Here is a 72,089-nt window from a genome sequence, read left to right on the forward strand (position 1 = left end):
CTCAACTTTTTTGTTTTTGCTCTTGCGGGGAGGTATTTGATCTTGTCTGAACTAGATGACACACATTTTTAAATTGGGAGTGGATACCTGGCCATTGCATTTCTGAAGAAAAAATACTTTCTGACCATGAACATAAGGAAGAAAAACAGCCTTTGCGTTTGGCAAGGTTTATGTTTCAGTTTTTGTACATAAACAGGACATTTTCTGAGTGATGCCTGGCATCAGGTATCAGGGCTATGAAAGAAAAGAAGAAAATAAGGTTTTTTAAGGTAGGATAATGGGGTTTGTTTCTAAAGTTTGAGATATTGGTGGTGTGGTTTGGATGTGTCCCCACCCAAATCTCATCTTGAATTGTAGCTACCATAATCCTCACGTGTCATGGGAGGACCTTAGTGGGAGGTAATTGAATCATGGGGGTGGGTTTCTTTCTGTGCTGTTCTCATGATAGTGAATCAGTCTCACTAGATCCAAAGGTTTTATAAAGGGCAGTTCCCTTGCACATGCTCTCTTGCTGCTGCCATGTAAGAAATGCTTTTGCTCCTCCTTCACCTTCTTCCATGATTGTGAGGTCTCCCTAGACATGTGAAACTGTGAGTCCATTAAACCTCTTTTTCTTTATAAATTAGTCAGTTTTAGGTATGACCTTATAAGAGTGTCAAAACAGACTAATACAATTGGGGAGGAGGAAACAGTTGGGAGAGACAGATGCCAGGGGTGTCAGAACTGAATGTGTGCCCAAAGGGTGTGAATGCCTGCTGGCAGGTGCTTTGCGGTGGGTTGGCAGGAGGGCCCAGAAGAAGAGCATCACTCAGATGCTTAAAATATGATGGATTGGTGTTCTTTCTTTAAGGAAATGGGTGCTTCACGTTCTTCTGAGCACAGGTTTATGTTGGCTGACTTACCACTTTTCAGGTAACAGAAAAACCCATGTTGTTGATAGCATAAGTGCCCTCACCAACCACAGTCATTTCAGGAGAAGGAGTGATTCTGGGATGATGCAACAGTACCTTCCTCATCCCTCAAGGCACTTTCTGAGAATGCCTCTGTACAGCTTGCCCCCTTCTGATGACAAATACATCTGTAAAAATAAAAGGAAGCCCTTGCATCCCTGTCAAAGGGGGAAAGAGGTGATTCTTTCACTATATCCTGCAGAGCACCCAGAGCTGGGGCAGAGCAACTAGGGTAATTACTTCAGAGACCATGGTCATTGTACTGTAAGAAACCATTGACTGATGGAATGTGAACATCTTACGATTAACATAAAAGCTACTATGTGTCAGGAATGGCTATAACAACACTGTATCTTTTATGTTTTTAATTCTCATTTTTAAAAAATTCTCACGATTACCCAGTGAAATAGGTATTTTCATCTCTGCTTTAAGAAAAGAATGAGTTGGAACTGAGAGAGTTATAAAATTTGCTTATAACCGCTTGCATTGGGCACAGCACCAGGATCAGACACTTTGTTTGGTTGAACATCAAAGCCCTTCTTTTCTTTGATGATTCGACACTGTTTCTTTGTGCTAATTCTCTGTGTGGCTTTAGGCAAGTCATTTTAAGTACTTTGGCCCTCAAGTAACATATTTGAAAGTGCAGAAAAAAATGGCTGTCCATTGCCATTCTTTGCAAGCTTGCCTTCCAGTGTGGAGGTTCGAAGAGGTGGGCCACTTTCGCAATTTTTTCCCTTTAAACACATGCAGCCATATACTACTGAAAAACTATATTAAAACTGTTTATCTCTCTTGGTCCTGCCTTGCTGTATGTGCTTTTCTTGAAGATTGAGGGAGGAGATGAGATTGTATTAGTGTCACTAAAACAAGAGCAGCCCTGCTGTAATACCGCCCCTTGGATGAAAGGAACTTTTCCTTTTTTCCTGTTTTGTATTGGAACTGCTGTAGTTTCAAGTCTATCCTTCTTTCACCATCATCAAGAATCAGACAAGGCCTAAAGACATTTACGGAATGCCTGATTGCTTTCTCTCCATTCTAACTGAGTTGGGTTGAGGGTCACGGCTGACATGGGAAGAACCAATGGGGAAGCTTCTCGGGGTGTTTCTCACAATGAATCATGCCAGCACTCTCAGTTACCCCCGAGCTGTCCAGTTTGATTGATACCAAAGGCTTTATATGTTGGAAAAAGATAACCCAAGATAAATTTCACAGCATTCGTAATGAGTCAGGAGAGGGTAAAAATCAACAAACTCTAATGCTGTTTTAGAATTCTTCATCTGAATCAGCTCCAGGAAATGAAGGTCACACAGTGGTCAAGGCAAAATAATAGCAGGCTGTGAGTTTCAGTGTCCCTTAGATTTAACTAGTGAAGGGGGAAATAAAAATGTGGAGCAAAAAAACATCCTTCACAATCCAAAATCCCTCTCCCCTAGGATGTCACTAATCCCTTTCAGCTATGGTACTCAAGTGGGGAATGGGATGGACCCTTTGAAAAAAGTCTGGTGGCTGTCTCATGATGTGGGATATGTGTGGCGGTGTCCCCAGAAGCTGTGTTTTGCATAACACTGTTACATCCCCATCTGGCATCATCTGGCCACTCTCCTCCCATGTGAGAAGGTCAGACAAATAAAAAACAAAAACAGATAAACAAGAAAACATCAAAGCTTTGGCTTGCCTAGAGAAAAATATAGAGATTGAATGAGTTTCCAGTTTGTTTGTTTGTTTGTTTTTTAAATCTCTCCACACACCCTTGAAAGTATCCTTGCTCTTGAAGTCACGTAATTCATCAGCTAATCTTATGCTGGCATAGTACTGCATTTTCCTCTGTTGTCTGTGAGCCAGTAAGCCCTATTTTGTGGGTTTATATTTTCCACAGTATGTACAAAGATAGTCAATAATAAGTTGAAAAAAAATAAATAAAATGGAGCAATAAAAAGGTTCAAGGCTCGACACACCACTAATTAATCATAAAGCTGAAAAACTATAGCAGGTGGATATATACTTGACAGAAGATGATTTTTTTTCTGTGTGACTGGAAGTGGTACACCAAATCCAGGAGCATATGTGAGTCATATTTGAGACAGGAAGGGACAACATGAAGAATTTTGCCTGAGATGCAGCTGTTGTGTACGAGACCAGAAATGAATCTATTAAGAAAGGCTGTCTGAGGACAGAGTGAGGGTTGATGGGAGAGATGGCTAGAAGACAAAGCTAAACAGTCTAAGTTGTAGACCATGAATAGTTAAAGTGAATTGTGAAGAGTATGATATAATTTGGAGACTTTGTTTTCTCCCCAAAAAATCCTGTGTTTCAGAGTGGGCTGGTATCCTGAGAGCAGGGCTCAGCCCAGAATAGTGGAGGAGATGGGAAATAATTGAAGGACATGGGACAGTGGGTGATGGGAAGTCCCTCCCTGAAGAATGTTTAGCACGAGGATACAGAGACTGCCAGGATGTCAAACACAACAGGCCAGCTTTGGGGAGGCACAAACAGGTTTGAAACAATGAGCATACAGGCAAAGTCAGCAGAATCTAAAGCACTGAGTGGTTCAGAAAGTGGGGAAGGGTATCAAAGGAAGGGAGAGAGCTTCACAGGAGGCCTATGTGAAAAGGGAAATGTTAAGAACATAAGAACACTGGGCTTGTATGGATGTCAAATACTGGACCATTGTTCAAATTTAGTTCAGCTGTTTAATGACAAAGAGATGGGATAGACCCTGCATAATGATGGAAATACAATCTATTTCAGTGAACCATAATTTTCTCACCCATAAAATAAAAATAATAAATAAAGACACTCTATTAGTTCATTCTCATGTTGCTAATATATACATACCCAAGACTGGGTAATTTATTTTAAAAAAAGAGGTCTAATGGATCCACAGTTGCACATGGCTGGCGAGGCCTCACAAAAATGGTGGAAGGGGAAGCAAACACATCCTTCTTCACATGATGGCAGGAAGGAGAAGTACCAAGAAAAGGGGGGAAAACCCCTTATAAACCATGAGATCTTGTGAGAACTCAACAAACTAATTATCACAAAAAACAGTAGCATGGGTTAACCACCCCCATGATCAATTATCTCCCACTGGGTCCTTTCCACAACACATGGGGATTATGGGAACTACAATTCAATATGAGATTTGGGTGGGGACACAATCAAACCATATCATTCTGCTTCTGACTCCTTCCAAATCTCATGTACTCACATTTCAAAAGCAATCATGCCTTTCCATCAGTCCCTCAAAGTCTTAATTCATTACAACATTAACCCAAAATTCCAAGTCCAAAGCAAAGTCTCATCTGAGACAAGGTAAGTCCCTTCTATCTATTCCACCTATGGGTCTGTAAAATAGAAAGCAAGTTAGTTACTTACTAGATACGATGAGGGTACAGGCATTCGGTAAATGCAGCCATTCCAAATATGAGAAATTGGCCAAAATGAAGAAGATACATGCCCCATGCAAGTCCCAAATTCTGTGTGGCAGTTAAACCTTAAAGCTCCAAAATTATCTCCTTCAATTTCGTGTCTCACATCCAGTGGCACCCATGCAAGAGGTAGGTTCCAATGGTCTTGGGCAGCTTCACTCCTGTGGCTTAGCAGATACAGCCCCCACCTGGCTGCTTTCATGGGCTGGTGTTGAGTGTCTGTGGCATTTCCTGGTGACTAGCGCAAGCTGTTGGTGGATCTACCATTCCAGGGTCTGGAAATCAGTGATTCTTTTCTCACAGTTCCACTAGACAGCGCCCAAGTGAGGACTCTATGCAAGGGCTCCAACCTCACATTTTCCTTCCATCCTGTCCTAGCAGAGGTTCTCCATGAGGGCTTGCCCGAGCAGCACACTTCTGCCTGGACATCCAGGTGTTTCCATACATCCTCTGAAATCTAGGCAGAGATTCCCAAACCTCAATTTTTGACTTCTGCATGCCAGCCAGCTCAACACAATGTGGAAGCTGCCAAGACTTGGGGCTTGCACACTCTGAAACAGTGGCCTGAGCTGTACATTGGCCCCTTATAGTCATGACTGGAATGGGTGGGAAGCAGAGCATCAAGTCCCAAGGCTGCACACAGCAGGGGGACCCTGGATCTGGCCTAGGAAACCACTTTTCTCCCCTAGGACTCCAGGTCTGTGATGGGATGGGCTGCTGTGAAGGTCTCTGACATGATCTGGAGACACTTTCCCCATTGCCTTGGTGATTAATATTTGACTCCTCATTACTTATGCAAATTTCTGCAGGGCTTGATTATCTCCCCAGAAAAATAGGATCTTCTTTTCTATTGCATTGTCAGGCTGTAACATTTTTTTTATAATTTTATGCTCTGCTTCCTGCTAAATACTTTGCTGCTTAGAAATTTTTTCCACCAGATACCCTAAGTCATCCCTCTCAAGTACAAAGTTCCACAGATCTCTGGGGCAGGGTCAAAATGCCATCAGCCTCTTTGCATAGCAAGAGTGACCTTACTCCAGTTCCCAACAGATTTCCCATCTCCATCTGAGACCACCTTAGCCTGGACTTCATTGTCCATATCACTATCAGCATTTTGATCAAAGCCATTCAACAAGTCTCTAAGAAGCTTCAAACTTTCCCACATTTTCCTGTCCTCTTCTGAGCCCTCCAAACTGTTCCACCCTCTGCCTGTTACCAAGTTTCATAGTCACTTCCACATTTCTGGGTATCTTTATAGTAGTACCCTACTCTCTGTGGTACCAATTTACTGTATTAGTCAATTCTCATGCTGCTCTAAAGAACTGCCCAAGACTGGGTAATTTATAAAGGAAAGAGGTTTAATTAACTCACACCTCCCACCAGGTCCCTTTCTTGACATGTGGGGATTATGGGAACTACAATTCAAAATAAGATTTGGGTGGGGACACAGTCAAACCATATCAGACACTCTCCAACTTTAATTACAAGTATAAAATAAACTAATTGATGTAAAGATTGTGTTGATAATTTTTTAAAAATAATTAATATGATTAAGTATTTTATTGTGTGCCAAGCAGTGTGTTTTACACATTTATTTTGTCTATTTCTCCAAAACATAATTCCAGCTCACCTTGTTACAGCCTTGTGACATAGGAATGCTGTTTATCCTCAGAGAAGTAGGCTCAGGGAGAAGCTGCGTAATTTATCACTAGTCACATAGCTAGTCAGTATCAGAGTTAATATTTGAATCCAGGAACTTCTTATGCCGAAGCTCAAGATTTTGACTACTGAATTGTGTGGACACTGAAGTTTTAACTTGTGAGACAGTTCTGGTAGGAGGATTTGTGCAAAAGGGTATTCTAGATGAAGGGCTGAATGCCAGTTATCAAACAGGGTTAATAAATTCTCTGAACAGACCTGTCCTTCCTGGTTGACTTACATCCTGCCCTTTTACTGTCTTCCTTAGAGTTTAAAGGCATTATTTCTGACATTTATTTATTAGAGTAGCAAGACCTAAATGTTATAACACTGTTCATTTACTTTCCATTACATCAAGGGGAATATCAGAAGGTTCTTTTTTCTCTTCCTTCATCATCTTTACAGTATAGATATTGAGTAGGAATGAACAGATACTTCTAATAATGACTGACATCTATTTTGCCAATCCCTTTAGCTGTTAAAGAGTCAAAAACTGTAGATGTCCCTTGAGACCACTTTACGTCCTGAAAGTATATGGACATGTTATTTACTGAGCTTTCCCTACTTTCCCTCAAAAAGATGTGCAAGGCAAAAAAGAATGTTTAAGATTTGATTACTTCCCATAATGAGCAACTTTAAAATATTGATGTGAAAATACAATCAGACAATTTTGCTTGTCCTGTATTATTTTCACTTGCACATATTTAACATTAAATAAAGCACAATATTTCCTTACTGTCTTTCTTTTCCCTTATCTTGGTAGCATAAAATACATTGCATTAACATTTAGACTCTTATGCGGATAAGAAACACTCAGGGGTGGTCTGACATGTGATAATGCCTCAGTCTAACATACAATGATTCTTTTTTACAAACACATACACACAAACAGACTAACACATCATTGCATGACTCCAGTCACATCCATATACATAGTTAAACACATGTAGCACTTTAACAGAGTATAGCACTCTTTCCTTCCTGTTCTATCTCATTGTTATTTTCTCTTGTTTAGTCAATGTCTTCCTCATCATTTACCCTCACATTTTTGACATTCTGAAGTGTGCACATATTCATTCATGTATTGATAAAATATTCATTTGTTAAGCACCCACCATTCTGCCAGGCATTTGACACCAACGGTAAAAATATTGAACAAGTCAGCCAAATTCCTGTTTTCATGGAGCTTGCATTCTAGTGGAAGATAATAGAAAAGGCAAAAATCAGTAGACACAAAATGCTATTTCAGAGAATAAATAATAAAAATAAAAAGGAATAATCACTTTTGAATTTTTCAATCCATTCTTTATTTATTCAGCTAATATTTGGCACTTATAATCTTCCAGGAAATGCATCAGAAGCTGAAAATAAATGGAAATGAATAATATAGCAGGACAAACTCACAGTGGCTGAGGAAATAAGGAGAGAGGCAGGAGACCGGTTTGCCTTGAGTATGAAGAGAGTAAATTGTTTAAAAACCCAAATGCATATGCCATAGAGTACACATTGCACTCAAAATACATTGTGGTCCCATTTGTCTGCTCTTGCTTTGTTGCCATTGCTTTTGGAGACTTCATCATGAAATCAATGCCAATGCCTATGTCCAGAATGATATTTCTTAGGTTTTCTTCTAGAGTTTTTTACAGTTGTATATTTTACATTTAAGTCTTTAATTCATTTTGAGGTGATTTTTTTATATGGTGGAAAGAAGGTGTTCAGTGTAAATCATCCGCATATGGCTAACCAGTTAACCTAGCAGCATTTATTGAATAGGGAGTTCTTTCACCATTGCTTGTTATTGTTGATTTTGTTGACTAGCAGATGTCTGTAGGTATCCAGCTTTATTTCTGGGTTCTTTAACCTATTCCATTGTCCCATATGTCTGTTTTTGTACCCGTACTATACTGTTTTGTTTACTGTAGCCTTGTAGTATAGCTTAAAGTTGGGTAGCGTATTGTATGATGCCTCCAGCAATTTTTTTTCTTAGAATTACTTTGGCTATTTGAGTTTTTTGTGGGTTCCATATGAATTTTAGAATAGTATTTTCTAATTTTGTGAAAAGTGACTGATATGGTTTGGCTCCTTGTCCCCACTCAAATCTTGTAATCCCCAATGTTACGGGTGGGACCTAATAGGAGATGATTGAATCATGGAGGCAGATATCCCTCTTGCTGTTCTGAGTTCTAGTGAGTGAGTTCTCTTGAGATCTGGGTTTTTAAAAGTGTGTGGCACTTCCCCATTCACTCTTTCTCCTGGCACCACATGAAGACATGCTTGCTTCCCCTTTACTCTTTCCCCATAATTGTAAATTTTCTCAGGCCTCCCCATCCATGCCTCCTGTACAGCCTGTGGAACTGTGAGTCAATTAAACCTCCTTTCTTTATAAATTACCCAGTCTCCAGTAGTTCTTTACAGCAGTGTGAGAACAAACTAATAAAGTGACATTGATAGTCTGATAGGAATAGCAATGAATCTGTAAATTGCTTTGGGCACTATGGCTATTTTAACAGTATAGATTCTTCCTATCCATGAGCATGGAATATTTTTCTATTTTTGTGTCATCCCTGATTTCAGCAGTGTTTTGTAATTGTCATGGTAGAGCTCTTTAACCTTTCTGGTTAGCTGTATTTCGAAGTACTTTATTCTTTTTCCGGCTATTGTAAATGAGATAGTGCTGTTGATTTGGCTTTCAGCTTGGGTGTTTTAGTACATAGAAATGATACTGATTTTTATACATTAATTTTGCATCCTGAAACTTTACTGAAATTGTTTATCAGTTTTAAGTGCCTTTGGGCAGAGACTATGGAATTTTCTAGGTATAGAATTATATTGTCTGTGAAAATAGATACTTTGACTTCTTACCTTTCTATTTAGATGCCTTTTATTTCTTCCTCTTGTCTGATTGCTGTGGCTAGACTTTCAGTACTATGTTTAATAGGAATGGTGAGACTGGGAGTCCTTGTCTTGTTCCAATTCTCAAGGGGAATGCTTCCAGCTTTTGCCCATTCAGTATGATGTTGGCTGTTGGTTTTTCTAGATGGCTCCTGTTATTCTGAGGTATGTTCCTTTGATGTCTAGTTTGTTGAGTATTTTACCATGAAGTGATGTTTAATTTTATTGAAAGCCTCCTCTGTCTATTGAGATTATCATCTAGTCTTCCTTTTTAGTTTTGTCTATGTAATGAATCACATTACTGATTTGGCTATGTTGAACCAAACTTGCATCCCAGGAATAAAGCCTACTTTATAGTGGTAAGTTAGTTTTTTGATGTGTTGCTGTATTGTGTTTGCTAGTATTTAGTTGAGGTTTGTGTTTTCATCAATGTTCATCATCAGTGTTTGCCTGAAATTTTTATTTTCCGTTGTATCTCTACCAGATTTTGGTATCACAATAATGCTGACCTCATGAATGAGTTAGAGAGTAGTGTTTCTTCCTCAATTTTTTGGAATATTTCAGTAAGATTGGTACCAACTCGTCTTTGTAAATCTAGTAGAATTCAACTGTGAAGCCAACCAGTCCGGGGCTTTTTCTGGATGATCGATTTCTTGACTACTGATTCTGTTTTGGAACTTGTTATTGGTCTATTCAGGATTTAATTTCTTCTTAGTTAAATCTTTGGAGGTTGTATGTTTTCAGAAATGTATCCAATTATTCTATGATTTCTAGTTTGTGTGCATAAAGGTGTTAATAACAGGCTCTATGGGATTTTTTTCATTTCTATGCAGTCAGTCATATGTTACCTTTTTCATCTTCGATTGTGTTTATTTAAATTTTTTTCTTTGTTAATCTAGAAGGAAGTCTATCAATTTTGTTTATCCTTTTGAAGAATCAACTTTTGGTTTCACTGATCTTTTGTATGAGTTTTTACATATTAATCTCATTTGTGATATTAGGTTGTTAATTTGAGATCTACCTAACTTCTGAATGTAGGCATTTAGCAATATAAACTTTCCTCTTAACACTGCTTTAGCTGTGTCCTAGAGATTCTGATATGTTGTATCCTTGTTTCCATTATTTTCAAAGAATTATTTGATTTCTGCATTAATTATACTCTGTATCTAAAACTTATTCAGGAGCAGGTTGTTTAGTTTCAATATAATCGTATAATTTTTAGAGATCTTCTTGGTATTTATTTGTATTTTTATTGTGCTGTGGTCTGAAAGTGTTGTTGGTACAATTTTGGTTCTTTTTTGAATTTATTGAGATATCTTTATGGCTGAGCACGTGGTTGGTCCTAGAGTATGTGCTTTATACAGGTAAGAAGAATTTATTTTATGTTGTTGTGTGGAGTATTCAGTAGATGCCTCTGGACAGCCAGAGAAATTGTCAACAAAGTAAACAGGTAACCCGCAGAATGGGAGAAAATTCATCCAGTTGGAAGAATACTTTGTGAATATTGGATATTCAATTCTAAGTCTAATATCCAGAATTTATAAGGAACATAAACAAAAAAACAAGCAAAAGCCAAACCACTTCATTAAAACATAGACAAACTATATAAAGAGAAACTCCTCAAAAGAAGACATACATGCAGCCAACAGGCATGTAAAAAATGCTCAACATCACTAATCTTTAGAGAAATGCAACTCAAAAACACAATGATATATCATTTCACACCTGTCAGAATGGTTATTATTAAAAAGTCAAAAATAACAGATTTTGGAAAGCTTGTGAAAAAAATAGAAATACTTATACACTGTTTGTGGGAATATAAATTAGTTCAGCCATTGCAGAAAGTTCAGAGATTTCTCAAAGAACCTAAAACATAACTACCATTAAACCCAGTAATTGTAGTACTAAGTATATACCCAAAGGAATATAAATAATTCAGCCAAAAAGACACATGCACTTGTATACTCAACACAGCACTATTCACAAAAGCAAAGACATGGAATCAACCTAGATGCCCCTCAATTGTGGACTTGATAACGAAAATGTGCTACATGTATACCATGGAATACTATGCAGCCATATAATATAAAATCATTCCTTTGCAGCAACATGGCTGCAGCTAGAAGCCATTGCCCTAAGTGAATTAATGCAAGAATAGTCAACCAAATTTCACACTTTTTTACTTACAAGTAGGAGCTAAACATTGAGTACAAATGGACACAAAGATGGGAAAAACCGACACTAGGACCTACTTGAAGGGGAAGGGTGGGAGTAGAGGGATAGTTGAAAAATTACCCACCAAGTACTATGCTCACCACCTGGGTGACAAAATCATTTGTACACCAAACCCCTGCAACATGTGATTTACTCATGTAAGAAACCCATACATGTACTACTGAACCTAAAATAAAAATTGAAAAAAAAAAAAAAGGCAAACGAATAAAATACAGTGAGGGATTTTTATGGGAGTTGTAACATAAGGGTCCAAATTCATTCTTTTTAATGTGAATCTCTAGTTTTCCCAACACCATTTAGTGAAAGGCCTACTTTTTTCAATTGTGTATTCTTGACACCCTTGTTGAAGATCAGTTGACTGTAGTATGTGCATGAACATATGCATATGTACATACATACATATATATGTATGTGTATGCCTGCATATATAAATATAGATATAGATTTCTGGAAATTCTATTTTGTTCCATTAGTTTTTTTATGCCAGTACCATATTGTTTTAATGCTGGAACTTTGTAATATATTTTCAATTCAGAAAGTGGAATGCCTCTATCTTTGTTCCTTCTCAAGATCACTTTGACAATTTTTCATCTTTTGTGTTTTCATATACATTTAAGGATTGTGCTTCTTAATTTCTGTAAAAATGCATTGGGATTTTGATTAAGATAGTAATGAATCTGTAGATTAATTTGGGTAGTATTGGCATTTTAATAATGTTACGTTTTCTAATCCATGAACATGTGATGTCTTTCCATTTATTTGCAACTTCTTCATAATCCTTCATCAATGTTTGATAGTTTTCAGCAAACATTTTTTTATCTTCTTTGTTTATTTCATTTCCACACATCTTATATATATATATATTTTTGATGGGGTCTTGTTTTCTTGCCTAGGCTGGAGTGCAGTGGCATGATTTCGACTCACTGCAACCTCTGCTTCCCAGGTTCAAGAAATTCTCCTGCTTTAGCCTCCCAAGTAGCTGAGACTACAGACACGCACCATCATGCCTGGCTAATTTTTGCATTTTTAATAGAGACAGGGTTTCACCATGTTGGTCAGGCTAGTCTCAAGCTCTTGGCCCCAGGTGATTCGCCTGCCCGGCCTCTCAAAGTGCTGGGGTTACAGTTGTGAGCCACTGTGCCTGACTTTATATTTTACTCATTTTGAGGCTATTGTAAATAAGATTTTTAAATGTGCAGTTTAGATACTTTATTTTTCGTATATAGAAACACAACTAAATTCTGCATGTTGATTTTGTATTCTGCAACTTTATTAAATGTATTAGTTGTAACTCTGTGTGTGTGTGTGTGTGTGTGTGTGTGTGTAGTCTTTAGGATTTTCTACATATGAGACCATGTCATCTGCATTATTTCACTCATTTGACGTATTTAAAACAGTCAAACTAATAGAAACAGAGATTAGAATGGTTTTTTTCCGGGAGCTGGTGGATAGGAAAATGGGGAGTTGTTATTCAACAGACATAAAGTTTCAGTTATTTAATATATTTAAGTTCTAAAAAGATGCTGTACAGCATACTGCCTATAGTTAGCAATAGTATTTTGCATTTAAAAATTCAATACAAGTATAGACATGTTGCATGGTTTTTTGTTTGTTTGTTTGTTTGTTTGTTTAGACAGATTCTCACTCTGTCACCCAGGCTGGAGTGCATTAGCGTGATATCAGTTGCCACTGCCTTTTTGGTTCAAGTGATTCTCCTGTCTCAGCCTCCCAAGAAGCTGGAATTACAGGTGCCCACGACTACACCCACCTAATTTTTGTGTTTTTAGTAGAGATGGGGTTTCACCATGTTGGTCAGTCTGGTCTTGAACTCCTGACCTCAGGCGATCCACCTGCCTCAGCCTCCCAAAGAGCTGGGATTACAGGTGTGAGCCATTGTGCCCAGCCATGTTGAGCGTTCTTACAACAAAAACAACCTAAAACAAAGAGGTGCAAGGAAATTTGTAAAGTTGATGTACATTCTATTAGCTTGATTGTGATGATGGTTTCACAGGTATACATACATGTCCAAACTTCTGAAATTGTGTATATTAAATATGTGCAGTATTTTATATATCAATATAAACCTACTAACACACTGAGAGAGAAAAAAATATTTTGGTCAGCGGAGACATTTAAGAGAGGGGCTTTCATGGCATCCTAGGTTGAAGTGTAATTAGCAGCTGAAGTGGAGAGAGTGAGCACAGGCCACTCTTCATGAAGTTGGTGTTGAAAAGGGATAAAAGGTTAGTAGATTTATGGAGAGGCAGTATTAAAGGATGTTTGCCAATAAGGGTGCAATCTTATTTTTGAAAACCAAGAGAAGAGCGTGATGAAAGGAAAAAGAGTGGGCTAGCATAAAGGAAAGAGAAAGGGAGCAAGGCCAAAAGGAGTTGAAAATGAAAGTCTTCATAATTTAAGTAGGTGAAGTTATTCCCGTTCCTGAGGCCAGAGGAAAAGCACTAAAAGTGTGTATTGTTGTGGATACATTTAAAGCCAAAGAGAAAGACATACAGGGAGATGAACAACTGGCATCCTTTGTCTTTAAAAACAATTGGATAAAGAGCATAAGTCCTAGAGGCAGTCTTCTCAGACATGAATGAATCCCTTCTCTGTCATTTAATGGTTGTGTGGCTGGAGCTCAATACTTAGTGTCTCTGGGTCTTGACTCCTCATCTCTAAAACAGAAATAGTATACCCCACAGAGCTGATGCGGCCATGTGATGAAGTAATATGTATAACGTGTTATGACAGTGCTTGAAACACAAGTGACACGTACTACTACTATTTTTGTTATTTCTCATTCATTATTTCTATATTTATTAATTAATAATAATAATATTAGAACACTAAAAATGTTGCTGAGTAACTCATTATTACCCCTTAACTCCATGTTCACCATTTATCTACAAACTCCAAAATAGGCATCTATGGCACATCCCGCAGCAGTTTGTACTTAGCTCTGCTCCCAAGGCTTCTGTCCTTGAAATCAAAGCAAGCTGTGCTTTTGGCATTGCTGAGGCTCAACATTATTAAAAGGACATAGATAACAGATTCACAACACCCTTCTGGTTTGATTTTTGGCAAGTTACTGTTTCATATGGTACAAATAATCATAAAATTATATAGCATGCACTTATAATTTTATAGCAATTACTCACATAGCCTTGGCCAGGTTTTCCATAATAACTTCATGTATAATTAGTATGTAATCTTCAAGCATAAATAACGCTCTAATTAGTCTGTAATCTGTAATTACAATATATTTACAGGCAAGGTGTATACATGTGTGAGTATATGTATAAGTGTATTTAGGCAGTCTGAAATAACAAAGCTCTTTTAATAAGTAAAGAAAAGGAATTATGTAGATTTCATGTTAAACAATTTTCAATGCTATTAAAGAATAAGTGAAATTAGATGAAACCTCTTCATTGACTTTCCATGCCTTCATATTATACATAGCAATAGCTATATTTACAAAATGGCAATAACTAATATATGCAATATTGTTATGTTTGAGCAAGCATGTTGTAAGCACCAGATACGGCAAGAAGACATAGTGTCTGGACTTGTGAGGTTCATATTCAATTTGGAGAACAGAAATGATGTTATTACATAATTTAAATATTATTGTCAAACTCTTTTTCCAAGTAGGTGTGTTTAGAGATTAGTAAGTCAATTCATTTGAAATCATAAATGTTATGAGCTTTGAATTTGAGTTTTAAAATTAAAATAACATATTCTTGTGACCCCACCATTCTAAAATGTAAATCAAATTATTTGGAAAGAAAATAACTAGAAAATACTTGCCAAAGCAACCAAGAAGTTAACGTCTTATGTCTCAAGTGACGTATTAAGAGGGAAAGAACTTGCAGCTTAACAAGAGGTAGGAGAGAAAGGGAAGTGAGGGGTAGACAGGGAATTATCTTTTTTTTCTTTTAACGTTCTTACCAGAAATGCTAATGAAGAAAATACAGGAAAAAACAATTTTTTTCATTTGATAAAAGAGCCATCCTGCTGTCAATTAACAAAATCTGAGATATGAAAATCTACAGATAAAAAGAGTTAAGAAGGAATTACGTGTGCCTGAGTACAGCTTACATCTCTGAAAGAGCCAGACAACAACATCAAAAGAAGACAATATGATTAAGACTGGGACAATATTAGGTTATTTCTAGGCTCTGTTCTGCTCCCAGTAGGATTTGGTAAGAAAGACAATTCTATCTCAGAACCAGGATCTGTTTAACCCCAAGGATGATTCTAAAGGAGAACTTACTTTCTTCATCTCCTTCAGAATCATCCTTGGTGTTAAATAGATGCTGGTTTTGGACCATGCTTGGGACCATAATTACATGGAATCATTTATTTGTTTGTAATATCTTGGTTGTCATGCTCACTTGTGACCTTATCATATAAATCTTGTTTATTAGGAAGTTTAAATTTCAGCAATAGCTTTAGCTGTGCGAGCCATGAACTTAGGCAGTGAATAATACATTTTAATAAATTTCACATAAATAAAGTTTAACACCAAGGACACCTGCTGTTCTTTGTGTAATTTCATAGGAATGTGTCAAATACAAGAAAAATAAATGTTTTTCCTTTGGGGGATGGTTCCAATATGTCAGAATACTGGTAAAATTTATCTCTGCAATCGTTCGGTCAACAGACATTTTTGAGCATCTTCTATGGTGCTTGGGGGTTAAAGTTAATGGTGACACTGTAAGCATCTGTCTTGATCACTGATATTGAACTCCACACTGAAGGTATGACGGAGGCTCAGGGACAGGCTTGGCTCAAGGGAAAGTAGAAATAACAGAGAACAAAGGCATCCAAAGAACATTTGCTGTTGACATTCAGGTACCGCTTTTGGGAGTTTCCAAGCAGAAGTCACAGTACTCGAATAAAAAAGGGTTGAATGCTAATAAAGGGGATGTGAAGCAAGACATTTAAGAAATCAGCAGGGGGTGTGTTTATCTGAGAGCTGCTCATCTGTCAGTCTGCAACTGGCAGGTGAACACAGGTGTACCAGACAGTATTTGATAGCAAGTAATGGAATTCAACTTAACTGACTTAAATTAGAGTCTTGTATGACTGAAAGATTACATGTAGGATTGATTTTAGTCTTAACAGAATCAGGAAACTGAAATGATATCTTTCCATGTAGTTTGAGTTTGCTCTCCTCACTGGTACCTCTATTCTCAGGAAATCTTTCTCTGGGAAAAATGTGACCACCATGAGGACCGAAGCTGTATTTACAGGCCATTTTCTCAAGAGTTCCAGCAAAACTCTGGGCAGGTCTTTCACTGTCCTCATCTTAAATTTGGTTCTCAGACCTGAACCCATTCCTATGGCCAGAAGGATGCAGTATCCAATGTTGATGGCACCTCAACTTACCTAGATGGATGGACTTAGCATACAGATCATGGCTCCTAAAGGAAAGTTGGGTGCTATTACCAGAAGCAGGAGGAATGGATGCTGAGCAGATACATGCAGCCTTTGAAGGTCTCCCCAAATTTTTCTCTCTTACGTATGTACACACATGAATAAACACAGACTCACACGCATCCCTTAAACTATGTAATTACAACTTCTCTATATATGATTAGAAAAAACATTAAGATTCCAATAGACCAGAGATAAAAGATATATGCAGGCAACAGGAAATAAAAATCCTTACATGCACATGAGAGAAAAGTGTCTCCATAAAGGAAAACAAATTAGAACACTAATGAGGTACCATGCTTCAACCAAATCTAGCAACTGTTCTGTGAAATGAACAGCTAGTATAGTGTAAATCATTGTCAGTTTCTTTGGAACATTTTATTCTTCAACTTATATCTCCACACTTAAAAAGTGTGTTTATGTATACTGAACTAGTAGTATTGATTTTCAAAAACTAACCTAAGCAAACAATCCAAAATATATGAATATTATTTCAGTGTCACATATAATAAGAAAAAATTAAGATCATATAAAAATTAACATCAGTAACATGTTGTTTCTTATAAAACAGATATATCAAGGTATCTTATGCAATTCAATTTTGATCTTTCTGCACCCTAATTTTCTGACTAGTAGAACAAGAAAAAAATGTTACTAATAAATGGTTTTTTTGTAACAAAATAAAATAAATTGATAATACGTGTAAACACCTAGTGCATTGAATATAGTTGGTCGGGGAATGGTAGCCTTTATTAAAACTAGAATCATGATTAAAGTTACATTTGTATAGTACCAAGAAAGAATTCCATTACCCTATGTTAAATTAAAATAAATAATTGAATGAATGCACATGAATAAAACATTTAGGGATTTCTCATTATCATTACTGCTGTGTTAGGGAAGATGGTATACTTAGCTTTTTTTACTCTGTTTTCCAAATTTCATACGTCCTTATATTTGGGTGTTTGCAATTCGTAGAATAACCAATGTATGTAAAAGCAGTTTACAACATGTGTTGTGTCATACCAAAGTAAAGAGTGCTGATAGTGATTATTTTGATGAAGTGAGAAAGACAGAGCACTTCCCAGGCTAAATTACCCATGCCATGGGAGACACACAAGTGTCTGACAAACACAGTGAACATTTCAAGAGCTGGAATATCTCCTCCCAGAGGAGATGGGTCTGATGGCACCCAGTGCTGGCTGGATTGTGATCTAGGGTCTTTAGCAGGGTAAAGCTAAGGGGTAGAATATCTTTCTCTTGCCAAAGCTCGTCTGCCTTTATCCCAAAAATATTTATCCCAAAAAATAGCCAGATGAGAATTTACTGGGTTATAAATCTAAACAGGCTTGGGACCTAATAAAACCAGTGTGTGAGCAAGTTTAAGATGGATAGGAGAAAATGGGAATTAGTCCCCAGCAGCTAAAGCTACTGTTGTTTTTATCTGAAGCACCAACAGCCATGGACATAGAGATATTTCAGCTTATTAGAGGAAATGACTAGAGAGTGTGCCTGAGCAGAAAGAGACCGTGCCTTGGAAAGAGTCTTGCATGACAAAGATCTAAATTCTGACTGGAACTATGAATGGTTAGCAATGGGTTCTCAGGCAGAAATTTGGTCTCCCTAAACTTCAGTGTCCTTAGACATAAAATGTGGCACAAATATCTGCCTTAGATACATGACTTTTGTGATGAACAGACATGATTAATGTGGAATGCTGAGCTGTCATCATGGGGCTCTTCCCAGAGTGTTATATTGGTTAATTAAGAACCATATACATTAATAAATTTCATAAAACATAATTTGTTCAAATAAGGTAATTTTAAATAATCAATTTCTAAATAATCTGAGTGTTTTAACATATATATGTACCTATACACCTATACACACACACACACACACACACATAGTTTGATTGTTCTTCTCAACATTCCACCCCTAAACATTTTTAATAGGTACTGCTCTCACTCTCAAGCTTATACATCCACATGCCTCTCTTTGCCTTCTAAAACCTTTCCATCGCTCCTCACTCTTGCCCTCAAAAGTCTAAGAGTCAGTCTCACTAAGCAAGATTCTCCTTAGGAAATGATACCAGGAACGGAAGAATGTTAATATTTATGGAGAATAGTGTATATGTTGTGTGTAAGGTAAATGTTCTAATGATTGGCATACACTAGTGTCTGAAATAAATAGCATGTACATTAATGTTATTATCATTATTACTTTATTGCTTTTTGACAAGCTCATCTAGACTGGTGGGTTGCACTTTCCATCTTTGACTAGTTAGTTAATAAAATGTTCCAATGTGCTTTAGTGAGGACCTACGCTCTGTCCACAAAGTGGTATATACTAAGAATTCTCCTACAGAAAATCTTAAGAAACAGTACAGGACAACATTTGGATTTGGAAGTCAACAGTGTGTTAGTAGTCAAGACTGTTAATCAAACACTTTTTGGCTATTTTGAGTAACTGAATATCTTTACTCCCTCCAGCGTTGTTCAATTCCTGTTTTTCAATGGAGCAAATAAGAATGAGATACCTGCAATGCACCAAAAACAGTGATAAACGCTGGGAAATATGGAGCTGAGTACAACATAGTTGTTCTGTGTTTCCAAGAATTGTATATGGAACCTATGGAGCAGAGAGATAATTTGAAAGTGATAGATACTCCTTTGCTCCCCATCCTCACTCACCACTTTACCCAGATGCAATAATGGCAAGAGTTGGGTGGAAATGCAGTCTACACTCTCTACAATGTTAGGCCCACTGTACTCTGAGCCTAAGGGTCATTGGCTTCCCAGGGACACAAATAAAGCAAGTATGGTAGTCCCCTTTTGTCTGTGGGGGATAAGTTCTAACATGCCCCGTGGATGCCTAAAACCATGGATGATACCAAACTCTATATATACTAATTTCTGCACACATTTCTTTTTCCTTATTTACAATTTTATGGATAGAATATTTGTTCTTACACTAAATCTTAGCAACCTGACAATGCAATATCTTTTTTTTCTTTATTAGGTAGAGAAATTTTTCTTTTTCACTTAAAGAAAAGGCATTATAGCTTCTCTTTGACCTATCTGAATTACCAGCATCACCATTCTTGGTCTTTGAGCCATTGTTAAGTAAAATAAGGGTGACTCGAACACAAACACTGCACTACCAATACTTCCACAGTCAGTCTGATATGTGAGAAAGCTCCTAAATGACTAATGGGACAGGTAACAAATTCAGCATAAATACATTGGACAAAGGGCTGATTCATATCCCGGGTGGGGCATAACAGGATGGTGTGAGATTTTATTACCCTACTCAGAATGGTGCATGAGTTAAAACTTATGTATTGTTTATGTGTGAAATGTTTCATTTAGTATTTGTGGACCACAGTTAGCTGTGGGTAACTGAAAATGTGGAAAGCAAAACTGCAGATAAGGGAGGACTACCACACAGTCTTCTTTACTGGTAATCTTTAATTGACTACTTGTTAGTGATCACCTCTATAATCAACGATTTCCTTCAAGCATCTACAGCAGGCTCTCAGACACATGGTGAAGGGCAGATATTCTAGACACAGATTGCTAGGGTTTATATCAAATGATGTCACTTTCTCAGGATATGTTTCTGAACAAGTTAATCTCTCTATGCCTCAGTTTCCTCTGATCACAGTAATACTGACAATACTGTTTTCTGCCTCAGAGTTGCTATTAGAATTAAATGGGCTATTACAAATGAAGTGGTTGGGCCTGTGAATGTCAATAAATCAGAGCTGTATACATCAGTGTCATTGTAATACTATTGTTATCTCACCAGTGAAACCCAGTGCTGTGACTTCCACAAGAATGTCTCCTAAATTCTTCCCTTTGCTAACTGTCCACATCTTAAACCCTGTCTCCCACTCTCTCTGTCTCTCTCCGCACTACATCTTGGGCATATCCTGTAATTCTCCCTTGTTTTCTGTTTTCAATACAAATACTTCAATAGCTATAATATTGGTAATAATGATAGTTTTACTGTCACTGGGATGAATGAACTATATCATATGGGTTTCACATTTTTCTTAGTTGGGTAGTGTCATTATCCACATTTCATTGTTAAGGCTTGTAGATAGAATGAAGCAATTATTCAATCCGTCATATGTGTTTGTTCTCAAGTCCTGTCATTAGCTGTGGATGTCCACCACCTCCTTTAAGCCCTTATATGTCCAGCCCAGGTGGCCATGAGAATCTCTTGTATGGGCTCACTGCCTCTACTCCCTCCCAGTTTATACAGATAAGTGATGTTTTCCAACAGCAAATCTGACCATGGTACTTTCCAGGTAAAAGCTCTTTCATAAGGATTATCAATGAAATAAGGTTTACATTTCAATATGGAACTTAATCAACTCTCATATTTGACTCTAGTTTACTTGTGTAGTCTTCTCCCTTTCAGAACAGTCGTGATTCCTAGTCATTGAAATCCATGGAACTTTCAGAATAGACCTCGATGTTGTAACATTCTATGTCTTCATCCATTTAGTTATCTTTGCTGAGTTTGTTCTATGCTATACATCATACCACCTGACCCCGTTTCCCACCTAGAAAATTTTTATTTGGGCTTTGAGGATCAACTTCATCGTCCACCTGTTAACCTTTTGATAACCTTTTCTTTGATGAATGGACCACTTCTTTATTAAAACCTCTAATGTTCTCTTCTTTCTTCTTTTATAAAACCCAGACATCATGACATGTGGGTGGCCTCTCGGTCTCTGAATTGTTTAATTATTTGAGGGGAGATATAATTCTGTATTTCTCTTGATATCTTAGCAAAGCATAGAGTTTGGCATATAACACATGTTTAATAAATATTGCCTAATTGAATTATGTCGATGCAGCAAGATGAGCTAAAACTGTCACCACTGCTATAAGGAGCTGATGAGTTATGTGGAAAACAGAAATCAACTGTTTGGACACAGCACCATTAACACCAGATGACTGAGAGCAGGAAGAAACATGCCATTAGTCAGGGTTGTAAATTTGTAAGAAACAAGATCAACGTCAATTTAATAGGAAAAACGTGAATCCTCTGTCTAGACTCTATGAAAACATATTATGCAGACTAAATTAATTCTTTCTATTACAAATAAAATAACTCTAATGGTGGAAAGTTATGTCTCCATTCATGTTTTTAGGAGAAAATTTGTTGTTGTACCACATTCAGGGAGAAAGTTTACTTGCCATATAGTTGGGGAAAGCCTAAACAAAGTAAGATTTTATTCAGCACCCTCAGTTTAAGGAGAGGATGACTTAAGAAAGGGCTAGATTCAGATTTCGCTTACCTGGTGGAGAGCCAGGACTGGTCCTGAGGGAAGGAAATTAGCTTCCAAGAGGCCAAGAGGAGGTCTAAAAGGTAGGAGAAGCTCAGCCAAATGTTGTATTCAAGTAATCTACTTTGCAAATACCTATAGCCAAGGATGCAGATTAATATAAGAGAAGTTACTTAATCCTTCTAAAACAAACAAAATTATTCCAACCTCACTGTGGATTTAGGCCAGTGAAGGAAGCCAAGGAGCTATTCAGGAAGAGTACAATTCTGTGATTATTTGATAAGCACCAGCTGATAAATTGCAAAGTAAGAGACATATTTGAGTTACTATTTCAGTTTAAGAAACAGAAAAATTGATTTCTTTAATTCTCAGCCTATCATTCTAGAACTTCTAGGGGTAAACTCTGGAGACCACAAAGATATGCATTTGTGTACAAAACATTTTTCCTCTGGGTCACTTACAACACAGACAGTGGTGGTTCTGTATTTGACTCTTTGTCCAGAAATACATGGAATCATCTGGAAGTTCCATGGATTTTATAAATTGCATGTTTATAATAGTTAACAATAAAGATAAGAACATATTTTATTTATTGATGGTCTCATATGCCGAACACAATGATAAGTTCTCCACTATAATATCTGTAGATTATAATATCTATTGACTCACAGTCTATTTACCTCCAAAGTCTGCAAGTTTTCTTCAGAGCATCCTTTTAATACTAAAGTATTCTCTGGCAGTACTCATAATATATTCAGGACCATCAATAAATAGAAAAAGTATCATTAGATGGATGAAGAAAGTCAGGAAGGAATCAAGTTTATTTGGAACCACACACACAAAAAAGCAAATGAAGGAAAGAAAGAGGATGTTTTAAAATAAAAAAAAGAAAGAAAAGTAACAGATAGATCAAGTTTCAAACTAAGAACCCGGGCTTCTCACCAGATGGTTCCTAAGAATAAAGTGCCTGAAACAACCCAGACAGGATTTTCCATAAGGCAAAGTTAGGTCTCCTAAAATTCGCAGCTCAGTAAGTGCAAATGAAATGTAAAAATAGATATTTTTCATAACATCCCCTATGTAATCTTGAACATTTCAAACTTCTGAAGAAAACTAGATAATATTTAGTGGAACCATCAGAATATATGGGCCTGATATGATGCAGCCTATACTAAAATGGGGGATTTGCTAGTTGGAGCTCACTCTTATTTTGTCTATATGACAACTTTCAGAGCCCTCCTCACACTGTCCTTCTCTGTTTCTAGACCCACAGTGCCTTGAAGTCAGAAATAATGGCAAATTATTTTGTCTTCATATTTGAAACTTTTATTCATTTTATCTCTAAAAGTTTCTGTAAAGAGGTCCTCAGAAGAGAAATTCAGCAAAGCTTGGAGGATGTTTGAGTTGGACACACAGGATGATTTACCCAATCTGGAAGGACTTGCGAGTAGAAAAGGAACACAAAACATAAACAAAACTAAAAGCTCTTTTTTAAAAAGATAAAACTGAAAAAATTCTTTAGCTTGACTAAGAGAAAAAAGGCCTCAAAGAAGTAAATTAAGAAAGAAAGAGAAAACATTACAACTGATACCACAGAAATACAAAGGATCTTACAGGACTATTACAAGCAATTATATGCCAAAAAATTGGATAGTCTAGAAGATATGAATAAATTCCCAGACACATAAATCTAACCAAGACTGAATCATGATGAAATAGAAACTATTAACAGACCAATAATGAGAGAGGATGTTGAAGTGGTAATAAAATTAACCATCTTGGAAGCTAATTTCCTTCCCTCAGGACCTGTCCTGGCTCTTACCAGGTAAGGGAAATCTGAATGTGGCCCTTTCTTAAGTCTTGCAAATTATTCTCCTCAAACTGAAGGATGTTGAATATAATCTTACTTTGTTTATGCTTTCCCCAATTTTATGGCAACCAAACTTTCTCCCTGAATGTGGTAAAGCAACAACTTTTCTCCTAAAATAAAAATTACCAAGGATGGAATTTAAATAAACCAATATGAAGAGTAAAACACATGCAAAGTACATATTAGTTCTCAGTACCTAGATGTTTTAAATGCTAAGAAACAGGAAAAATACATATCCTCATTAATAATCAAAGAAGTTTGAATTGAAGCAATGTGACATCACTAGTGATACTTTGGGGCAAGTATCTTTTCTTTTCCATCAAAGAAAAGTCCAAGCTCTAATGGCTTTACTACTAAATTCTACCAAACATTTAGAAAAGAACCAGTATCAATTATCCACAAACTACTCCAAAAGATCCAAGAAGCAGGAATACTTCCAAATTCCTTTTATAAGGCCAGCATTATTCTGATACCAAAGTCAAAGAAAGATATCACAAAAAAAGAAACAAAACAAAAAACTATACGCCAATATCCTTGATAAACATTGATGTACAAATCCTCAACAAAATACTAGCAAACCAAATTCATCAGCACATTAAAAGATGATTCGCCACTATCGAGTGGGATTTTTCCCTGGAATGCAAGGATGGTTCAACATAGGCAAATCAATCAATGTGATACACAACATTAACAGAATGAAGAACAAAGCATATGATCGTTTCACCCGACACAGAAAAAGCATTTGACAAAATTCAACAACTGTTTATGATAAAAAGAACTCTTACCAAATTAGGTATAGAAGGAATGTACCTCAACACAATAATACCCATATATGGCAAGCCCACAGGTAACAACACGATACTCAATGAGGAAAAGTTTGAAGCTTTCCCCTAGGATTCAGAACAAGACCAGGATGCCCACTCTCACCACTGCTATTCAACAGCTCTGCTTCTTATTAGCCACCACGCCTAAGCCAGTACCCAACACACAGCTTGTGCTTTCTACATTTCGTATTTTTTTCTTCCTGCTTCAAATCCGATCTCTACCATTTACTTGCTATATAATTTATTACAAGTTACCTATCACTTTACCTCTCTCTGTCTCAGTTTTCATAACTGAGGGTTTTTTTTCTCAAAATTAAAATGATTTTATTATTTCAAATATGTTGTATGTGTTCCAGTGGATTGACATAATTTATTTATATTGCACAAGTGAAACTGAATTAGACAAATTTCATTTGGGCATGGGGAAGGACTTCACACATAGGCAAAATTTTAAAATATCACACAAAAAATATTAGAATCTCTGCATTTTAAAAGAAAGAAATGCAAAAAACAAACAAACAAAATATTTGTGGTAAATATGGCAGATAACATATTGAAATTATTAATCTTAAGGAATTTAAATAAACCAATATGAAGAGTAAAACACATGCAAAGGACATATTAGTTCTCAGAACCTAGATGTTTTAAATGCTAAGAAACAGGAAAAATACGTATTCTCATTAACAATCAAAGAAGTTTGAATTGAAGCAATGTGACATCACTAGTGATACTTTGGGGCAAATATATTTAAATGTGCTAATGTGCTAATGCCTGAGATGAGAAGAGAATCGTGAAATCACTGCTGATGGAAGTAAGTTTGATATGTTTCTTTTGTCTCAACTTTTATTTTAACTAGTAGGGGCACAACAGTGCTGGGTTGGATAAAGAAAATGTGGCATATACACACTATGGAATACTATACAGCCATGAAAAAGAACAAAATCATATCCTTTGCAGCAACCTTCCTTTGCAGCTGGAAGATTATTATCCTCAGCAAATTAATGCAGAAACAGAAAACTAAAGACTGCATGTTCTAACATCTAAGTTTAAATAATAGTGATAATAACACCTGTCTCACAGAGTTCTTGCCAGTAGTACTTGAAATAACATACAAAAATGCATAGCACGGTGTCTAGCTTTGTGTTGAAAAACAGTGTCATGACTATGACTTAGAAGATACGTGCAGTTAAATAAGCCTCTATCCCTGATTCCAAGGAATGAATAATCTAGCTGAAAGAGAAAGTAAATTTAAAATGACTTTATACATTGCAATGAACGTTAAAGTCAGACATGCACATAAAACATTGTTTTTGCCACTTACTAACTGTGTGAAATTAGGAGTTTACTGAACCATCTCTGCATTTCGTGGTCACCATAAGCAAACAGGGCCCATGATACTTATCTTAGAGAGACATTGTAAAGGTTAAAAATATTATAGGTTATTAACTTTGCAAATGAGTGGCATATGGTAGATGTTCATAATAGTAGGCATTATTGTCATCATCCATTCAAATAATTTGAACTCACAAAAGCAATAATTTAAGAATACATGCAACAAATGTCATCAGGAGAGCATAAATAAATACGATGCTATAATAGTACAGGGCAGGAGAGGTGCACTTGGTTAAAGAGAGGACATGAAAAACGGGACAGAATGTCAAGAACTATGTAGAATGTGAAAGAACTTCCAAGCAAACCAATGACTTGAACAAAACCATAGATTTAGAAAAGCTGGCATAGACATAAGTAACAACAGTTTGTTTTTTTAACACAGACCACACAGAGTAGAATAATGAAGAGACTGATGTTATGATTTAATAATATTTTTAAAATTATATATGAAGATGCAAGTTAAAACAAAGGCATAACCATGGGGACAATTTCAGACTTTAAAAAGAAGTAAACAATTTAGTGCTTCCATGTCTCTCTGCCTTGGAGCATGCATTCCAAAATGTTAAGCACAGAATAATCTACCACATAGTACCACAAAATGTGTTTGTTGATGGCTGAATGGGTTACTATGCCTACTTTCTTCCAGGCTATTAGGCAAGAGGGACACTGCCACCCATAAACAGTGTCTGTTTCCTTGCTGGAAGTTCTCCTATTTCAGTATGTGGAGGAGGCCTAAGACTAGACTTGCTCTTGGTGAGTGGCATGATCAATCTTCCCAAGTCTCTCTTGTTCTAAAAATCCTACAAAGACCCTTTCTTGTTCACAAGCTTAAATTCAACCTCAGGAACATGGCAGAAGTGGCCTTTTGTGACCTGGACCCTGACAGATTTTCAAGCCATAACATTGTCTACTTTTGACTTACCCCTGGGGCTGACACACCGACTTCTTAGCTGTTTCTGAAACATGCCATGCTATTTCATGTTTCTTCACTTTTCATGTATCATTTCTTTAAGCTGAAATATTTTTACATTATTTTTTGCAGGTTTTAGCATCCAGAATAGCATCCTGCCCATGAGAGTCACACAAAATAATTGTTGGATTGAAATACTTCTGTATCTCTGAACTTGTACACTAATATAATCCAAGATCTTTCACTAACTGTGGAAAGATGCACCTGACTGAAAACTAAAAGCCAGGGAATCTCAGTCTTGCCCTCCCCTGAGAAACTCATGTTGCTCATAATACCTATTAAGCTTTCTAAAAAACACTATTATGAGTTTAGTTTCTCTGTGAATTTGTCACTGAGGACACTGAAGCACACAGTAGTTAAATGACTTACAATGTCAGAGAAATACTGTTAAGCACTAAGACTCAGGTCTGTGAGTGCAAAGTCAGCTTATTACACTCTATTGCCTGACCTGGGAACATGGAGGGCTTTCATGATTGTCATGCAAAATTTTATGTTCTACAAGACATAGATCAAAAGAGTCTGCCTGTTTAAAAACAGAGCAAATGTTTTTAGTCCGTCAGGTTTCTACATGGTTGAGTACTAAAAAGATAATCAATTCATTCCATTTGGAAGAAAATTATATTAATGTCCTATGTATTAGTATGTTTAGTCTCTGTCCTGAAATATCAATGAGTTCGGTGTATCTAATTGCACTTCAAGTTCACTTAACTTATTATTACTTAATAAATAGTGGTTAATTTATTTAACATTTTTAAACACCTACTCTTTGAGAAGCCCAGAGTTAAATACAGTATAGAGAAAATTATATGAGTGAATTCCATTATTAGGCATATATTTTGTTTAAAGCACTCTCTTTTGATGTAGCTATATTCAAAATATATAAAATAATGTCTTGATCTTTGAATATTTACAATTCACTTTTGGGAGATAAAAATATTTTCTTTTTATTTAGTTTATATTGCCTTGTCAACATTCTAAAGGTTTAGCTTACCAAAAAAAAAAAAAAAAAAAAAAAGACAAAAATAAAGAAAATTATCCCTGTACTATTCAACAGAAATATTAAACATAACTAAAGAAATTATGATAAAAATAATAAAAAATAAATAAAATCATAGGTGTGTAGTCTACAAAATATTTCCAAAGTTTTCCATAAACTCGTTAGAATCTGGCAACAAATTAAGTTCTAACCTTACTAGTAACCCCTTCAGAAAGGGAAATGCTACATGCTACAATTATATAGTTTCCATTTCATTAAGAAAGATAGTTGCACAGTAGAAAACAATTATTGCAGAGACAATATCTTCTAATAAATAGAACACAGCAATGCAATGGACAAACTGTGTCAATTATATTGGAATGGGCTTTTTGATTAAAATTATGCAAGAAGGTAGAAAATGGCACCAAGCACAAAGAGTGAATACTAATTTTAAAACATTTCACTATGATTCACATCAGTTCTAAATATTAATGGAAATATAATCCCTTTATCCACTTCTAGAGGAACAGAGGCACTACAGAACTGTTTATAAAATCATCTGAAAAAATACCATCCTTTTGTGATCACTAGACACCGATATGCCAGAATTGGTGCCAGATATAAAGAAAATGTCCTTTTGTAACCACTGAATTTTAAAGGTTTACTATGACAGATGATAACTCTGGGACAACTATAATAACAAGAGTTAAAATAAAAAGAGGTGAAGACTTCTGCTTTTAGTCATGAAGAACTGGATAGTATCATATTAATATTCACTAGAACAACTTGATAAACTAGGCAAAGTTTTTAAAAAGCATGAATTTGAAGCCACCCTAGAGCAACTAAGCCCATAAGATTGGAAAGAAAAAAGGTCTAAAAAGAAGGGAAATATAGGAAGATAATCCAATGTGTACCAGTTTTCCAAGTGGAAATTTACTAATTCATTAGCAGTAGCCGAGAAGTTGAAAAGTAGAGTAGAATTATGTAAAAGCCTGAAAATCTAAGAATAATATTCAGTAATCTAACAATAATTTAATATTCTGCCAAGATACATTTTGAAGGACAGAATCTTCTACGAAAGAAACCTTAGTAAATGTGTAACCTTTCAAAAGTTGCTTATGTAAAGAAAGCATGATATGAAAATTAAAGAGCCCTTATAAAAAGACTGAATCCCAGCTTCAAGTCTGATAAAACTCAGACTGGATTAAGATGATCTACGCCTACCTCAACTATATGAAAAAAATAAAAATAAGTTCTAAGTGTGGGAATATAACACCACTCAGATCCTCAAATAGTTTCTGAAGTATTTCATGACATTTAATAGAAAACAGCAGGCATACAGAAACAAAAAAAAGTCTAAAATTAAGAGGAAAAAGTTGACATTAGAAAAAAAATTCTCAGGAGAATAAAATATTAACTTTATCAGACAAAGAAAGAAAAAATATGTTCAAGTGAATAGATGATTTGATGGACAATGTCAACAGAAAATATAAATCAATGGAAGACAGAAATACATTGAAATTCTAGAATGTAAAATAAAATCATCAAAATTAAGAACTCAATATATGAGATTCACATAAATCAATGCCACTGTGGAGATACTTAATGAACTGACAAATAGGTCAGTATATCAAGACTAAGATATGGAAAGAAAATAAAAAGTAAAAGTTCAGACAAAAAAAAGGGTAAGAGACATATGAGACACAGTCGATGGTCTGCCATATTTGTAATTGGTGTTTCTGAATAAGGGAAGAGAGATAAAAGGAGAGAAGAAATATTTGATGAAATAAGATTAAAGAACTCTCAAAATCTAATGAAAGATATCAACACACAGACACAAGAAGTTTAAAAAAACTAAGCAGGGTAAGTAAAAGGAACACATGACAGGGATCATAGCAAAACTGCTGAAAATTGAAGAAATGAGAATGTTTTCAAAAGAGCCAATGTTTCCCGTTTTTTTTGTTTGTTTGTTAGTTTTGTTTTGTTTTGCTACATGTTACTTTCAAAGGAGCAACAAGACCTCTGTGCACAAAACTACTTATTAGTATTAAATTACAACCTGAAAGAATGGAAGAATTTTTACATTTATGAATGAGAGGGCTCAGTATTTTAAAGGTTCAGTTTTCCCTAATTTGACCTGCCAACTCAATGAAGTTTCATTTAAACAGTAAACAATAAAATCAATGGGCCAAGCAGGCAAAAACAATTGTGAAGAGCAACAGAGCCAATTGGCACCCACCACCAAACACCAGTCACAATAATGAAGACAATTTGGTATTGGCATTAGGAGAGACACATAGATTAATGGAAAAGAAATAAGAGTTCAGAAATAAACCTACTCTTACGAAACATTTGAAATTAACATAGGTAAATAAACACAAATGGGGAAAGATATTCCTTTAATGAATGATGCTGAATCAACTGCTACTTATAAGGAAAAAAAATCTTGGCTCCTACTGTATACTTTAAACAAAAGTTATTCCAAGTGGATTTTAGATAGAAACATGAAAAATAAAGAGAAATGAATTAGGTACAATATATCCTATCAATAGCAGGATCGAGTAAACATTTAAACCTTAGAACATTATACAGTATTGTAAATAAATGAACTGTTACCGCATTCAACAGCATCAGTAAGTCTCACCTAAAATGTGTTGTTAAATCTAGGGGCGTGATTATACAGGTACTTTTGCTTTGGAAAACACATCATTTTACATTTAAGATCTTTGCATCTCTCTCTCTTTCTCTGTCTCTTACACACACACACACACGTGTGTGTATTAGACTTCATTAAAATATTTATTTAATAATAAATAAAGTATGGGTGAAATTCTGTGCATATTTACTCCTGTTGGCTCCTACTCGAGGTACACTGCCCCCTCTGTACCCTTGGTATTCTACTGGGGTACCTCTTAGTATGGGATAGGATTGATTCTCTTTAAAATCATGCAATATGGAAGACCAGCATTTGCTCCAGCTTTACACAAAAATAATATTTTTTTTTCTTTTCGAGACAGAGTCTCACTCTGTTATCCAGGCTGAAGTGCAGTAGAGCTATCTCAGCTCACTGAAGCCTCTGCCTCCCGCATTCAAGTGAAACTTCGACCTCAGCATCCCAAGTAGCTGGGATTACAGGCTCCCACCACCAAGCCCAACTAATTTTTGTATTGTTAGTAGATATGGGGTTTCACCATGTTGGCCAGGCTTGTTTTGAATTCCTGGCCTCAAGTGATCCACCCACCGTGGCCTCCCAGAGTGTTGGAATTATAGGTGTGAGCCACCGCTCCTGGAGAAAAATAATATTTTCTTCATGTCCCTGATTTGAAAATTGCTGGCAAACACTCCCCTACTACTACAAGTTTATTAAGGCAGAACCTTGCTTATTCTTCTATTTTTAGCTTTTAGAACGTCACTATCCCTTAGTATTCATTAAACGTAGCAACAATTTATTTAAATAAAGGAAGAAACTAAGTTATAGAAATCATAAGACTTTCAGTTACATATATATGAACATTTATTAAGGGGAAAAGGTAATTTATAATCTGAGAGACCTAAGTCTGGCTGCTGGCTCCCAGAAAAACGAAATCCAGTAGCTAAAATAGCAAGCAGGGTCTTGTTTCTTTCTACTTCTTTGAATTCTGTTGAGCTGAGCTTGATTTTGTTTGGGCAGACTGCTTCCATATGTCAGATAAAACAGTGAATGGCAAGCCAGGACTCATATTTTTCCAGTGTAACAATCCTAGTGGACAGAGCCTTCCTGCCTTAATAATTAAAGCAGAAAAACTCTGGGAAGGGATCTAATTGGATCAAGGGTCTATTTTGGGTCCAATCACTGTTGAGAGACAGAATAAAGACCCTGATTAAGTGGCTGGGGACATTCCTTTAGTTGGAGGTGGAGCAGGTAGGATTGGCTTCTTTTGAACCACATAGAAACAGGGTTACACAGAAAATAAATCACAAGTATTACTTTAACTAAACACGAATAAGTGTTATCTGCATTCATTGACACAGAATGAAACCTGAGAGAATCACATCAAGAGAAAATATTCAGAAGTTGAGGGGTTGTTGTAGGGAGGTAGAAAGGGAGGCTGTGGAAGAGAAGAGAAATATTAAATTAGAGAAGGAAAGCTAATAATCTGTGTGTCTGTTAATGGGAATATTCTTCTAAATCTTGCCATTGTTTATCTTTCCCTAAGGATGTGGGATGATTGAGAATAAGAAAAGCTTTACCATACTCCCCTACATTCACAAGTCATGACCATAATACTCTTTTTTAAAACAATGATAAGTGCTATACATTTTATTATTCTCTTTAAATATAATGCAGTTTGAGTTTCCTTGAATATTTTGAAGGCTATTTCCAGAAAACATCATAAAAATCTGTGACTAGAACTTCTCCTTCTGTGAAGATGGAGGAAATATAATGTTATCTATTCCTCCTGCTATGTACAACTAAAAACTCTGGATATCATATTTAAAATAAACATTAATTCCAAAGTTAGAGAGACAAAGATATAGCAGCTAAGGTTTGGGGACTCAAGAAGTGACACAGTGGAGAGTGCCCTGAAATTGCTTTTTTTTAAAAAATTATTATTATTATACTTTAAGTTCTAGGGTACATGTGCATAATGTACAGGTTTGTTACATATGTATACTTGTACCATGTTGGTGTGCTGCACCCATCAACTCGTCAGCACCCATCAACTCGTCATTTACATCAGGTATAACTCCCAATGCAATCTCTCCCCCCTCCCCCCTCCCCCCTCCCCATGGTAGGCCCTGGTGTGTGATGTTCCCCTTCCCGAGTCCAAGTGATCTCATTGTTCAGTTCCCACCTATGAGTGAGAACATGCAGTGTTTGGTTTTCTGTTCTTACGATAGTTTGCTGAGAATGATGGTTTCCAGCTGCATCCATATCCCTTCAAAGGACACAAACTCATCCTTTTTTATGGCTGCATAGTATTCCATGGTGTATATGTAGCACCTCACATATTTGAGACTTGGAATTGAAGAAGCTAGCCACCCAGAAACACCAAAAGCACACACAAAAGAAGGAAAGAACAAGAAAAAGCCTGTTGTCTTCAGCTAGAGGACCAGGGAAGGCAGTCTAGCAAGACAGAAAAGTATTAGATAACAACTTCGCTAGTCCAGCCAAACACACCTAAAATAACTGTACCCACTTTCACTCATATCAACAAAGACTCGGGCGGGACTTAGACTTCCACATTTCCCAGGCAAAACTGAGCATCAACTAAACTTTAAAGCCCACTCAACAATTAAGTCAAAATGAACTACAGAACTAAATTTACAATATGAAACTAAAACTTTTAGAAAAACACGTGGAGAAAACCCTCAAAAAGTTCTTAGACAACACCAAACCCATGATCCATACAAGAAAAAAAACTAATGAATTAATTTCATCAAAATGAAAAAAAATGTTAGCTCTGTGAAATACCTTATTTGGAAGAGAAGAAGACAAACTACAGACTGGGAGAAAATATTTGCAAACCACATATCTATAGTATCTCCTCCAATTTAAAAAAATTCTCAAAACTCAACAGTAAAAACAAAGAAAAAACATTTCAATTAAAAAATGGACACAAAATATAAGTAGCCATTTCCCTGAAGAATGCCCAAGACTGCTTCAATAGAAGACAAGATTGGCTTTCATTTGTTTTTTAAATTGTATTACTGTGATAAATAAGCGATGACTACATTTATTATAAAACGGATTAATCTCAGGAGGTTGTAATGAAGTAAAAGTCAAAGAACTGTTTTTCTGATACATCTCTCCTTTGGGTTTTTAGCTTTAAAAGCCTATTCTAAGTATATCTCTATTTTAAAATGCTGTCTCATGAAACATAGTTACAAACACTCTTGAAAATGTAAATCACTATTTCAAACTCTATGAAAGGCATCCATTTACTAATACAGATCAAAACACGTCTCACTATTTTAATACACAATTTTTATCAATCAGAAACATCTTTTATTTATGTTTACTTTTCTTTCAGTGAAATAGAATTTTTGTTTGGCCTCCCACAAATTAACGTTTTGAGAGAGTGGAATATAGTCTAAAATGTGAAAAAAAAAAAAAAAAAAAAAACAGTACATAGAGGCTCATAGATGAGGTTGATTTTAATTATTTTATATTAAAAATATATGCATCAGCATATTTTAATTAATATCTTTTTTGTATAAACATTATTCATATAGTTTAAGTTTTAAAATTTAAAAAGTATCTTTGTCTTGGATATGGGAATTGGATTCTACTTTCAATATATCTGCATTTATCGAGTCAGTCTATAGATACCTGTTTTTTTTTGTTTGTTTTTTTGTTTTTTTGTTTTTTAACCTGGAACACTTAGATGCATTTAAAAAAATACTTTCCTTCTTAATTGTCCTCTCTCTACAACATTTTTTACAAATTAAATGGGACAACTTTTGAGTATTAACCACATCATATGTCTCACTTCTTGCTTAAAAAAACTGTCCAGTGATTTCTTGTTACAAAGAAAATAAAACCTAAACCTCTGACAATGGTGTTCTGCTCAATATCACTGGCTCCCTGCCTGCCCCTCTGATCTGACATTAACCCCAACCACTCTCCTAGATCCTCTACACAGGGGCTTTACATTGCTGTCCTTCTGCCTCGTGTGTCCTTTTCCCTAATCTTCTCATATTTGGGCTTCTCTGACTTTTACAGGTCAACTGAAATACTACTTTTTCAGATATATCTTTACGATGTACATCCTAGTTGAAACCCTGGTCTTCATGCCCCATCAACATACTCCACTTCATACTGTCAAATGACTCTACTCAATTGTGTGTGTGTTTGTTTATTTTTTACAGCATTACTGTGTTTTAAATAATCTCATTTATGTATTAGTTTATTTTTCATTTTTTCCAATCTGACCCCTCTCTGGAGAATATATGCTTAATCAAGATCAGGACAAAACTTGGTCTTTTTGGCCACTTCATTTTTATTACCTAGAACAGGGCTGGGATACCAGGAATAGAGGATGTATGTGTTGAAAGCATAAATGAATAAATGCATCACTAGATAATTATTATACAATTTTAAAAGCCACCGCTTACATAACTTAGATGAGTTATGTAACCTCTGTGAGATATTTTTTTTCCTGTCTAAATTGGGTGGAATAAAACATTTCTCAGAAACTCATAATATTAATTTCATATTTTAAATTCTAGAAACTACACTTATGATAGTTCTTTCCTGCCTTTCTTCCTAAAATCCCCATAGCTGGATTTTTTTTAATTTTTATTTTCTTATTTCAATAGGTTCTGGGGGAATAGGTGGTATTTTGTTACATGGATAAGTGATATAGTGCTGATTTCTGAGACTTTGGTGCACTCATCACCCAAGCAGTGTCCCCTGCACCCAACGTGTAGCCTTTTATACCTTACTTGCCCTCCTCTCTTTCCCTCCAAGTCCATTGTATCATTCTTATGTCTTTATGTTCTCATAGCTCAACTCCCATTTATGAGTGAGCACATAGGATGTTTGAAATTGGAGACCATTATTTTAAGTGAAGTAACTCAGGAATGGAAAGCCAAGCATAGCCGGATCTTAAGAAAAGTGAGAAAAAGGAGGAAGAAGAGGAAAAGGGAGGGGGAAGGGGAACAAGTAGCAGAAGGATTGGAGGGAAACAGACAAGAAAAAGAAGAGAGAAGGGGAACGACAGGGAAAGAGAAAAAAAAAAAAAAAAAAGAAAATCCTAAAATGCTAAAACTTGAAGAACAAACCTAAATACAGTCAGATCACTGGGCATGTAAACGTTAATTCATTTATTCAACAATGTAGCATTAAATTAGGGGTGCTACCAAGGTTATGCCAGAGTTTTCACAAAACTTGGAAGATGTACTCTTATAAATCACAAGGTGTTTTTAATAAAAAGAGTTATTTTGAAGGGCAGGTTAGGTGATTTTAAAAACACAAAGGAACAATAAATTGCTTATTTGGGAAACTCTGGCACCCCAGATATTGGTACCAAATATTGGTATATGCTGGCTTTTCACCATATAAATCCACAGAAATCAAGATACAGCAGGTATTATGAGTGCCAAATTTTACAGAGGGTCAACATAGCTAGGGGTCCATATAAGCTGGAGGTTGATTTTGGTTTCATGTTGACAGAAAAATAACTTAGTGATAAATTAAAGATGATGGAAGCCTTTCAGACCCCAAATACAACCTGTGTCAAATTTACTGCGTGAAACACAAACTCCAGAATCTCTGGTTGTTTTGTGAACCTCTCTGTCAAATCTGCACCCCACGAGACTCTTTTCCAGCTATAACTTTTTGGAGAAGGATCACTTTAGAATAGGCTGCTGCTAGATTTACCTGAGCTTAACGTTTATTTGGAAATATTGATTACTCAGAATCTGAGTAGACGGTCAATATGATTGTCTGTGGTTAATTTTATCTGCAAATAATCATGGTCAACGATGTCACAACATATATTTTAAACATGATAATGTTTGCTCCTTAGCCATGAGCCTTTCTGCTTGGTTCATTCCTTCTTTATATATATTTTTTTCTTTTATGGTATAAGAACATTTGGAAAAATAAACTCAAATGAAAAACAAACTTACTTTAGTGCAGTTAACCCGAAAATCTAGCAAGAAGTATTAAAAGAATATTGGATTTGTTTGAAAAAGATTTTCGTACACATTTTTAACCTTGACTATACTGTGTTTGATCAATGTTTTGCAGTGATCCCTTATGATTGTTTAAATTTTCTATGTAAAAACAATTGTTTGATTTTCAACCACACAGGCTCCAAATAACACTCTATGAATTAAGAATATATGGTACAAGCACACAGCAAATTCCTTAGCATTGTGATGTTTCCTATATTGTCCTGCAGAGTGGCATATTATAATTTGAGTTTATTTCTTCTTGTATGATGTGTGTATTCCATTTGCTTGATATAATCCTGACTTATACTCCTTGTCCACACGTATTTATTAATAGCTCCCCTTTTTACCATGAAAAAGTCGAATATGAAAGGTAAAAGGTATTTACCTTTCTATTGGTCAGACTTTACTGACTGTATCAAGAAGGAAGTGGCACACATCACCATTCTAAAGGTAGCCTATAATTGTGCCTAAGACTCTAGCCTTGACCATTGCAAAATCTGAGTCTAGAGATAAAGGAAACAATAGTTAGACAAAATCATTTGTCATTGCGGAACAGCAGTCACAGGCTTTTCAGACGGCAGTGGACGGACTGTTCTGGCAGCTAAACCCCCTCCACTAAGCTGATGCCACATTTCAGATTCTCGTACAACAACATTCTATTTCTGATACTGAATTCTATATTAGTTAGTGATTAAGTTTAGCTACATTTAATAGACTATCCAATGAATAATGGCTTACACAAAGATGGGGCAATGTTTACAAGTATCAAAAGAGGCAGAGCAAGCAATATTATCATTCCACTCTAATACAGCAATTTTCTAAGTATTCATGTGAACACAGGAATCTCCAAGACCCTGATGGATGTTCAATGTCTACACCATTTATATAATAATACATAATTGTTACTTGCCTTTTTGCAATATGTGGACACTTGCATTAATGACACAAAAGAAATATTAGTGAAAACTGTTGGCATTTTAGTACAAATCAAGGCAATGGAATCTTCTATTCTAGTAGACATTTATCTCTTCATTGTCACACCATTGAAGGCAAAAAGCCTGTTTCACTTTAAAATGCCTTTGATGAGGCAATAAAGGTACTACTTTTGTCAAATTTTGAGTTGAATCCATATATTTTTAATATTTTATGTGACAAAATGGGAGGATATATAAAACATTTGGGATGCATACCTAAGTAAAATACTTGCCTCAAAAACAAAACACTTGTGCTTGTTTGAGGTGTAAGCAGATGAGCTGCTTTTTTCATGAAATACTATTTTTACTTGAAATATAGGACTGAGAGACAAACTAACTATGTTCAAAAAAGTGTATGGCAGGTATTTTTTCAATAATAAACTAAGTGCATTTGTCTCCAAATAAAACACTTGACATCACGTATTGTCAATGATAATATATGAGGTTACAAATGAAAACTGGAATTTTGGAGAAGTTGTTATCTCCCGATGTGAGATTGGCTGTTTTTCAAAAGTTAAAGACTTTCTTACTAAAATACTGGTGATATTAACAAATGGATTTTGTATGTTTTATAATTAAATAGGCTAGCAGTTGGAAAGTCTGCATAAATCAGTGAGCTAATATTTTTAAATAATTAGTGCATGATGTTACAAAATCATGCATGGGTAAAAGATCCACTCAAAGTGTAAGATGGATCGATAGATATTTACGTAACCCAGTAAAGAACATTTTATATGAATTTTAAATTCCATATTGAAACTCACCTATAAGAAACTTAACACTTATCAATTTGGTTTATTATCAGAGAAGAAAACCCACAATCATCTTAAAAGGTTATTAAAGTACACTTTCTTTCTCAACTACTTATGCCTTTTCCATGCAGGAACAGATTTTTTCCTGTATACTTGAATTTTTAGAAAGCTCATAACAGATTGATGCAGAAGCAGATATGAAAATCAAGCTGTCTACTTTTGCGCCAGGCCTTACGGTCTTTTTTAAAAAAGTAAAGTAATGCCATTTTTGTCTCAAAATACATTGGTTTTTGAAAAATACAAACATGAAAAATACATTTTGAAAAATATAAACAAATATATGCAATTCAAGTTAAACTATAATATGATTAATATAGTGTTTTTTTTAAAAAAGGAACTACTGTGACTCAAGCCTGTAATCCCACCACTTTGGGAGGCTGAGGCGGGCAGATCACGAGGTCAGGAGATCGAGGCCATCTTGGCTTACACGGTGAAACTCCGTCTCTACTAAAAATACAAAAAAATTAGCAGGGCATGTTGGCAGGTGCCTGTAGTCTCAGCTACTCGGGAGGCTGAGGCAGGAGAATGGTGTGAACCTGGGAGGTGGAGATTGCAGTGAGCCGAGATCATGCCACTGAACTCCAGTCTGGGCAGCAGAGCAAGACTCCATCAAAAAAAAAAAAAAAAAGGAACTACTAAATATTTAATTTTTTCTTAATTTTAATTTTAATGTGCTAATTTTCAACTGATATAACTTATATAATCATAAACTGTCTTGGGTATTCAGTAAAGAAATTTTGGACCAAAATATTTGAGGAACACTATTCTACTATAAGGCACATGGTTACGATTTAACATATGACCTCATTGTTTCTATAAATACACAATTAATGAATCACTGAAACAAAAATGATTAAATGAGAAAAACGATACTTAGATATGTATTGCTACATCCTTATTCAATATTCAAGAAGATAGAAGACTAAACAACCACCACCAAAAGAAGTCAGGCATACATATATGGAGAGAGACAAAGAGAGATTTCTTGGAAGAATTATGGAGCATAAGAAGCCTCATGAGCTGTCATCTGCAAGCTGGAAAACCAGAAAAGCCTGTGTTGTAATTCAGTCTGAGTCTGAAGGCCCAAGAACCAGGTTTTAAAAATTTGTCAAAAGTTAAACATGTTAAGGGATTCAGGAAAAGGGTCCTCAGATTTGCCCAGTTTCCCAGAAGTATATTTTTAAAAGTTAGAGAAAGAAAAAGTTGTGTACAATATCGTATCTATATTGCCTATATGCAATAGCTTTGCAAAAATTAATGTAGGGCGTCAAAAAGGTTTTAAAAACACTTATACTTTCTGACTCAGTAAACTCAGTTGTAAGATACCAGCATGCTCCAAATATGACTTGGTAGTAAATCCAAACTCCAACAAACCTAAAAACATGTAAAACTTCATCATAATATTATTTATAATAGAGAGACCCTGGAAACAATGATATATCTAAGAATACCATGATGCATGTGCACAACAGAATATTCTATAGCCAGAAAAATAACATTTGTAAAGTGACTTTTATATAGAAAAACATTTGTTAAGTACAAAGCAGCCACACCTAAGGTACTAGTTACGGTTCTCTACAGGGACAGAACTGCGTCTGAAGGCCGAAAAACCAGGAGCATTGATGGCCGAGGGTAGGAAAAAATGAATGCCCTGTCTCAAGCAGAGAGAGCAAATTTGCCCTTTATCTACGTTTTTGTCTTATCTTTGCCCTCAATGGATTGAATGATGTCCACTTACTTTGGAGAGAATCAGCTTTATTCAGTCTACTGATTCAAATACTAATCTCATTTGAAATGCCCCCATAGACATATCCAGAAATCATGTTGCGCCAGCTATTTGGTTATTGTTGACAAAAAGAGTCAACCTCTGTAAAATATTTTAAGAGATTTATTCTGAGCCAAAGATGAGTGACTATTGCCCTGGACAGAGCCCTGAGGAAGTCCTGAGAACATGTGCCCAAGGTGATCAGGGTGCAGCTTGGTTTTATACATTTTAGGGAGGCATGAGACATCAATGAAATACATTGAAGAAATACATTGGTTCACTTCAGAAAGGCAGAACCACTCAAAGTGAGGGACTTCCAGGCAATACGTAAATGTAAACATTTTCTGATTGGCAATTAGCTGTGTTTGTTTAAAGTCTTGGGATCAATAGAAAGGAAATGTTCAGGTTAAGGTAAAAGATTGTGGAGACCAGGGTTCTTTTGAAGTCTTATATGGCTGCCCGTAGAGACAATGGATGAAAAATGTTTCCTTTTTACACCTTTAGAAGACACCAGACTCTTAATATTTTCAGGATTGGGGGGACCTGGAAGAAAAAGATCTAGCTATGTTAATATGAGATTCTTTACAGAGGTATATTTCCCCCCATAAAGGACAGCTTTGCAAGACCATTTCAGAACATAGCAATGAAACATGTTTTGGGCCAAAATATTTTGGCTTTCTTCTTTGTCACATAATGTTATGCCAGAGTCAGATTGAAAAGTAAGACATGCTACATACAGGGTTGAATAAAAACCATGTGATGAGAATTTATGATTTGTAAGGCATGACTCCCCAGACCTCTTAGATAGGAATTTGGGCAAGATAAAAAAAATAAGAGCTTAGTCCTCAGTGTCCCTCAGCCCAGTCAAGTTGACACATAAAATGAATTATCACAGTATCTTAAAATGTTTTAATAACAGGGGGAAAAAATAAATCAGGAGAAAAATAATATCATGTGTCAACAAAAGGAGGATTGCAACTGGAGATGATCAAGCTTCATCTCATTGAGAAGATGGCATTTCAGCAAAAGTGTGGAGAGGATGAGGAAGAAAACTACATAGCTACCTAGAGGCAGTATTAATTTACTTGACACATTACAAAATGGCTTAGTGGCTCAGAATGAGGAGTAGTAAAAAATGAGGCCAGAGAAATAATGAATAAGCCTGATAGATTATATAGGACATTTTAGAGACCTCTAAAAAAATGAGCTTTTGCTTTGCACAAAAAGAGATGCAGTGGTAGGTTTCCAACAACAACAAAATCCACTTAAAAAATTATTTGAATGTTATGTCAATAATAGACCATGGAAATTCTGGAATATAAGAAAAATAGATAACAGTTAGGAAGTATTACAATAATTTAGAAGAGATGTGATGGTGTAAACCAAAAAGTATCTGAGACAGGTCTCAATCAAGTTAGGAGTTTATTTTGCCAAGGTTAAGGACACGCCTGTGACAAAGTGTCAGATGACCCTGAGAATGTGCACTCAAAGTGGTTGAACTAGAGCTTGGTTTTATACATTTTAGGAGGACTTAAGACATCAATGAATACATGTACATTTGTTCAGTCCAGAAATGCAAGACAACTCAAAGTGGGGCGGGAGTGGCTGGGGGTGGAGAGCTTCTAGGTCATAGGTGGATTCAAAGATTTATCTGATTGTCAATTGCTTGAAAGAGATGACTAAAGACCTAGAATCAATAGAAGGGAGTGTCTGGGTTAAGATAAGGGGTTACGGAGATAAAAGGTTTTTATTATGCTGATGAAGTATCCAGGTAGCAGGCTTCAGAGGTAATATAGTATAAACGTTTTTTATCAGACTTAAAAACCTGCGAGTGACTGGGTGTGGTGGCTCATGCCTGTAATCCTAACACTTTGGGAGGCTGAATCGGGTGGATCACAAGGTTAGGAGTTCAAGACCAGCCTGACCAACGTGGTGAAGCCCTGTCTACTAAAAATACAAAAATTAACTGGGTATGGTGGCATGTGCCTGTAGTCTCAGCTACTCAGGAGGCTGGGGCAGGAGAATTACTTGAATCCGGGAGGCAGAGGTTGCAGTGAGCTGAGATTGTGCCACTGCACTCCAGCCTGGGCAACAGAGCAAGACTCCATCTCAAAAAAAAAAAAAAAAAGTGCCATACTCAGTTAATTATCTTCTGCATCATTTAAAAATACCTATAAAGGAAAGGGGATTCTCCAGAGATCATAGATTTTTTTCCACAAGAACCAACTTTGCAGGATTATTTCAAAAGATGTCAAAAAATATATTTTGGGGTAAAATATTTTTATTTCTTCTAGGGCCTACTACCTGTCATGTTGTTATATTATTGCTACAAACAGTCTAATTTGTTAATCTTAAGGTTTCTCTTTTAATGTTAAATCCTAGTCAACTGTGCCTGAACTACAAAGGGAAGAGAGTGTAATGAGGTATTTCTGACCCCCATTTCCCATCATGCCTAAACTACTTTTTCAGGTTAACTTATGAATGTTCTTAGCCAAGAAGAGGGGTTCATGCAATTGGGTGGGAGACTTGGAATTTCATTTTTGGTATACAATGATGACATTATAATAGCAGTAGAGTTGACTAGAAATCAATAGTGAAGAGCAAAAATGGTTACAAGCATTAAGCGTAGGGTTTGTAAGAAAAAGAAGACACATTGGCAATTTGAATGATGTAATCATTTAAGTGACCATGTGATATGGTTTGGCTGTGTCCCCACCCAAATCTCAACTTGAATTGTATCTCCCAGAATTCCCATGTGTTGTGGGAAGGACCCAGTGGGAGGTAATTGAATCATGGGGGCTGATCTTTCCAGTGCTATTCTTATGATAGTGAATAAGTTTCATGAGATCTGATGGGCTTATCAGGGATTTTTTGCTTTTGCTTTTTCCTCATTTTCTCTTGCTGCCACCATGTAAGAAGTGCCTTTCACCTCCTGCTGTGATTCTGAGTCCTCCCCAGCCATGTGGAACTGGGAGTCCAATTAAACCTCTTTTTCTTCCCAGTCTCTGGTATGTCTTTATCAGCATCATGAAAACAGACTAATAAACCATGGGAAAATGGGAAGACTGCATTGCATTTGTTGAGTTGGTGAATACTATATGTGAAAAGAATGAATCTGGAATTTAGTTTTGTACATATTGAGTTTTAAGTGTCTGTTAAGTGAAGATTTGAAGATATTGGCAGTTCTGTGGTCAATTCAAGGGCAGAAGTAGAAATTTCAGATAATCAGCATATATACATATAGTTTCTTAAGTTTGATACCAGGGAAATCATCATAGAAATGAAACTCACAGAAGACTAGATGTTCAACGTATAATGCCTTGGGGCCCTCCAAAATTCATAATTCACTGTAAACAAAATAAACCATTGAAAGAAATAAAGTAATTTCAAGTATGCCAAACTGAAAAGTAGATGAATATGGTGTCTTACAAGTCAAGTGATAAAAGAATTTTAACAAGCAAAGGGTAATCAGCTGTGTTGAATGATGTTGGTAAGTCAACTTAGATTAGAATTTACAATAGTCATTGTATTTAGAAAGGGGAATGTAATTTAGTTGTTTCAGTGCAGTGGTCTGAAGAGTGAATGATATAGATTTAAGAGGATATAGTAGCAAAAGAGCAGAAAACAGATCACCTTTACATACGTTTTGAAAATGTTTTTCTGTGAACTGGGTAGGCAAAAGACAAACTGAGGGCCAAAGGTAATGACAAGATGAGGAAAATTATCTTATAATAGAAGAACAACATTATCAGATACCATTTATATCCTGTCTCAGATACCCTCAGTCTTACCTATCTCTGGGGCCTTGGCTGCTTGCTTTGCCCAGTGGCCATACAGATTAACATTACACAGATACCACCCAGCTGTGCCACAAGGGACATCTCAAGTAGTTTTGCTGCCTAAGGTTTCCATTTAGATTTCCAATTCTATGGTTACTTCAGATACAGAAAGCACAACATATGCAGAAACTTATTTGGCTTCTTTGGTTGAAGGTGATAGAACACTGAAGTTCAGAGAATATTTGTGAGATGAACTTTGACTATGGTAGAATATGAAACCTTTACTGCTTATCAGATGAACTATTTGGGGAGTGTTATTACCCAACTGTTTTACAGTGAGTAAAATTATTCTGTACACATTCACTGTACTTAATTTCTGTAGTATGCAAATACATATTGAGATAGATGTACTTAGCATCTGACAGAATCATCTTTTATTTATTTATCTTCAGTGTAAGAACCATTATAGTAGGATACATAAAGTAGTCCCTGAAACAGCTCTCCCCCACCCTATATAGTAAACCAGAAGCAAAAATACATCGGAAGAGAAATTTAAAAGATTAGCACCATCTTCAAAAAATGGAAAGATAAATGATGTCATTTTCCCATTTAATTTCCTCATCTAGACTCTGAAAATAATAATTAATAATAATAAAACTAGATGGTTCCTGACAAGTATTTATGGAATATTCAAAAATTAATCCAGTAGTAGTAGCATTAATTGCAGTTCCATGGTTAAATGTGCTTTCACTTTGTAATAGATCAACACTGCTTCTCATGCTTGCTATACAGCTAATGCTCTCAAGCCCCATTGGTTGAGAAAGTAAAAATGCTTTGCTTTTTCAGGGCAAAGATAGCAGTACCCCTTAACAGTCTTGCCACAGAACCGTGTCAAATTTCTTGTTCTCTATCATAATGCAGTCCTCTGGGACTTTATGCAGAATGTAAAACTGGTCTGGTATATTGAAGGCAATAGGCCAATTGAATCTACTAATCAAAAAGTGTCAGAGACCCTAGACCTTTTCAGGAAGACACACATGCACCATAGGGTGAAAGATAAGCCACTCAAAGATTATGAACCTTATCATGGTAATGAACTTTTCTGGGGCATGCTGGCTGGCACAGCCTAAGATAAAGAGCAACATGGTATATCTCATACCTTCTAACAATAAAATAGGACACAGCTATTCGTGGTCATCTTTCTATGCGGAGGCAGCATACATCAGATTTAGTAATACTTCTACCAAGTAACTTAGTGGTTTGACAGTTGCATTTTGGGCCCAGCACTAGAACAATGTGTTCTGCTCCACATTTATGATCACATATTAACTCTTCTAACATTTGGGAAAACTGACCAAGGAACTGGTGAAGCTAGAAGTCTTCAGAGTGAATAAGCATTCCACAAGGAATCTCTGGCAAGTCCTGACATGAAAGTCACACAAAGTTGCACAGATTTCTGAGGTAAGCCCATTCTTTCTCCTAGAAATAACTAGCATCCTTTTAGAAGAATCAGCACAGACTGAAATTTGGAAAATGTAGCTCCAATCTGACTGGAACCTGCCCTAGAACTGAATATTGTCCAATCTCCTACGTCATAAATCAGAGCCGGCACAGCAATTATTTTACAGTGGCAACATACCTTGAGGATAGAGCCAGAGACAAACATATGGTACAACTAAACACACAAACAAATGGCTCAGAATCTCACATTTCCTCTCTTGGTTCCACAGACGCTTCTCTCTCCACCGAAACCTCTGTCTTTGTGGGGTTTCTATACAACCAGCTGACAGATTAGAAAAGAACTCAGGCTTACCTGGTTAACAAATAGATTGGCAATCTATATTGGCACTAGCTAAAAATGAGCTCCTGCCACATTATAACTCACTCAGGAGCAGTACCCAAAGACAGCAGTGATGAGAGCCACTCCAGATATGCAGAGTTATGAGCAGTACGTGGGATCCTTCACTAATTACAGGAGTAATGGCCAGATGCCAAGATATACACTTATTCCTAGGAAGTTGCAAGTGGCCTTGGTCATCATTTAGGTTATTGCAAGAACAAAACTGGAAGTTTGAAGACAATGAGGTAATAGAAGAGGGATTATATACACCAGTGGGAGTTAGCCTAGATTGCAGATATTTTGGGTCACATTTGATAACCACTTGAGAGCTTCTGCTACTACGGAGGGGCTGGAAAATGAGGTGGGCAGGAAGCACAATGAGTCAGCCACCCTTTTCTCCCACTCAAGTCTTGTTCAACTGACACACAGACAGAGTGGCCGTGATGGCCAGGATGGAGGTTATATGGCAGCTCTTAACATAGCTTTTCTCACTAAGACTGACCTAGTGGATGTCACTGCTCAATGCACAATCTGCAAGCAGCAAACACAGTATCTGAGTCCTTATTATGACATCAGCCCTCAGGGTGGTCTAGGTCTATTGCATAGAAACATTCACCGTTTGCAGAGACTGCATACTTCATAGCACACCTCTGAAGATGTCCTTGGAAAAGATAAAATCAGTTGAGTTTGTCATAAAAGATATAGCCAGTTTGCTAATATCTTCCTCATATTTCGATTCCATATTTTTCTCTGCATTTCTTCCCTTTGTTAACCTCCTTCTCTTTTCCATGGAATTGTAACTAAAAAAAATCCAATAAAGATTAGAGAATTGCTTTACTTCAGATTCTATTTTTTCAAGGGAACGTGAATTAAGGTGAATAGCATATATTATTAGGCTAATAGGAAGCATCTTGTGAGGTTGAGAAAATGATGATATATTCCAGGTATGCATGTAATCACAGACTACTATCTTAAAAAGAAGACATAAGGTCTAATACACAGGTGGAGAATATTTGAACAGGAGAATTCCAAGATCCCCTCTGCAATCATAAAATTTAAAATCATATAAATTCCTGTAAGTTACATTACCTTCAAACTGATCCTCTGTAAAATATTGATGAAGGTGGTGAGACTTACAATAGTGTTAATATATTTGTATCAGAAATTGTTGAGAAGAGCTCATAAATTTGAAGATGATTAGTAGAACAGAATGAATTACTATCATTAACGTGTCATAGTACCCATGTGTCATTTAGGATGTATTTGGCTGCCTATATGCATATATATATGATATATATGAATGTATATGATATTGCCTATATACATATATATGATATATATGAATGTATGATATATCCATATATATGATATATATACATATACGATATATCCATATATAAATATGTGTATATATATATGGAGCTGAAGCAAGAGTTACAATGGTAGGAATAAAGATTTTAACTTCAGTTATGTAAAGAAAAATCTGGAAGTAGTTCATTCATGTTTGATTAGATCAATAAACAACAATGAGATGACATTTCACACCTATTAGAATGCCTAAAATTAAAAAAGCACAGAACTGCAAATGCTGGCAAGAACGTGAAACAACAGAAACTCTTATTTATTTCTGGTAGGAATGCCAAATGGTACAACCACTTTGGAGGAGAGTTTGGCAGCAATTTCTTACAAAACTAAACATACTCTTATCATACAATCCAGCAATCATGTTCCTTGGTATTTACCCAAATTAGTTAAAAACTTATGTCCACATAAAAACATACAGACAGATATTTATAGTAGCTTTATTCAAAATTGCCAAAACTTTGAAAGCAACAAAGATGTCCTTCAGTAGGTGAATGGATAAATAAACTGTGGTACATCCAGATAATGAAATATTATTCACTGCTAAAAGAAAATGAGCTATCAAGCCATGAAAAGACATGGGGAAGCTTATGTGCATATTACTCAGTGACAGAAGCCAATATGAAAAAGCTATGTACTGTATGATTTCAAATACATGACATTCTTGGAATGACAAATTATGGGAACAGTAAAAGGATCAGTGGTTGCCAGTTGTTTGGAGAGAAGGTGGTATGAACAAGTGAAGCATCGAGGACTCTTATGGCCATGGAACTATTCTATATAATAGTGTAATAACAGATACATGCTATTATACATTTGTCCAAACCTATAAAATGTATAACACCAATAGTGAATCCTAATGTAAACTGTGGCACTTGGGTGATAACAATGTGTCAATGTATGTTCATAAATGATAATAAATGTACACTTTGGTGAAAGATTTTGATAGTGGGAGAGGCTGTGTGTTTGTGGGGGCAGGAGGTATAAGAGATCTCTCTGTACTTTCCACTGAATTTTACTGTGAACCTAAAAGTCTTCTAAAAACATAAAAACTGAGACTGGGTGTGGTGGCTCACGTCTGTAGTCTCAGCACACTGGGAGGCTGAGGTGGGCAGATCCCTTGAGCTCAGGAGTTCAAGACCAGCCTGGGCAACATGGTGAAAGCCTGTCTCCACAAAACAAACAAACAAACAAACAAACAAAAAATAGCTGGGTGTGGGGATGTTTGTGGTCCCAGCTACTCTGGAGGCTGAGGTGGGAGGATTGCCTGAGCCTGGGAGGCAGAAGTTGCAGTGAGTTGTAAGCACGCCAATGCACTCCAGCTTGGGTGATAGAGTGAAACTGTGTCTCAAAGCAAACAAAATAAATAAATAAAGTCTGTTTTTACTAATTTAATTAACATTCCCAAGGCAGGAATAAAGTGTAAAGGTACTTTGTGTTGCTGCTGTTGTTTGGCACTCTTCCCTATTACTCTGCAAGGGAAATATCTTGCATAGGCTTCCAGTACAATTCCTCTTAAAGTCTATGGGCCAGAATAGACACCACTCAGTCAAGTTCCTATGAGAGATGAACTGAATCACAATAAGTGGCCCATCTTCCCATTCAGACTTGAGCAACATGAAACTTCCATTCACAGAAGGAAATGGCTGAGACAGCAGCAAGCAGTAGAATCTGCCAGGATATATTCTAGTTTTATGCTTGCCATGACATAGCTATGGTTCATAAAAAGTGTGGTAGGAGCCATTTAGGACCTTACAGATGTAGGTGTCTGTAAATAATGTAGTATGATGGTTAATTTTATGTGCCAACTTGACTGGGCCATGATATTACTGGATATTTATTTAATATTATTTACTGTTTGGTCTGTGAAGATGTTGTTGGATGAAATTATCATTTCAATCAACAGATTCAGTAAAACAGAATGTTCTACTGTGTGACTGAGCCTCATATAATCTACTGAACATCTGAATGGACTATAAGGCTAAGTAAGAAACAGTTCAATCTCTGCCTGATGGTCTTCAAGCTGCAACAAGAGTTTTCTTCAGCCTTTGGATTTGAACTTGAAGTAGAATTTACACCATTGGCTCTCCCAGTTATCTGGCCAGCAGACTCAGGCTGGAAGTATACCATTGGCTCTCCTGGATCTCCAAGCTTTGTTGACTACAGATCTTAGACTTCATAATCATATGAGCTAATTCCTTATTATATCTCTCTGTGTGTGTGTGTTTGTGTGTGTGTGTGTGTGGGGGTGTGTACCAACAGCTATAAAAGTCTTGGCTGATTTCAATTATCAGCTCTAAAGTCAAAAGTATTTTTCATTCATAGTATTTTGAATATATTTTTAATCTGACAAGCATATGAATTTTGTGAAGGCTAGGGATAGAATATTATAGACTGAATATTTATGTTCCCCCAACATTTATATTTTGAAGCCCTAACCCCCACTGAAACGGTACTTGGAGACAGGGCCTTTGGGAGCTGATTGGAATTAGATGAGATCATGAAGGTGTGGTCCTTATAATGGGATTATTGCCCTTATAAGAAACATCAGAGATCTTGCTTCCTCTCTCCCCACTCTACATAAAGAAAAAGTCATTGAGTATACAGAAAGATGGTGACAACCTATGAGCCAAGGAAAGAGATTTCAGAATAAATTTACCTTGCTGGCACCAGGATCTTAGACTTCCCAGCCTCCAGAACAACTGGTAGAAATAAATGTATGTTGTTTAAGCCACCTAGTCTATGACGTTTGTTATGCAGCCTGAGCAAACCAACATATGCAGTGACCATGAGAGACACAGGTGCCTCTAAGATTGGTTTCCTCCTTTAAGACAAGTACAAAACAAACTTCTCTGGTTGTTGTGTGATGAAGTTAAGAAAAGGTGTAATGTACGGTACTAGGTTCTCTAAAAGTGGTTCTTCATTATTTTCTAACTACAAATATTACACAAGTTAGGCACATTACTTCTCTTATTTGATTCCTCACCAGAAAACCAGAGGTTTTAACAACGTTTATCTCATAGGGATATTGTGAAAATTAATTGAGATAGGAGTCATTGTTACAGCGTTGTGCTATTGAGTGAATTCTCAATAAATGGTATCTAAAAAGGAGTCATATATATTTAAATAATATTAATTTGGCTGGGCGCGGTGGCTCAAGCCTGTAATCCCAGCACTTTGGGAGGCCAAGACGGGCGGATCACGAGGTTAGGAGATCGAGACCATCCTGGCTAACACGGTGAAACCCCGTCTGTACTAAAAAATACAAAAAAACTAGCTGGGCGAGGTGGCGGCGCCTGTAGTCCCCGCTACTTGGGAGGCTGAGGCAGGAGAATGGCGTAAACCCGGGAGGCGGAGCTTGCAGTGAGCTGAGATCCGGCCACCGCACTCCAGCCTGGGCAACAGAGTGAGACTCCGTCTCAAAAAAAAAATAATAATAATAATATTAATTTTATCGATTTCCCTGTATCTTTACATGTTTTTCTTTTATGACTTATTCTTCAGTCTCTGACTCACCTTATCTTTCTCGCAGCCTGCAGAGCCTCCTCCCTCTGTGCTGGTCCTGAGATAGAGTGAAAGTATAGTTCTCTGCTGGGGTGTCTGGAAACAGCAGGGCGCACTGAAAATGCAAGAAAGAAAAGTGAAAAATATGAAAAGGAGGAAAAAGGGAACAGTTTCTAATGTTAGTTTGCCTACTAATTACTGAAGTAATTAAAGAGCACACAGAGTTTACCAATCCATGTAATGCTGGCATTCTGTGTGGCATCTTCCCATACTGAAAAGGGTTGATTGACAGACTCTTCCTCCTCTTTTGTTTTGAAAGCTCTGAGCTCCTTTGGGCTTTTGGCAAAGACGTTGTTTTCCTTTCCCATGACAAATGCACAGATCTCAATGTTTGGCCCAAGAATTTCAGCCACAGCAGTAATGCTTCCTGCTAGTTGAGTAATTTGCAATCTACAGATGCCTTCATATATGTAAATTCAGCTCCCACAACAGCATTGTAAGATTGGCAGAGTATTTTTCCCCATTTTACAGATGAGGAAATTGTATCCTGTTCCAAATGGATTGTGACCTATTTGAGAGAGGAGGTCATATTTTATTTGTAAATGAATTCCCAAACATAGGAACCCTCCTTGAGAATGCATAAATGAATTAGAGAGTGCGTGCAGGAGGCAAACAGAGCTCTTAAGGCTGGTGAATAGCAGATCTGTATGTAGAGGAGTCACATGCCATACTGCCTGGCTCTATCACTCACCAGCTTCACAACCTTTGGCACGTCACTTACTCAGTGTCTGATGAGGCCTCTGTGGAGATTTAATATACAGTTATTAGAAAAGTTTCTGGGACATAACAATTGCTCATTAATGCCTGTGGTCACTCTGTTTTTCTCCCTACTCTAGCTGGGTCCAGGAGTCCTTGAGAGGAATTTTGATTTAACACATAGTGGTCCAGCACAATGGTAGACCGTGTATACTGTCCTTAATATATAAACTACCTTATTCAACTTAAAATTAAATAGCTTACACCCTGTCATGATTTTACGTGAAAACGAAAGGATGCATATGAAATAGCCAGTAGGAACTAACAAGTACAAAAATTCTTTCCACATACATGCTGTCATTAAAACTTCATCCCAGCCTGGAAAATAGGCAATACTGAATCTTACTGGATATCAAGGCTCAGAAAAGAGAGATGTTTCTTTTTCCAAGGTCAAATAGTTAGAAGATGGGGTTGACATTTAGTGAAAGATGTTTTTGTTTCTTAACTCAATATGCACTTGCCCACAAGCATATAATACGTGTGTACATACACCTGCTATATGACAGTATTTATTTTTAACTTTTTGTCATCTTTATTTATGTTATTGCTGGAGATATACTAGATATTTTAAAAACAATTTTCACAGAGTTTTTTGCCTTCTTTCTTCTAAAAATAATATATCCTGGAAGCAAGTATATAATAATCTTTCAATATAGTTCTTTTCTGTAAAGGATGCATGCTGGAGTAGCCAGTAAGGTTAATAAAATAACCTTAATGAGGGCCTAACCTTAATTTATCTCCACTCATGTTCTACTGAACTTTATTCCTGGGTCCACTAGGTTATTTTCTATGTAATATGATCATTTTAATGAGGGATAGGACATAGGTAAGGGCACCGCAGTGGAGAACCTCAGGCAGCTGAGAGGCAAGCGTATACCCTGAGAAGCTGGTCAGAAGAAGAGATTGATCATTTGGACAAAGAAGTGGAAGAGAAATCTGGTCAAATATAAATACTGCAGAGGCCCTGCAATGGTTAATACTGAGGGCCAACTTGATTGGATTGAAGGATACAAAGTATTGATCCTGGGTATGTCTGTGAGGGTGTTGCCAAAGGAGATTAACATTTGAGTCAGTGAGCTGGGAAAGGCAGACCCACCCTTCATCTGGGTGGGCACCATCTAATCTGCTGTCAGTGTGGCTAGAGTAAAAGCAGGCAGAAAAATATGAAAAGAGAGACTGCCCTAGCCTCCCAGCCTACATCTGTCTGCAGTGCTAGATGCTTCCTGCCTTCGAACATCAAACTCCAAGTTCTTCAGTTTTTGGATTTGGCAGTCCTTGCTCCTCAGCTTACAGAAATCCTATTGTGGGACCTTGTGATCATGTGAGTTAATACTTAATAAACTCCCTTTAATAATTAAACTTAATACTTAATAAACTCCTCTCTCTCTCTCTCTCTCTGTGTGTACACACACACACACACGTGCATGCGCGCACATATATCCTATTAGTTCTGTTCCTCTAGAGAACCCTGACTAATACAGATTTTGGTGCCAGGAGTGGTTCTAGAGGAACAGAATTGAGGATGGAGTTTTTCCATTTGTTTGGGGGTTTCTGGAGTTGGCTGCTTAAAATGTTGAGACCCAAAAATGCTAAGGACACTACTTCTAATAGTACGGAGAACACTGATAGTCCTTGGCATGAACTGTTTAGAGAGCTATTGAAAATAAATGCATTTGACACTCCTGATTCATCACTTGTGAGAGGCAAGGGGTTTAGTGACTCCATACATAATACCTCTGACCATATGTGGAGAACCAAGGAAAATAATGAAGCTGGTTGGTTGGTCTTAAGTTCAGGGGGCAAAGTGATGAAAGAAAATGATGAACTCAGGTATTCTATCTCCTAGCTTCAGAAGCACATACCAAGATTCCAGTCTGCTAAGATTTCCCTGAGTGATAGTCTTATCTCCTATAGAGAAGAGTTGAAGTTGTGGAAATACAGACACAAGCTCTTATCATGTGAGTGGCTGACCTGCTTTGGAAGGTGCATGCGCAGCCTTGCCAGGTGTCTACTGTTAAAATGAGGGCATTCATTGGAAAAGAATGGGACCTGCAATTTGAAATGGGGATGTTTGGGAAGACCCTGATGAAGCTGGGTACACTAAGTTTGTAAACTCTGATGAAATTTTTTTGCCAGAAGAAACAGCTTCCCCATCTCCTATAGTGGCAACATTTCCTCCCTAGCCCATGCCGCCATTAGCCTTTCCACCTTTGTCTGAGGAGACAAACCCTACACTGCCTGAGGCAACAGTGATGGCCTCCCCTGAGACAGTTGCCAGGTAAGATAATGTTGATTCTACTCAGGAGCCACCCCCAATACCCCTGTTTGCTTCTAGACCTATAACTAGACTGAAGTCCCAGCAGGTCCCTAGAGGTGAGGTTGAGAGTGTGACCACGAGGAAGTGTACTACACTTAAAAAGAACTGCTTGAGTTTTCTAATTTATATAAACCGAAAACTGGAGAATAGGCATGAGAATGGATAGCAAGGTATGGGATAATGGTGGAAGGAACACAGAGTTGGATCAGGCTGAATGTATTGATTTGGGCCCACTAAGTAGGGACTCAGATTTCATGTTTCAGCCCAGGGAGTTAAAAAGGGTTCTCATAGTTTATTTGCTTGGTTACCTGAAACATGGATTAAAAGATGGACAACTGCTGAGTGAGCTGGAAATGCCTAATCTGTCTTGGTTTAATGCAGAGAAAGGGATCCAAAGGCTTAGATTGGGATGGTGGAGTGGATTAGTCACTTAAAACCTACTCATCCCAGCTGGGAGGATCCAGAAGATATACCCTTGACCAATGCCTTGTGAAATTTGTGAGGGCAGCACCTGTATCTTTGAAGAGCTCTGTAATTGCTCTTCTCTGTATGCCAGATCTAACAGTGGGAACTGCAGCCACTCAACTACAGTATTTAAATACAATAGGAATAATTGGATCCTGATGTGGCAGGGGCCAAGCAGTGGCACTCATCCATGAAAGGCAAGATGGGAGTAGCTACCGTAATGGACAGCAGAGGCAAAGCGGCAATCACAATAATCTGACTCATGTAGAGCTCTGGCATTGGCTACTTAATCACGGTGTTCCTAGAAGTGAAATTGATAAGAAACCTGCTGCTTCTACTTAATTTATGTAAGCAGAAAACTCCTAGGTTGAATGGACAAAAGACTAACTTGAATTATGAAAACAGAGACTCGCAGCCCCTCAATCAATTTCCAGACTTTAGCCAGTTTACACAACCAGCACCCCTTGAGTAAAGGGAAGGCTGGGTACCCTTGACGAAGGACTCCACTACATTACTGACAAATTATGCGGTTAATCTTTCTCCCATCCTTCCCCAAGGAGACCTGCAGCCTTTTACCAGGGTAACTGTGCATTGGGAAAAGAGAAATGATCAGACATTTTGGGAACTATTGCACACTGGTTCTGAGCTGACATTGATTCCAGGGGACCCAAAACGCCATTGTGATCCTGCAGTTAAAGTAGGGGCTTATGGATGTTAGGTATTTAATGGAATTTTAGCTCAGGTCCAACTTACAGTGGGTCCAGTGGGTAACCAGACTCATCTTGTGGTCATTTCTCCAGTGCCAGAATGCATAATTGGCACAGACATACTTAGCAGCTGGCAGAACTCCCACATTGGCTCCCTGGCTAGTAGGGTGAGGGCTATTATGGTAAGAAAGCCAAATGGAAACCATTAGAGCTGCCTCTACCTAGAAAAATAGTAAATCAATACAAATATTGCATCCCTGGAGGGATTGCGGAAATTAGTGCCACTATCAACGACTTGAAAATCACAGGGTTGGTGACTCCCACTATATCCCTGTTCAACTCTCCCACTTGGCCTGTGTAGAAGACAGATGGATTTTGGAGAATGACAGTGGATTATCGTAAGCTTCACCAAGTGGTGACTCCAAATGCAGCTGCTGTACCACATGTGGTTTCATTGCTTGAGCAAATTGTCACATTTCCTGATACCTGGTATGCAGCCACTGACTTGGCAAAGGCCTTTTTCTCTATTCCTGACCATAAGGCCCACCAGAAGCAATTTTCCTTCAGCTGGTAAAGCCAACAATGTCCCCTTACTGTCCTAACTCATGGGTATATCAACTCTCCCATTTTGTGTCATAATCTTATTGGGAGAGAACTTGATCACTTTTCACTCCCACAAGATATCACACTGGTCTATTACATTGATGTCATTATGTTGATTGGATTCAGCAGACAAGAAGCAGCAAACACACTAGACTCATTGATGAGACATTTGTGTGCCAGAGGATGGAAAATAAATCCGACTAAAATTCAGGGACCTCATACCTCAGTAAAATTTCTCTGGGGTCCAGTGGTGTGGGGCCTGTTGAGATATTCCTCTAAGGTGGAGGGTAGGTTGCTGCATTTGGCCCCTCCTACAACCAGGAAAGAGGTACAATGCCTAGTCAGCCTATTTGGATTTTGGAGGCAGCAACATATTCCTTATTTAGGTGTGTTACCCCAGCCCATTTATTGAGTGACCCGAAAGGCTGCCAGGTTTGAGCAGGGTCCAGAATAGGAGAAGGCTCTGCAACAGGTCCAGGCTGCTGTCCAAGCTGCTCTGCCACTTGGGCCATATGACTCAGCAGATTCAATGGTGCTTAAGGTGTCAGTGGCAGATAGGGATGCTGTTTGGAGCCTTTGGTAGGCTCCCATAGGTGAATCACAGCAGAGGCCTCTAGGATTTTGAAGCAAGGCCCTGCCATCTTCTGCAGATAACTACTCTCTGAGAGACAGCTCTCGGCCTCTTACTGGGCTTTGGTAGAAACGGTGAAAACTGAACTTTTGACTAAAGGTCATCAAGTCACCATGAGACCTAAACTGCCTATTGTGAACTGGCTGCTTTCTGTCTCATCTAACCATAAAGTGGGTTGTGCAGAGCAGCATTCCGTCATCAAATGGACATGGTATATATGTTAACAGGCTTGAGCAGGTCCTGAAGGCACAAGTAAGTTACATGAAGAAGTGGCTCAAATTCCCATGGTGTCCACTCCTGCAACCCTGCCTTCCCTCCCCCAGCCTACACAGATGGCCTCATGGGGAGTTCCGTATGATCAATTGAGAGGAAGAGAAGACTAGGGCCTGGATCACAGATGCTTCTGTGTGATATGAAGGCACCACCCAAAAGCAGACAGCTGCAGTACTAAGCCCCTTTCTAGGATATCCCTGAAGGACAACTGTGAAAGGAAGTCTTTCCAGTGGGCAGAACTTCGAGCAGTGCACCTAGTTGTGAACTTTGCATGGAAGGAGAAATGGCTAGATGTGTGATTATATATTGATTCATGGGCTGTAGCCAATGGTTTGGCTGGATGGTCAGGGACTTGGACAAAGCATGATTGGAAAATTGGTGATAAGGAAATTTGGGGAAGAGGTATGTGGATTGACCTCTCTGAGAGGTCAAAAATTGTATCCCATGTGAGTGCTCACCAACGGGTGACCTCGGCAGAGGAGGATATTAATAATCAAGTGGATAGGATGACCCATTCTGTGAATACAGCTCAGCCTCCTTCCTCAGTCACCCCTGTCATCACCCAATGGGCCCATGAACAAAGTGGCCATGGTGGCCAGGATAGATGTTACATGTGGGCTCAGCAACATGGACTCTCACTCACCAAGGCTGACCCGGCTACAGCTATTGCTGAGTGCTACATTTGCCAGCAACAGAGACCAATACTGAGCCCTCGATATGGTACAATTACTAAGGGTGATCATCCAGCTACCTGGTGGCAGGTTGATTATATTGGAGGTCTTCCCTTATGGAAAGGACAAAGGTTTGTCCTCACTGGAATAGAAACTAGATATGGGTGTGCCTATCTTGCAAGCAATGCTTCTGCCAAGACTACCATCTTCAGACTCACAGAATGCCTTATTCACCATCACGATATTCCACACAGCATTGCCTCTGACCAAGGCACTCGCTTTACAGCTAAAGAAGTGCATCAGTGGGCTCATGCTCATTGAATGTACTGGTCTTACCATGTTCCTGAAGCAACTGGATTGATAGAATGGTGGAGTGGCCTTTTGAAGTCACAATTACAATGCCAACTAGGTGACAATACTTTGCAGGGCTGGGACAATGTTCTCCAGAAGGCCATATATGCTCTGAATTAGCTTCCAATATATGTTACTGTTTCATCCATAGCCAGGATTCATGGGTCCAGGATCAAGGGGTGGAAGTGGAAGTGGCACCACTCACCATCACCCCTAGTGATCCACCAGCAATACTTTTGCTTCCTGTTCCTGCGACATTACATTCTGCTGGTCTAGAAGTCTCAGTTCCAGATGGAGAAACACTGCCACCAGGAGACACAACAATGATTCCATTAAACTGGAAGTTAATAATGCCACATGGACACTTTGGGCTCCTCCTACCTTTAAGTCAACAGGCTAGGAAGGGAGTTACAGTGTTGGTTGGGGTGATTGACCCAGACTATAAAGATGAAGTCAGTCTACTACTCCACAATGGAGGTAAGGAAGAGTATGCATGGAATACAGGAGATCCATTAGGGCATCTCTTAGTATTACCATGCCCTGTGATTAAGGTCAATGGGAAACTACAATAGCCCAATCCAGGCAGGACTAAAAATGAGGACTACAAATGACCCAGTCATTCCACCAGGAAAAAAACCCACTACCTGCTGAGGTGCTTGCTGAAGGCAAAAGGAATACAGAATGGGTAGTAGAAGAAGGTAGTCATTAATGCCAGTTTCAACGATGTGACCAGCTGCAGAAAGGAGGACTGTAATTGTCATGAATACTATTTCCTTCTTTTGTTAAAAATATGTTAGTGTATGTATACACTTGTACTAAGAAAAGTCTTCATTTTATTTCCCTTCTCCTTTATCATGTGACATAAGATTAATTGACTTCACATCAGCATTTAAGTATTGTTAACTTTATGTAATAGTATTTGGGTTGGGGATTGCTGCATTTCCAGTCGTATGAAAGATAGCTGTATTATGTTAAGCACAATTATAACTTTATTATTGCCTTTATTTGAGGATTATGAATGATCTCAGGAGATGTGCATGGGTTCAAGTTGACAATGGGTGGACTTGTGATGGTTAATACTGAGTGTCAACTTGATGGGATAGAAGGATATAAAGTATTGATCCTGGGTGTGTCTGTGAGGGTGTTGCCAAAAGAGATTAACATTTTAGTCAGTGGGCTGAGAAAGGCAGGCCCACCCTGCATCTGGGTGGGCACAATCTAATCAATCTAATCAGCTGCCGACAAGGCTAGAATATAATCAGGCAGGAAAATATGAAAAGAGAAAATGGCCCAGCCTCCCAGCCTCCATCTTTCTCCTGTGCTGGATGCTTCCTGCCCTCAAACATCAGACTCCAAGTCTTCAGTTTTGGAACTAGGACTGGCTCTCCTTGCTCCTCAGCCTGCAGAGGACCTATTGTGGGACCTTATGATCATATGAGTTAATACTTAATAAACTTCATTTTTTCTATATATATATTCCATTAGTTCTGTCCCTCTAGAGAAAGAACCTAATACAGACTCCCTTTGCCCTTCTGGTGCTGTATGTATGAACGCAATTTCATCTCCAACACTTGCTGAGTGCCTACTCTCTGGCAGGACTCAACTCTTTGCGTCACAATTTTCCTACTCAAAAAAGAGGGGACTAAAATGATATTCCTTTCATGGTATTGTTTTGAGAACTCTGTATATTTGACGTACGTAATCAGGGTTCAATAAATGTTCTCTGTTTTCATTGATTTTATTATCAACACATTAAAATATCTACATTTCATGCCTAAAGAAAATAACATAAAATGAAAGAGAAATGACTTACTTGAGTTTACAAAGTTAGACAATGGTAGAACTTTCATGATATGTGAGTTTCGTATTTAGATTCGATACCATTTTGCCTCTTGGCTACTCCTAGTTGCCTCATTTTGTCTTTTTCATTTTTGGTCTTGATATCAGCTCATGTGCGCCTCTAAGTGCCTTCAGTCTCTCTCCTCTCATTTTTTCACCTTTTATGTCCAATCATAGAAAATCCTATTGGTTTCCCTTTCTAAATATGTCTAGGGTTCTAGGAATTCTCATCTCCTCTATTGCTATCCCTTTTGGCCTATTCATCCTGAGTGTTCACCTGTTTTATGGCAATAGTCTTTTCACAAGTCTTTCTGCTTCTAACCTTGCCTCTTTATATAATATTTTTACCACAGCAGCCAGGCAGAATCTGAAAAAAATCCAGATAATGTCACAATTTTGCAAAGACCCTTCAAAATCTCCCCATTGTACTCAGATTAAAAGCTGAAGTACTTAGATAAACCTATGCATGTCTCCTTCCATTATCTATCTAATTCATCCTCATACCTTTTCGGTTAGTTTTGTTTTGCTTTTGCTCCTTTGACTTCATCATCTCCGGAATCCTCACCATTCCTTAAACTCATCAGCCATACACTCTCTTTAGGGATGTCATGCTGACTCTTCTCCCTGAGATGTTCTTAACATATTTGTTAGCATGGCTTGGTCTAACCTCCTAAAGTCTATGCTCACACGTTATTGTCTAAAGGAGGACAACCCTATCTATCCTGTTACAAACTGGAACCACATCTGCCCCAACAGGTCCAGTCCCCCTTAACCTATTCCATTTATTTCCATAGTGCTTACTGGTTTCTAACACAGGTTATTCATTTGTGTGTATGCTTTTGAAAATTCACTTATTGGTTGCCCATCTTTCTCCCATCCTACCACCTCCAGTTAGAATGCAAGTTCTATCATGGCTAGGATATTATTCTGCTGTTGTTCTTATTTTTTTTAAAGTTGTTTGTGTTTTATTTTTCCCCACTTATACTGCATAAGATTCCAGAGGAGTGTCTAGCAGAAAGATATGAATAAATAAATAAAGGAATGGGTCAGGAGGCTGAGGCAGGTGGATTGCCTGAGGTCAGGAGTGCAAGACCAGCCTGGCCAACATGGTGAAACCCCATCTCTACTAAAAATACAAAAATTAGCCAGGCGTGGTGGTGGGCACCTGTAATCCCAGCTACTTGGGAGAGTGAGGCAGGAGAATCGCTTGAATCCAGGAGGCTGAGGTTGCAGTGAGCCGAGATCATGCCATTACACTCTAGTCTGGATGACAAGAGCAAAACTCCATCTCAAAACAAAACAAAACAAAACAAAGCAAAACTGCCAAGTTCCACAACTTCATCAGTACATATGCATAGCTACTTGCATCTGTGTATGCGTGCTCTACTTCTCTCCTGCTTCTGTTATGAATTCTACATGACACAAGCAAACGCTAAACCATCCACTCAAACATTGGATCCTATCACTTCTTGCCTACTCAAGCACTTTGCTGTAGCTATTATTTAGCCTTTTTCCCAAATTATTTTTATTTATCTCCCCATTAACTAATTCTCAGTAGTCTACAAATATTGTGCCATTTTTCTCTTTACCCACACGCGCACACTCACACACACACACACACGCGCACACACACACACACACGCACACACACGCGCACACACACACACACGCACACTCACACACACACACACACACACACACACACACACGCACACACAAGCAAGAGACATCTTTTGATCCTACTTTTGTCTAACACCTAATTTCTTTCCTTTACATCTTAATAAAATCTTTCAAAATTATGCTCTGAACTGCTGTACAATTTCTGTCCCCATTTCCTCTCCTCTCATTCACTTCTTAAGCTATTTTAATAGGATGTATTTTCCACCATTTTGTAAACATGAACTTCATCAAGGTCAACAGTGGCCTCCATATTGGCAACACCAGAGTTAATTATTGTTCTCAACTCCTTTGCAGCAATTGTCACATGCCTTCGTTTATATTCCTAGATGAAATTATGTCATTTTTGTACTAGGGTCTTCTAGTTTCCTTCCACCTTTCTGGTTGCTCATTCATTCTCAGTCTTCTTTTCTGGTGCTTCCTCTCATCTTGGAGACTACCATACGCTATAATCCTATACTTCTTAACACTTGTGTGTCATCTCATTGAAATCTCTATCTACTTGATTAGTCATATATTCCAGCCTTGTGGTTTTAAATACCATCTATATGCAGATAATTTTCAAATGTATACACTGGGACCTCTCAAAACCCTAGATGAGTATATTTTACATTTTCTCTTTGGTATCTTACAGGTATCTAAAATCTAAAACTGATTTTCTCTTTTTCCCTCAAAATCATAATCTTCTGCCTTCTGCTACGTGGGTACCATTTTTCATTTGTTAAGGACAAAAAATCCTTAGATGTATTTTTTATTTTGTTGTTTCTATCACATCCCCATTTGATCTGTCATTAAATGATTTATGCTATTTATTCAAAACACATCCAGAATCTGATTACCTGAAAACTCTTAGGCTACCACTACGGCCCAAGGAACTGCAACCTATTCAGTCCTCTGCTTCTGCCTTATGTCTGTCCATGTGATCTACTAAAGTGAGATAAAATCATGCAACCCAACTTTTACATTCCAAACCCTTCAATGACTCCCTATGTTACACAGAATAAAAGCGAATTCCTTACAATGATTCATGAGGTCTTGCAAGTTCTCTCCATACCCATTCATTATGTCCCTGTTATCATCTTGGGCTATTTTCTTTCCTTCTTCATTCTTTCATTACCACCACTCTCGTCTTCTGTCTTGAACTTGCCAAGTCTGCTCTTACCTGAAGACCTTACTTTTGCTCGCTGCTCTGCTCTCTCTGCCTGAGAATCTTCATATGTTTGCCAAATATTTCTATAGGTGGCTCTTTTCCTCACCTCAGATTTGTTGTGAGCTTTGTTTTGGCCCAATGCCCTATATAAAAATATTATCAGAGCATCCTAGAACACAGAGCTTCAGCCAAGGATGCAAGTACCATTCATCATCTACACCAAGTCAAGCTTGGTCTTCAGAATCTTACCACACTCCTGAAGCTGCCTTGAACAGTAAGGTCCATGTCTAGTTGTTCATTGCAATAGACCCAGGTCTTAACTCAGGGCCTGGTGTAGAGTTGGTGCTCTGTACCTATGTGGCAAATGAAGAAATGAAAAACTCAGGGAAACAACTACTGGCAACCATCATGTTTGAAACAAAATAATTTCCTTTGTAACTTTCCCCCTGTGTTTGTGGATGGGTGGTATGAAGTAAAGCTTAGCATGATCCAACCACCTAGGGCTTTTCTTTTCCTTTTTAAAATTTAATCCATTTTGTGAAATATTCAAGTCCATAGTGAACAAACAGGAGCGTTATGCCCTGTGACTTTTATGGCGGTGTCTCTCATAGTTGTTATTTGTCTTATGTATCCTTTCTGGCCTTAGTAATATGGAGAATTCAATCAGCTACAGAAAGAATCAGCAAAATTGAAAATAGATAAAAAGACCTTGTCCTAAATGAAACCCAAGGCATGAAAAGATGGGTAGCTGGGATACTAGAAAACACAAAACATATTATATAATCCAAGAGATGAGGACCTCCTCAATCTCTGTCAGTGTATTAAAGATATAGTTGGAATTTCAAAAGGAGAAAAGAAAGGAAAGTCAGAAGAAATATTTGAAAAAAAAATTGAGAAATATAATGTATAACAGGTCCCCATCATTTTTGGCACCAGGGATTGGTTTTGTTGAAGGCAATTTTTACACAGACTTGGTGGGAGAAAGCAGGGATGGTTTCAGGATGAATCGGTTCCATCTCAGATCACCAGGTATTGGTTAGATTCTCATAAGAAGCGTGCAACCCAGATCTCTCAAGTGTGCAGTTCACAGTAGGGTCACACTCCTATGAGAATCTATTGCTGCTGCTGATCTGACAGCAGGTGCCTCCTACTGTGTGGCCCAGACTGATACTGGTCCACAGCCCAGCGGTTGAGGACCCCTGCTGCATAACACTTAGAGTGTTACATTTACATTACCGGAAACAAAAGACAAAAAAAAAAAATTGAAATCAATCAGGGAAACAAAAAGACACATTATATCCAAAAGAATAAATAATGGAATTACAGCCGACTTCTCTTCAGATATTACACAAACCCGAGGAGAGTGGAATAACATCTTTAAAATGTGTAAGAAGAAAAGCAAACTGTGTGTGTATGGGGGTGTTGGGGACACAGTGTACTGCAAAACCAGAATTTTATTCCTAGTGAAAATATTTTTTAATAATAAAAAAGAGACTTTACTTCCTGACAACGTAAAATAACAAGGAACAGATAATACTTTCTCATCTAAAACAATTAAAAAGCAAATAAAGTTTATGTAATGCAGTTTTTGAGACACTGTATATCAGGCAATAAAAGGAGAGTGATCATGGAAATGAAGAACAAACAAGGTGAGCAGATTATTGACCCAGTTTACTACACGTAGTTTCAAGGGTGTAGCACAGAGAAGGGGAATTTCAGGCAGAGCACGACAGACTCCCTGAGCTGAGACAGACCTGAAACTCAGAGCAGATCAAGGCAGTTAGAGTTCACAGGACAGCGCATGAGAGAGAAAAGAGCTGCAGAGACAGAAATCTTCTAGAGACTGCAGAGAGGCTCCCTTGTGGAATCAGCAGACTATTGATTAGGGCATGGGTCTGAGGAAACAGCATGAGTCTGGGGAAAGTATCATCTAAATTAATGAGTCAGAAAAAGGCTTGGAACTCTCACACAGCCAGAAATAGTGTTTGTTTTCACAAGCCGCACCAGAAATCCTCATAACTTGTGGGATATTGCAGGGAATATTCAAGGAATTCTTGGCTCCATAGTGAGATATAATTAGTCCTAGACTAAAGATACCTTTGTTACCATCTTCCGCATATTAGAATTATGGCTGAAAAAGATCACACTGTTTACAAATAAATTAATGACATGCCAAACAGAGTTCCATGATATTTATATAAATGTGTAAATATCCAGCCCCTAATAAGATAAAATTTGCTATGTCTGCCATTAAATTAAACTGCCATATACTCATACAGTGGAATATAGGTCAGTAATATAAAAAAAAAATGATCTCTTGATACAAACAACAAAATCTCAAATGAAATATGCTGAGTTAAAGAGACCAGACCATACCTTCTCATTACACACTGTATTATTTTATCTTTATAAATCTATAGAGAATATAAACTAATCCACGGCAAAAGAAGGCTGACCTTTGGCTTCACATGGACAGGTGAGAAGTAGTAACAAAGGGGCAGGTGTACAATTTTAGGAGTGATAGAAGAATATTTATTATTTTGGTTGTACTGGTGCTCTCGTGAGTATATACATAGGTGAAAATGTACAATTTATACATGTGCAATTTGTTGTACGTAAATTATATTACATTTGTTAAAAATACACCTATGAAAATATAAAGAAAAAATCAGGATTAAACAGGAGCAAGATAACTCAGTTCCTTGCATAATAAAATAAAAGAAATGTATACTTTATAGAAGATGAGGCCTTTGAAAGGTTTTTAAGCAGGGCAGTGATCCAGTCCCATTTCCTTGCTAGAAAGTCCACCAGAGATTGCAGTCAGGGTGGGAGAAGGTTGAATTAAGGACTCACCCATCATTCCCATTTGTGCTGCCTGAGTCTTCAGTCTTTGTTGCCATGATTTCCCAGAAAGAAAAATGTACAACTTTCCAGCTGACTTGAGTTATGAATATGGATGTGTGCTCCACAGGCCAGCTCTTTGTTGCATGTCTAATGAGCAGAGCAAGGCTCCTGCAAAAGAAGAAAGAGCTGCAGGTGCAGGTGGGAAGCTGGCCTGGTGATGGGGGCAGGTCCACTCTAGCTGCTTGCCTCAATAAATGTCTTCTCTCTCTTAATACTGGGCATGCGTGTGCTGCACCATCTCTTCTTTCATAAAAGATTATTGATTGATAGTCAATTGCTTAACCCTGTAAGGAAGTGGAATGAAACACATTGTATGTTCACCATTGGAGAAGCAATATTTTGGAAATTTCTTAGTTTCAGATCTGTCAGGTGTTGGAGGGTGATTACTTGCAGGAAATGTACATTTTAAAAGTCAACATTTGACGCGTCCTCTTTTGTTTGCTAATTTTCATTCTTTTTAATTTTTTCTGATGAAAAACTGTATTTCGTCTGTACACAAATCCATGCATGGGCTCATACCTTTGCTCCTACCCTAGTTTTTGTGAGGCCAGGCATGGTGGTTCACACCTGTAATCCCAGAACTTTGGGAGGCTGAGGAGGGTAGATCACCTGAGGTCAGGAATTCGAGACCAGCCTGGCCAAACTGGTGAGTCTCCACTAAAAAAAAAAAAAAAAAAAAAAAAAAAAACCAGCAAAATTTAGCTGGGTATGGTGGTGGGCACCTGTAATCCCAGTTACTCAGCAGGTTGGGGTAGGAGAATCACTTGAACTCGGGAGGCGAAGGTTACAGTGAGCTGAGATCACGCCCTTGTACTCCAGTCTGGGCAACAGAGCAAGAATGTATCGCAAAAAAAAAAAAAAAAAAAGAAAAGAAAAAAAGAAAAAAGAAAACAGAGAGAGAGAGAGAGAGAGAGAAATGCCTTTTCACTTTTTACCCTACATTTCTTCTGTAAAATTTTACCCTGATTTTCCCAAACCACAAGATGTACTTGTCGTTAATAAATTGTCCATCTCTTTATGACTACATTAATAAATATTTATCTAATATGTTCTATTTCCCTAACATTTTTCCAGTCACTGAGAGTGAGACAATGAAAAAATACAGAAAAATAACAACTGTAAACGTGTTTATAATTTTCTGAAGAAAAAGAGAAAATGAAAACAATAATAAATAGCATATGTAGTATATTAGATGGTAAAAAGTGCATGCAGAAAAAACAAAACAGGGCCTAGTATTGTGGTTTACGCCTATAATCCCAGTACTTTAGGAGGTCAAGAGAGGAGGATTGCTTGAGGCTAGGAGTTTGAGGCCAGCCTGGGCAATATAGTGGGACCCCATCTTTACAAAAAATAAATATATAAAAAATAAAATAAGGAAGGGTAATGAGAAGTGTTGGGTCTGGGTTGCAGTTTAAAATATAGAAGTGAGTAAGAATGACAGTTAAAATAGTAATTTGAACAAAGACCTAGGATTGATTGAACCATGAGAGTATATGGAGTAAAAAGTTTCCAGGAAGTGGGAAACCATGCCTAAAACCCAGGTGTGGAATCACAGTGAATTTCTTTGCAGAAGAGCAAGAAGGCAGCACTGCTGAATTGGAGTGAGGGAAAGAGTGAGTGGTGAGAGATCATGAGAGGCATGATAGACCTTTGCAAGGATTTGTGTCCTTTTATTTTTTTCTTGGATAGACTATATTCATAAAGTAGTTTTAAGTTCATAGTACAATTGAGAGAAAGGTACAGAAATGTTTGATATACACCCTGTCTCCACACATACATAGCCTCCTTCATTATCAATAGAATTTTGATTCTTACTGAGTAAAAAGTATTTGTGTATTTAGGTATGTAGTTTTCTATTTATAAGAAGGAGCTTACAGGATCAGGCTTCATTAATCTGGCTGAAGTGTTGAGTACAGTCCAAAGCGGATACAGGGCCGCATCAGGAATAACTGCTGAATTAATATTCCAAACATGAGCAATCTCCAATCAGATTATTTGGGAGATGATGATGGTTTAGATCAGGGTGTTTGCAATGAGAGGATTGGTCAAATTGTAAATATTTTTGAAATATACTCAATCCAGTTTGCTAACAGACTAGGTAAACGTGATGAGAGCAAGTGGAATCAAGGAAGGCTCCAAGGGTTTATCCTGAGCATGCAGCAGGATACAGTTTATATTAGACAAAAAAGCAGAGTGCAGGAAGGAAGGGCAGGCTGGAACCAAAATATCCAGGACTTGTTTATGGACATACTAAGAGTTGACAGATTAATATACAACTGGAGATATTCAGTAGGCTATATAAACACGCATTTTGGCATAGGAGTCTGGTATGGAGATAAGAATTCAAGTCCACAATAATGGCATTTTAAGTTATGAATACAAACTATAAAATTGAACGAAGGAATCTGAAGAGAGAAAGGGATCAAAAACTGAGTGTTTGGGCACTCCAGCATTAACAGATCAGGGAGATGAGGTCCAAGCAGCAGAGGGGAATTAGAAGGAACAGCCAGTGGCACAGGAGGTAAATTAGGACAATTCCTTATCCTGGAAGCCTGCAGGAGAGACTTTGTCAAGGGATGAGACAGTACTGTCAAATGCTGCTGATTGGTCAGGAAGGAAAAGCACTTGGAATAGAAAATTAGATTGGTCTACACGGTCATTAGTGCTACCTCCATAGCAGGTTGGCCTTTATAATTTGGCCATATTACTGCTCTCCTCATTCTGCTAGATTCTGACTCTGCTATATCATATAGTCTTAGACTTTTACTTAAATCCAAAAAGTTTCCATGTCTTTATGTACAGAAAAAAACATGGTAGCTACATTGTAGAGTGATTATGTGAGGATTAAATCATATAAATCATGTGAAACATTTAGAATCAGGTTGGCACAGAACAAGTGCTCTTTAAACAGTAGTCGTACCTATTGCTATTATTGTTGGGGAATAAGATATTTACACCATGGTATAGATTTTTGTATCCCTGGAATATAGCAGGGTGTCTGGCACATAGTAGGTATTCAATAAATAAAAGACTGAAATCCTCAAATGTCTTTACGATTTCCTTATTCCCTCTGATTCTCTATTCCTCTTTCTTAATGGAGAAATGGAACTGGAAAAATCATATATTTAAAAGAATTAAGTGGATACATCTTAATGTTACTTTAATAGAAAGTGACAAAATCATCTAAAAAAAGTTGTCATGTGAACAAATCAATAATAAAGACTAATAATCATTACAGTTAAATAATTTCAACAGCATTTTATATTTATTGTCTCATTAAATTCTCATACTCACCGATGATGTTGTTAATATTGTCTTTTAGCATCAGGTCATCTAAGACAGGACTTTTACTTAAAAATTACTCAACTTATATTTATTGAGACTATATTATTTTCCAAGAATTAAGTTACACAAGTATTACTTATTCTATTTCACTGAACACTCATGGAGAATTAATGAAATTATATTTGGTTTTTCATGATTTGTCTATAAGTGGGAATGTCAAGGTTCTCATATTCTACTCAAAACAGCTTATAGCGTAGTCAACATTTGCAAACTCAGAATTCCTGACCTAAGGTTAGGTACAGTTATTATTTCTCATCTGAGACTTCTCAACTCCAGAGATACACGATTTCAAAGAGATTCGAGAAAATTTGAAAGGTACCAATATATGAGGAGTAGAACTGGTGCCCAAGTAATCGAGTGGGCCTGTGCAGCCAGCACTCACAGATTTTAGAACCACAGAGACAGGTGCTGTCCTGGGAGTGATTGCTGTTGGAGTAAATACAGTTCAAGGATGAATAAAGTGTGAGAGACGAAACAAGTCCTGGGATATAACTCAAACTTGTTGTAAAAACAGACCTGCGCTAGAACCTGAGAAATGCAGAAGTGACTGCTAGTGCTGTTGTTTGCTGTTCCCTGGTGCCTTCCCAGGAGACATCAGTAATGGCGTGCCTTGTATAAACACCTTCTCCACCAGAGGCTGTCACAGAGCTTTGGTAGTGACTCATTTTCTTCTAATTTAAAGCAAGCGTCATCTTTTACCTCCATTCTTGTTGCTTACTGCATTTCAAAGTAACTCTAGGCTCCCCAATCTGGTCAAATAACCAATCCCAAAGTCCCATCCCTGAATATCTATTGCTGGAGTCTATGAACCCACACTTACAGCCAATCTGCCAGTGGTACTTCTGCTGCCGTTTCTGCTGCTGGTACCAAAACACTCCTGCTGAGCAGAGTCCCAGGAACCCACAGGGATGCTATTGCTGCTGAAATCACTAACAGTGATGCTGCGGCCGATGCCAAAGTTGCTGCAAAGAGCCTGGAACTGCCTCCGGCTGTTGCTACTGATGGCAAAGGCACAACCAGAAGCTGGGAGAAAAAACCTCCTCTCTCTGCCTTCTATCTTCCCATCAATTCGCCCCATTGACAGAACCTGGGGAAAATATTAAAAGGCTTCTAGCTCGCTGAAATTCAGAAAACACAAAAATATGCAAATGAAACTAAAGATCACAGACTAACAATAATCACAATGGTTACACAGGGCTAGTTGAATTCCTTGCACCATTGGTAACTTTTGGTATCACTACTTTTTAAAAACTTTTGTTCAATATTGAGAACCTCAGTCATCTATCCCAGATTTGCCAGAAAAATATAGAATACTAAATTAAATTTCAAATTCAGGTAAACAATGAATAACGTTTGAGTATAAGTAGTATCCATAAAATATGACATATGTCTGTGTATTATACATATATAATATATACATAGTAAGTACATACATACACATACAGTCCAAATACTGCATTAAACATTTACACTAAAAAGCATTCATTGCTTATCTGAAATTCAAATTTTAACTGGGTGTCTTGAATTTTAATTTACTAAATGTCACAACTCTATCCCTTAAGGATACATGAGGATTACATAAGATAGTGATTTGCTCATACATTCACTACAACATTCTGCACACAACTTCTTTCTCTCTCTCTTTCTCTGTTTCTCTTTCTCTCTCTTTCTCAACAGTGAGATTTTGTTGCAGATATTATGTACTTACCAATATTTAAGTACCTATGTGTACGGGCACTCAGAAACACTGAAGACAACACTGGTGGTAAGAGTGGATACTATAACACTTGTCTTCTTGATTCAGAATTGAAATACTCCTTATCTCACCTGCTCAGAGCGTTGAAAGACACTGAATCTTAGTTAAACACCTCCTGAAAAATTGCCTGGAGCCAAAGACAGTTGCCTTGCCCAAGTCATGGCACCTTCTAGGGGCAAAGCTGCTACCCACCTTAAATGACTGGGTCATGCAGGGGTACCCAAGCCAGGTTTCTTTGCCTCAACACAGAGCAGTTCTTAAGGGACATCCAGGTTCAAAGCTTCCTGTAGAATCAGCTGAGGTCATTGTTACGACTTTTTTAGACCAAATTCTCCCTCTGCTATACCATGTTTTTCTACAATATTTCTTACACTTTAAGCATGAGAATGACAGCATTGGTTTCCTGAGGAGTCGAACGTACAGAAGTGACTAGGCTACTACTGACTACCTTATGGGTCATAAATAGCCCATTTTGACTGCAAAACAAAATAACCTTTCTTTAAAATCTATTATGTTCTCATTCCTCATTGCTTCTTCAGCTCCTATTAGGAGCTCAGTGCATGATTATTGAATGATTATTGAATAAATTACTGGATGAGTAAATGAATGATGTCTATAAATAAGGGGCAGTCACACAGTAAAAGTTCAGTAAAATATTAACTTCATTCTACTGGAAGAACATTTTGTAAATCAAGGAATTTTCACTAAGTAAAGATTCTATGTACCACTTAAAAATTTATGAAATTTCTCTATCTTGGCTTAAACATAAAACCTCTTTGGGAAGCTAACTGAAATGTGTTTCTGTAGTACTGCAAAATTGTATCTTTATTGGCTGAAAGGTAAAGTATAACAGAAAAATGTGAGAGGATACAAAAAATGCATGCTTTGTGCTCTTCCATTCTCCCTAATATTCCAATATGCTGCTTTGGCACACTGGCTAGATTTGAGACACTCTGAGACTTTATAGAATGATCAAACCATCATTCTACCCCTCGATAGAAATTTCTGTGAATTGTCATGATATTGAAATTTCAGGACTAATCACAAATATCAGTGGGCAGATTATTCTTCAACTTGCTGCATTTTATGCAGACTTATCATCTTGAAACATTCTACTACCTTTTATACTGCGTTCTGCCTTATGATCTTGCTTGCTTGATTGTATGTTTCTGACGTACACAACCCCTGCACAATTCTTAAATATTGGTATTTCTGTTTGACAGCATTTTCTTCTAACTCTACACACTCTTCCAGGCAGACACCATTCTTACTCTGACCACTTGTATTCCATTACTCACTAATCTGTATAGATAGATCAGGATCATCCCAAAAGCTGCAGATTTATTTATTTAATATATTGCTATAGATCTCTATGGGTATGTCTTATGCATATCCCCAGAAAGTATACAAATCCACTCTCTCTCCTCCACCTGTACAACTCAACTCCCCAACTCTCCATTTTCTGTTTTCCTTTACACCCATTTAAATTGGATTTATTATTACCACATTTACACATGGTATAATTGACATTTTGTGGTCCAGTTGCATGAATTATATAATATTTATAAATTTGTGTAAACACAACTCCAATGAGGATACAGAACCATTCGATCATCCCAAGAAATTATATCATGCTGCATCTAGTACTGCAAATCCTCTCACACCATACCCCTTTGAACCCCAACCCCGCAAAACACTGTCATTTAAATGTAATGACAGTATGTAACGTATGTATGTAGTCACTGAGTCTGATTTATTTCCCTTTGCAATATATCTTTGAGATTCATCTATATATCCATAGCTTGTTCCTTTTTATCATTATTTAGTATTCAATTGCATAGGCCTACCATAATTTATTTACTCATTCGCTCATTAAAAGACATTTGGGTTGTTTACAGTTTGGGCACT

The 72,089-nt window shown here is 37.3% G+C and overlaps 1 long non-coding RNA gene across 1 annotated transcript; it reads right to left on the minus strand.

Annotated features, from left to right (window-relative positions):
* Positions 1–12,470: 12,470 nt before the first annotated feature.
* LOC126960606 (uncharacterized) lies at positions 12,471–45,813 on the minus strand. The gene is made up of 4 exons (XR_007728077.1): positions 45,784–45,813; positions 39,721–39,800; positions 24,804–24,805; positions 12,471–13,137 (listed from the first exon to the last, which is right to left on the minus strand). It is a non-coding gene; the product is annotated as an uncharacterized LOC126960606 (long non-coding RNA).
* Positions 45,814–72,089: the final 26,276 nt, after the last annotated feature.

This window comes from Macaca thibetana, chromosome 8, assembly GCF_024542745.1.
Source record: "Macaca thibetana thibetana isolate TM-01 chromosome 8, ASM2454274v1, whole genome shotgun sequence".
Classification (NCBI taxonomy): Eukaryota; Metazoa; Chordata; class Mammalia; order Primates; family Cercopithecidae; genus Macaca; species Macaca thibetana.